Source organism: Candoia aspera, chromosome 3 (genome assembly GCF_035149785.1).
Source record: "Candoia aspera isolate rCanAsp1 chromosome 3, rCanAsp1.hap2, whole genome shotgun sequence".
NCBI classification, from domain to species: Eukaryota; Metazoa; Chordata; class Lepidosauria; order Squamata; family Boidae; genus Candoia; species Candoia aspera.
The window spans coordinates 158,897,284-158,969,372 of record NC_086155.1 but is presented as its reverse complement, the minus strand read 5'-3'; the positions used below and the strand labels follow the sequence as shown (position 1 = coordinate 158,969,372).

Here is a 72,089-nt window from a genome sequence, read left to right as displayed (position 1 = left end):
AGATTTATATAACTAACATTTGCTGATCTTTTGCGATCCTCACAATCTGCTGCCTGAAGTGGCTACCTGATAGCAAAGTCAGCCCGATTGCTTACTGTATATTTTGTTCCTTGAGAAATGAAAGATTGGTAAGAATTATTTTTGTCTGAAAACTAATGGATGGAATAGTTGACTTTTTCTTCATGATCTTAGTCTTCTCCTCCCCTCTCCTATGGCTTGAATTAATTTTTTATGAACAAGAGAGGATCCAGTCATGGACCTCTGATGGATTCATCATCTCTTTAACCCTTAGGCTGCCTGACGTTCGTGGACTACATGCAGTTCCCAGCTCCTCTTGGTAGCCCCTAAATCCCCCTAATATTCAAATGAGTTTTTACTTGTAGCCGGACTAAGTAGCAACCCTTAAACAACCATGGCTTATTTTGAAAAAGTGAAGCTGGCTCAGATCACCACAAAATCTCAGGTTACACTAAGGATTGAAAGAAATAAAAACAATGGCAAACCTCTCCCATACTCTGGCCAAGAAAACCACACAAGGCCACAACCTCAATGTGACGGAATCTTTACTTTTATCCTTAACTCTTTAAATTTTACACTCAAAAGTTTCAGTATATGATGTTTGGCATAACTTCCCATTTTATTTGAAGCTGTTTCCAAATCAAACTGCATCTGAATATTATGTCAAGAAAGGTCTTAGTTTTCACTCCTTTTCCCTAGGAATTGTAGCAAACTCTTTTATGGAAATGAATATAGTTATATTACAAGCAGCAGAGACTTCAAACCACACCTGACATTTCTAAAGCTCTCCAAAGCCTCTGCACTGAGACGGAAGGTAAATAAGTAGATTTAAAGCCTCACGTTCATGCTGTGTTATGATTAGTTTTCTTGCATGCTGAAAATATTTCCAACTTATTTGGAATAGCCATGTTGAAAATAAATTGGTAATTTTATTCATTTGATTGCTATCCTAACACACTGGAAGGATTGAAGTTGGTAAGGTAGGAACCAGTGGTTCCCAGCCCAGTCTCATGACTGTGAAGAGACCAAACAAATTTCCCTTGACTCAAAAAAGCAGGAGAAAAGGCCTAAAATTTGAACTCTGATGTATAGGCATATATTGTATATATTAGGCTTCTAACCTGATGTACTGGTATAGGCGGATCTCTCTATCTCTCTCGGTATTTGTGCATCTATCTATCTATCTATCTATCTATCTATCTATCTATCTATCTATCTATCTATCTATCTCCATTCTTTCTGCAGTTAAGGATCTAATCTTGCAGAGTTGTGTCTGTGAGTCTCTTGCCAAAAAACCTGTTCCAGAATAAGTGGTTGGTGTCTGGCAAGCTGAGATTTTTGGCCACGCCTGGGAAACGCCTGATACAAACTAATAAAATGAAGGGATGATTCATGGACTGATTTTGATAAAAGGAACAATTATGTTGACCTGAAAAATGCATATTGTTGCAGATTATATTGGGTCCCCTCCATCTCTCCTTTATCTCTTCCAATAATTTTTGTTCCATGTAGAAGTACTGAACAGATGATGTTCTAAACTGGGAGCTAGTTAGGCATTGTGTTTCTTCTGTAAATTAAACACAGAATTGCAACTGACTTACATCCTTGTAGTATATCACTTTTTATATACCATAACATAATGTTCTGAATGAAAAAAGACAATATGTATGAATATAACATGAAAACTTAACTCTTTTTAATGTGGAATTAAACCGACTAAAAAAAAAAAAGAGAGAGATTGTGCTTCTAGTTCAAATCAGGAAAAAATGTTTTCATTGGATTCAGTCCCATCCAGCTGTAGGAATAATTTTTTATCTAATGGTTACTTCAACTGACAGAGTGGAAGGAATTGGATTATTTTGCCTTTCTGCTGCCCTTTCCTGTGCTCCCCATGTGGGCGAGAGGGGCGGTGATAAAGTTTGATTGATAAATAAATAAATAAACAAATACATAAATGTTGTTCTGGAAGGTGTCCATTTTCTGGAATAAGTTGTGGTGCCAGGTCATCTTCCATTAGAGAAGATGTTAAAAGCCATTCTGTGAACAGAGCAGCATTATTGCATTCAGCCTCTAAATTAATAAATACGCTACTAACAATGGCATTGACCAGAACGATGGCAATGGAGACATGCTGAAATGAAGGTTCTGTAGCTGACTGCCTGGAATACCACAGCAAGTGTTTATGCTATGGCTGGGTTTTTTTTGGGGGGGGGGAAGAGAATGAAATTTAGTAGGTCATATCTCTTGCTATTGTAATGCTGTCCCTTCATTTCTTCCCCAAATCTGGATTTTATGTGTTTCTCTGCAAAAAAAGGCAAAATCATAAGCCAAAAGTAGAACAACAGTGATTTCATGTCATAATGGCTATAGTGAGATGTTACAAACAAAGTGTTTTTTTTTTTAAAAAAATCTGGCACAGTCATGATCAGCTAATGTCCAATTATTGCTATTTGGCTCCCCCTTTCAGCTGGAATGGCTATACAAATCCAGGCAGCTCTAGTGGATCTCTTTCCCAACAAGCCAGACTTTCTGGTTCACTAAACACTATGCAAACCAGGGAATACCATCCTTGTTTTCTGATTGGTTAAGTCAGAGTTCCAATGAAAGTTGGCTTTAGCATGATGTCTCGGTGAAATAATACAGATAGTCTATCAGTCTGACTTCACAGAGAGAGGAAGGGACAAAAACTTCCATGTACGTATGGTCTGAAGCAAAATATTTCCAGAATACCTCTGGAATATTATCCCATAGAAAAGCATTATTTTAATTTTCTATTGGCTGCTGGGGAGCCATGTCTTGAAGGTATAAACTGTGGTCCTTGAATCATTTAATCCAAGGAAAGTTAAGAGGGTTACTCTTGGGCAAAGGGATTTGAATTCAGCACCACTGGGCTGCTTTTACTATTGTGGTTATGTCAAAATGAAAATGCAACAGGCAGCAATTTCCACTCTTTGAACAGAATGGCTTCCAACAGTGTTTAGTTGATTGCATGATTTATATCAGGTTCTATTCAAGGCTTTTAGGACATTGCAGTATAAATATATGATATGCTGGTCTAACCTTTAACTGCAAAAGGATATAGGATTTGGGTTTTATCACTTTACAATTAAAATAAAACATTGTTCTGATTAGATTACACTTTTCCTGGTTGAACAATATCCTGCTTGTTTTCTGCTTGTGTGTTTTTATGGGGTCAGTATAATGCAGCAAAGGAAAAAAAATGATGATATACCTTTGGGATGTTAATCAAGTGCTTTCATAGAAGAAGAAAGTCTGTTCTTTGACCTCACATTTCTGCTTATTTGTTGTATTAGGTATTTCTTCAGTTATAATTGTCTTCTTTTTGGCACCTTAAATCCTGCCAAGTCTAGAAAATATCAGTGGTTTACAAAAATAATGGATTATTCCATGTCTGATGTAATAGTAGTTACATCTGATTTTAAAATGTAAAAACTGAACTGAAATGTTTGCAGTAGCAAGCTTAATGGAAAGATAATGGCTATTCCTTTACTGTAGAGAATGAATCAGCAAGGATTTGGCTCTGCGTAAAATAATTCGCTGCAGAATTGGGGCATCATTTGTTAGAAGTCTTAAAATTATCCTTGCATATAAATAATAGATACAGATATGTCAAAAAACTAGACCCAGGGTCAGTCCAAGCAACAGTAAGATATAACAAGCACTTTCATGAAATAATTCCCACTTCCCCATTTATTTCCTTAGGTTTTGATCACAGGTTATTTGTAATTCATACATATAGCAAAAATCCTCATAGACTTAATCCCATATCCATATTCCTAAATTAGCATTTTTTATCTGTTCTAGTTATGCCCCCCAAACCCATTTAAACTATTTCTAGTAGTCATTTTGCCAGTTCAAAATGAATAAAAGGTTTTGTTTTCCTATCTGACTTAACAAATCAATTCAAGTGAAATTCCCTGGTGGACACTCACTTGGGTATCACTGCCCCCCACCCCCTGTAAAGGTCTGCTCCTTTATAGGATTTGAGAGGACTGGGATAGGCTGTTCATTTACACATTCCCTTGCTTTTTTCTTTCATTGCATCCCATCCCAATTTGATTTCCCCCTTCTTTTTTCCTTGAAAATCAGTGGCTCACTAAAGAAGGGTAGATAGAGAACTGAAATACTGAAATAATTCTTCCAATTGCATTTAAAAAATAACAATTTACCTGAGATTTTCAGTAAGCCATACTGTGATATGGGCAAATTCCCCCATTGCCTCCCCAGAATTCACTGTGCTTGTCAGGTAGTTAAAGGATTGGATTGTCTATTTTGCTTATGCATCCTAAGGCCATTATATAAGTTAAACATTTCCTATATGTAATAGGTACACATTGGAAAAAACTTATTTAATCTATTTTGTGAATAAATCTACTGTCCCCCATGTTTTAAGCTTCAAGTCCCAAAATCCCTAGTTATACTGGTAGTCACTTATTGACCAAATATATTTTGTGTGTGTGCTGGAATATGAAATAATTTGGAATTAGCTCAACTCTTAGCATGTATAAATTTAGGAAAAGAAACTATTCCAATCTGTATTTCTTTTTTTTATATATATATATTTTCTTACATGGATAGATATAGATACATACATACATACATACATACTTGAATTTTAGTTATCGAAGCAATGACAAGCCAAGCCGAGAAATACTCTTTAAAAGGGCTATGCTGCACTTAGGATTTGATTTCCAGAAGGTATACGTGGGAACAGTTGTGTAGCTGTTCTGTAACTTAAAGGGACTATGTACAATCCCTTTATGCAGTTGCATAAAGGTGTTACCAGCAAGGCATACCTATATACTCCATTCTGAACACCCTTTGGAATCTACTATTTAATAAAGATTCTTATGATATTACTTTTGAGAGAGACCTTTCCAAAGTCAGTCAGCATAATATTTACAATGATCATGGGTTGATCCAGTCCATTCAGTCAAAATATTCTGAATTAGTGGTCAACTAGTGACTACAGGAGGTGGTAGGCTGGCTGACTCAACTAGACATACTTTGGTATGCAAACCAAAGCATCATTGACAATGAATATCTTTTTTAACAAATGAAAAATATTTGGGACAAGGAAAATAAAATAGAAACATTCCTGCTTTGCAAAGAATTTGAAAAAAAGATGTCAAAGATTCAACAACTATAATTGTAGGAGATATTCTGATGCCATCTACTGGTTATACATTTTTTCATGCCTTTAAAAACTAGAATAAGTAGATATTTCTGAATATTGCTTCTGTATTACATGTTTAGACTGATTCATTATATAGAGAATTAGTATTTTTCCATTAAAAACATATTTATAAAATATACAGTAGTAATAGCACCAGGTAAGATATAAAACCATTCTAAGAGTCAGATGTCATTTAGAGCAAAGAACAATCAAGGACTCAATTGCCACCTTCAATAGTTTTATGTTAGTTCATAATTAATCATTTTTGCATGCATGAATCCTGACCTTTATTTAAAATAATGTGTCATGCAATTAAAAACTATGGAAGGGTAGCTGTGTGGGTTGGCTATGCATGTTTAAGATTAATGTGTAATTGTTCCCTTGGATGTTGGTTTAGTTGAATGGTTTTTGCAATGTTTCTTTACACTTTATACATTTCTATTACTCTTATTAATGCAAAAAATATACTTATAGGATAGGTTGTAGTCAAATCATATGTAAAAGTCAAAATGATGTGCAAACTATTTATTCAGATTTCATATAGCTATATAAAAGCATTTCCATAAATAAATAACATAATTATATAAAATAATCTTCATAGTCTAATATCCTGCCTAGTTAAGTTTCCTACAGGAAATACAAGACAATTCAGATAGAAATGTTGGCAAATGGACACTTGAAGGATTAATTGAAGCAGCCATTTTTGCATCACAAAATACTCATGAAGTTCTTCATCGTGTTGGACTTCATCTGTCTTGTCAGTCTAAAGCTCGACATATTACAAGGGATGTTAATATTACAAGTGCCAGCACAGTCCATTACTGGATGTTTTGCATACAGGATTAGGCGCAGCTTGTACTTGTAACCAACTCCAGTAGATTTTGCACTTTTTAAATGGATTATATTAGATGGATGTCCTGGAAAGTATAGATGTTTTTGCTCTTTTCCTCTACAAATGACATGTTTTCCTACAAAGTGGTATAAATTAAAATCTGCTACATCCTAAAAGCTAAGTAGCAAAGTTGGCAACATTAAGTATATAACAATAAGTAATTCTTATTGGCTAAAAGAACATGATCAAACATGAAGAAACTTTATTACAGTCAATAACTAGTACAAAAGAGAGAGAGAAAAAAATACAGCAAAATATCCATGTACTTATAGATAAATGAATAAATTAGGTAAATAAAAGTTAGCATAAAAATTATAGACATAAATATAAAACCTGATGAGTTGTTCTAGTTAACTAAACCTATAAAATCTATTATCTATAAAATGTGTCTACTTTATTTACTACTTCACAATCATTGGCTGGGTGCACCTACAAATAAGTAAGAAAAAATAAAGTAGATGAAATAAATAACTTTACAGCATACAACTTTAGAGTGGGATGAAATGTAGAATTTTGCCTAGCTAAACCTGCTTATGGCTAAAAGAAAGGTTACATAAATACCATCTGTCCAGTCTGGAGTTGCTGCTAAAAAAGGAAAAATTAACTTGTGTAATAAATCTGAATAAAATCCACATTATGATAGAATATGAGTGATTGATTCATCTCCCTCCATCCCACAAAGGCACAAACTATATACTGTTGGAATGTTATATCTATCATAACACAGAGCAGAAGTGTTACTATGCACCCTTGAAAGATCCAATAATAATTGGGTTGGAATGGTCTATAAAGATAGGGACTAGATGCTCCTTGGAAAAGCATTGGGAGATTTACAAAAAATAGTCAAGTGGGTTAAATAAACCATTCGTCTGTGTCTATAAGTTATTTCTTTATCAATTTGTTGGCCTGGTCCCAATCTAAAGTACATAACATAACTGGGAACAGATAATAATGTACTATTTCCTCAATTAGGGGTGAAATAGCTTCACTGAAAATTTCCTGCATAGTAATAATTTTATGCTACAATAAAACATTCCATAACATTACATCCTCTTAGGATTGCTGACATGTATGTGTTGTGAACGACGTGAGAATTGAAATATATACAAATTAGAAGTATCAGTTTTGTTGTGAAATTCTGTAGGCTTCATTATTTTGAGTCCTGTATCGATGGACTGAAACTGCACTGCAGTTTTGTGATGTAGAATCATGAAAAGATGTTATTACAGTATGTTAATTTGTTCTAAAATGACAAAGATCACTGAACATAACGTCTAGACTGTGATGACTCAATGACAGTGCATCTCGCATTAATATGCTTTGGAACAGAACTTATTTATGAAAAGGTGGCTTTACTTTGACATTTCACTTTACATGTTATAGCAGCAGCAGTATTCTTCTTCCAAATTTACTATTATTATTAAACAGCTATCCAAAGAACATAACTTCTGGTATCTGTTCACTCCAAGAAATTAGATTCTTTTGATAGTATGCCACTAAGATGACTTACTTAAATAAAAGGTTATATCTATTTCTGCATAGGGAATACCATTGCAAGATGTAAATATTAAGAGAGAGTTGTTTTGCTTAACGTGTTAGATGGAGAAACGAGATGACCTGATCAAAGCAAAGAGATATGGATTTTGAAAAAAAAGTTCTTGCTGAAAGTGATCCAAGTGATGGTTGAAAAGCTTCTAAGTGCAATTAATTAAAACTGGAAAATAAGAGATTTATAGCAGCAGAATATATATTTTTTCTGGGTAGAAAATGTCACTAATGTGAAAGAATTTTATTACTCATTTTTTTAAATTTTAGACCCACAGACTAGCCTTGGGAACATCAGACTTGTATGTCTACTGCTTATTTATACAGATGAGGGGGAATCCTACCCAGCTGTGACTAATAAGGAAAAGGACAGATGTTTAGCTCTTAAATATTTAATAAATGCCTATTTCATCAAAACTATGAATTATAAAAGCAGGACAAACCTTTCAAAATAATCTCTTTCATGTCTATTGTATTATATATATTCAAACACAAAGAGGTGGGTCAAAGGACAAGAAATGAGAGCATTCATATATTGAAATGTTAATAGTTAACCAATAAGTAATTAAAATTACCTATTCTCATGAAGGAAGGATATGAGATCATTATGAATACAATTTCTGAAATATATTTAGACACTGTTGCTTAATGGATCCACCCTTAATGCATATTTGGGAACCAAAAACTCAAAGCCTTATACTCTATATGGTTTCTTTTTACCCACTTTTCACTTGGAATCCCAGGCTAGGATAGCTTCACACTTCAGTTTGCTTGCTGTTTAATCATCCTGTTCCACTATACCACCCCAGGAAGTCCCAAGGAAGTAGCCAGTAATGCTTTTCTGTAGGTAGGTGTATCCTTAGGGCATTTCAGGTATATGCAACTTCAGTCCAGTGGAAAGATGTTGATTATAGAGTAGATGTAAAATAAACAATTAAATCTTCTCCTAGGAAGTGGTTGTTTCATAAAGATACAGGAATCTCAGAATGGACAAACAAACAAACAAATAGTTGTCTGAGGGACAAGGTAGTCAAAGTAGTGGTGAGCTTAATAAATCTGGCCAATGATACTGTATAGAAGTGATAGGGATCAAATTTAAATTTTATCCTTTCTCTAAGCATGGAATATTGATGGAGTTTGCTTGTTTGTTCTGAGAAAGAGAAACTATTGTCAGTGTGTTAGGCTGGCAGGAGCAGGGCAGGTCTTGGTTGGGAAGAATGAATGATCTCTGTACCATTCCTTATCTAATCTTGGGCTCATAATATCATTAGGGCCTTGCTTTCTGGTTGCAGTAGGAGGGTTATGACCTCATTAACAGGACTAGGGAGATGGAAGTTCTCCAGATTCTGCTGAACTACAAATTCCCCAGCACCACCAATGGCTAATGCTGGGATGCTGGGAATTGTAGTTCAGCAATTTTTGCTATTATTAGAAAGTTAAACAGCCATGGTGTATAATTATACGCATGCCAGGCATTTAGGCTGGTATTATATCTGATTCACTCATTAAGGATTGTATTTAACACGTAATGTCTCTTTTTCATTCTCTAGGGCTTCAGAAAAATTTATAAAGGCTTGTATATGGAATATAAAGATACTCCTTTTGGCACAGAGCTATTAAGACGAATTGATCTCTGTGCCATGCATAAAAAAAAGCAAGATTCTGGTTACTATCACTGTGAATATTCAATTAATATATGCCCCATAAATTCTGAAGATAATAGAAACATGGAACAGCAGGCTGATGCCCTGAAAGAAAAGTGAACCAGGTGTTCCTTTAAATTATGGTGCATATAAAGTTATTAAAACAGTACATGGAGACAATGATCTTGCTGCTCAATGAAATTGTAATGAAGCTGGAAAACTTGCTGGAGACTCCGTAATCAGGAGGAAGTGAAGATACAAAGATGGAAGCTAAGCTAAGGGTGAAACTTCTACTAGATGGAAAGGCCTCCTCTACCTCAGTATCTAAACTCATGCCAGAAAAGCTTAATACAAGGCAACTGAAGACCAAGAAAAAAGAAAAAGGACAGGTAGCAATTTGGGAAAAATTGTAGCAAATTAAAAAAAATTCTCTTAATGTGTACGATTTAATGATGGTAGAAATAAATCTGTCATTGAAAACATCAGTCAACACAATGATTGTAAAGTATTTTTACAGTACTGATTTGAGAGAAAAACTTAATTGCTTTAGCATTATTGTCTGTCATTAATACAAATGTTGATGGAAGAAGTAGAACAGGAGAACATAATGTAAGAATATGAATAATAAGCAAATGATGTGCCTGCTTGGGTTTAAATTTTGCTATCTTTAATTAAAGCATTTTATTAAAGCATTATTATCCTGCAGGATTACTCTTCAGTACTGAATTAGTGAAACTGCTTATCCAAAATGGATACTTAATAAGAAAACAGCTTTAGTGTAAGATGATCTTATTTTGGGATTAAAGAAATAAAATTTGAATGTAGTAATTAGTTATAAAGGAAAATATGTGTTATAAGAGTGAAAACTGTAAAAAAAAATTAACATTCTCAAAATAATTTCAGATTTCATGTTCTTTCTTAGATCAATAAGGAATGCAATACAAATATGATGCATTTGTTTACTAGAGAAAAAAGTGTGCTTGAATATATATGTGAGTTAAAATTGGTTATACATATGTGAGCCAAATCATAGTATTCCACTCATTTAATGTAGCAAAAATAAAATATAAAATTATTACATGTTCTTTATCTCTCTTATCTAGCACTGTAAATATTAAATTGCTAAAACATTATAATGTGAATGTTCTGTCAGGTATTTGTAACATATTTTGGCCAGTAGATGGTGCAAATGAAAAACCTGGTGAAACACAGTGGCAAGAAATGAAAGGGACCTGTTCTTAGAACATTTGACTGCTTTTTGCTTTAATCTTGGCAGTCTAAAAGCAACTACCTTTTAAATCCCTGTAGTAAACAAATTTACTGGTTGTCACCATTATTATACTATTGATAATTGTATATATTCACAAATAAAGAACATTATAGGCTGATGATTGTCAGTCATTCTAATTCAAGTTCTTTTACAAAATTTTGTCCGTGGTTCATGTCTCCTGTTGAGTCTTTTGATATTGTAGAAGATTCTGCAACAATATTTTTGTACTGGTTTTGTTTTGTTTTGTTTTGTTTTAACACAGAGTGAATGACCAGTCACAAGGAATGTTTTGCCACCATTAGCCAAAGTTGATCAGGGTTACTGTTCACTGTACTTTCAAATTTTGATCCTACTATTCTGTACCAGTGCTGGCAACATCCGATGGGCCATCTCATGAAGTCAGTTGAAAGCGCATATTCTGGAATACATTCAACATACCCCTGGGATTGTACATTGCAAGGACAAATTAGTAGAGAAACTTGTCCTTTGTTACTCATCTTCTCCTGCAAAAACACTAGCAGGCTTTGACAGGGAGCCTTAGGATGCAATTGCTGAAAGCAGGGTGATGAAATAGTGAATGTGTCAACTAGGACCAAAAGACTCAAGTTTGAGTCCCCCCTTAGCAAACAGCCAATAAGTAAGATGTCAGTAATCTACAATACAAGGTAATGGATTTATGCATGGTGAAAGATGAGTTTGGATCAGCATTGAATGTACATCAGGTAATTACACTGTGAAGACGATGTCTGGCTGTTAACTGTTGGTTATCTGGCCCAGTTGGTGTTCAAATGCAACTCAAGATTTTCTCAGTAACTTTTGCTTTTGATGTTTGCCCATATAACCATAAGATTAAGAGGCAATATCTTTAAAACTCTTCAGCTGTAATTACAATTCTTTTTATGAATGTAATTGGATTATGTGACCTATTAACAAACATTCCCTCATGCAGCAATTATTTTACTAAAGCTCATTAATTTTCTATAGATGGCACTGGAACATAGAAAATATCTAGTAAGCCACATTTATAGTGCTTTGGGAGGGCTTCTGTATTCAAACTACAAGCTTATATAATGTGTCAGTTCTAACATTTGTATGTACTAGTTATTCATTTTTCATAACGCAAAACAGTAAATTTAAATTTTACTGTTCACTTAGATAATTTCTAAGGCAAGTGTTTAGCATGTTCATTAACTTGGCATTCTAACTAGAAATGGCAATAATGTCAAAATTAGCTTTCACAATATTATCCAAATTTCCTTGCATTCCAAAATCCTGTGATGAAACTAGTTTCAAACATTAGAGCTTATTGGTATTCACTAGCTCCCGCAGGAGGGGAGCCAGACGTATCTCTCTTTCTATGCCTGCATTTTTCATCCAAATTAATTAGAAGGACTTTGTTTCATACTTAGAGCTTGAACAAGGTGAGTGACAGACAGCTTGTAAAGTGAGAGCAATGATGTAATTCTGAAGCTGATGAGCCTGATCTTGATTTAATCTAAGAAATATGAACTGATTCATAGAACTAGAGATTATTATTACTTGAATGACACTCTCTGTGATTAAGGAGAAACAGGGATACACAACAGGAGATTTTCAGCTCTGAAATCTCAAAGATGATGCTAATAATACCTTAACATTTTTGCATGGTGAACCCTTCATGTGTTAAGAAATATCATGGCCATCCTATGCAAATGTCTATGGGCACTGAATACACCTGCAACAGAAGGTACTGTCATCACATGAAATCTCTTCACATGCACATATGTATACACACACAGGCATATTCATGTATATATACACACATACTTTGGATGAATGTTTTTCCATATAAGTATTTCCCATAAAAATATGCCATGTGTGAAATAACTCTTTAATCACATTCAGGCATTCAGTATTCATATGGTTGCAATCCATGGAGAAGACACACTTGGTACTCTGTGTCCCTGCACCAATGTCCTTGCTCCTTACCTTCAGTTGCAATGAAAGGAGGGGCTGGTGAGAGCATGATGGGGTGACGGTGAGATGACAAGGCTGTTCAGCATGAACCTTTCCCTGCTCTTTATGATTGGACATGGCATAAGGAAACAGGCCTTTTAGTTGACCAAGTGGGTGATTACCTTGTATAATATAAACTAGTGACATTTTCATTATATGAAAAGGTGAACATTTACTACTAGCTTACATATTTCTTCATTGCTAATGTTATTTCTGGCCTTAAGATATTTCCAGCAGTGTTTTGGAACAGCAGTTATGTGTCAGAAGTCAGAAGTACAGTTTATCTACCTACTTTGTCTTAATGAAATGGTTGGAAACGATTGTTTTATTTTTAAGAAGCCTACACATCTCACAAGTGCATTTGTCTCACTGACAGCAATGCTAATAAATCAAGAAATGCTCTCAAATATGTTAAGCTCTATTTAATTACTCCTATGACTCTTCAAATGCTCTTAGAGCCTGGTAGGTCAGCTGAAGCTGTATATCGAGACATATGCTCTTTCATTAGTGCGAGATTAAAAGTTGGGTCACTGAGGTCATCTTTTGAATGTTTTCACTATGGCTGATTCACATGTCAATTTCTATGAGGGTACACATGCTATTATTAAAAGGTTCCATGCTCTGATATAAAAAAAGCAACTAAAGGCTTTTTCTTTTAAAAGGACATAAACGAAAACCTATTGGATTGGAAGAAATAATATTCTATTTACCAATGAGGTTAGGTAAGTACTTCCAGGGTCTGAATCTAAATGTGGTCCTCCCAATGCTGCTGACATTATTTCTGACAATCCCAGCCAGCAGCCTGGCCCCATCAAAGTGGTCCTTGCAGAAGATGGAATTCTTCCAAAGAGCTTTTATAGATTGAATGGCTCTTGTCTGCATTTTTATATAGGTTTGGGGGATTGTTATTTATTGATTCATATTTTTATTTACCATGGATGTTTCATGTTATATAAATTCATTAACTGCCAGGAGTCCTAGTAGATTATGGAAGGTTAGAAGTCAAATAATTGAATAAATATCTGTCCTGCTTCTGCTTGAAGTTATTATTTAGATTCGTGCATTAAACAGGAGGCTGAACTGAAAGGGGCCTTTCCAACTCCATGATTTAGATTCATTACTCATCAGCTGATCAGATGATTATCCAGTTCATTGTCAGCTTACAAAATAGTGATCTTAAGTTACTACAACAAAAACATGTGGTATAAATAAATACACTTTATGAAGGGTCCTTTGGTACTTTTCAAAAATATATAAAAAAATGGGTTACTGTGCTGCTTGGAAATATTTCCCCATGCCCAGAAAAGAGAAAGATTAAAAGAATATTTAATTGATAGTTTAGTTTCATACTTGTCAATTCAAAAGTGCCATTAAATTCAGTGACACTATTTTGGAGTAAGCATAGGACTGCAGCCTATCTTACACAGATATTTTTAGCTTGTGCATTATCTGCAGGCTTCAGGCAGAACCTCTGAGTCATTGTTTGCTGGAAGTTATGTTTCAAAAGGACAGATACAGCCTTTTGTCATTCTTTAACAAACACAAATGAATTGGGAGCATTTTTTCCCCTGAGAAAAATTTTATTTGGTATAACTTGCATACGTTTGATGATTTTAAAGGAGTATTTATCTAATACATTATTAATATATTAGCAGTTGTATAATTAAAAAATATTTCAGTTTTTGCCTTGTTTCTGGAAACAAAAGGCTGAGCTAACATTATTTTACTCTTTATGCGATTACGAAAATAAACCAGAGCTTGAGGTAAGGATGAGTCCCATACTCATTTGGAGTTCTTTTGTTCGATGCTTTCAAGTCAGTGTTGACTTCTGGCAACTGCCTGGACTAGTCCCTGCAGTTTTCTTGGGAAGATTTTCAGAAGTGGCTTACCATTGCCTGCTTCCCAGGGCTGAGAGTGACTGGCCCAAGTCACCCAGCTGGCTTTGTGCCTAAGGCAGGACTAGAACTCACAGTCTCCTGGTTTCTAGCTTGGTGTCTTAACCACTACACCAAACTGGGTCTCCATTTTTAGCATGAGATAAATTTCTGAGGCCATTTTATCTTGTGTTGTTCTATAGATCTTCTCACATGTCCAACAGGAAGTAACATACAAAGAATCTGCAAGCTGACAGAGGCTTGTTTCAGAAGGAAAAAGAGAGAAACAAAGTAAACGAGAAACATTGTATGAATGTATTTTAACTACTTCATGTTAAACATTTCAAATGAGATAATAGGCAATATTATCTGATGCGATCTCACCTTCTCTGAGCATGATCTTTCCCACCACTTTAATTGCGCGAAGGAAAAGAATGGGGCCTTCTTTAAGCATGAGCAGTTAGCAAGTTTTCAGTGATGAAAAGATGTAAAACATGAAATGCACATTAGTTTTCACCACTTCCAACAATAAATATGCTTAAATATCACCAATAGAAAATTTAAAACAAATGCTCAAGTGTCTTGAAAATAAGGCAGAAAAGCAGAGACTCTTTTGCAGAGGAAGATCACTTATGAGAAAAGTTTGGTACAGTGTTTAGTCCCACCAGTTAGGAGTTAAATTAATCACACGAGAAGATGCACGTTGGATGAGACTGGGTGGCTACCTGCTCTTTAGGTACGTGTTTTCCTGCCCTAGCTACTATTCATAAGCTGGATAATACAAGCTTACCAAGCAGTTGATAGAGTATGTCAAGGGGAGGAATGTGTTGCCTGCTAGATGTTGCCAATCTATAGTTCTCGGCTTTTCCATCAGCATCCTTGGTAAGGTAGCCTGGGTGTTAATAGGTCAACACTGTCCAGGAAAGGAGGCAAGAGAGCAGCTGATTTAAGACACACAGTGTGCTTAATTCTTAACACATAATATGCTGTTCAGATAAATATTTATACATTTCCTCCACAATAGGAACCGCTATTTGGTCATTTACAGAGGATTCCATCAGCATTTACTCTTATAGCATATACTCTAAGTACTATTACTAATAATAAACGTTGTGACATGAAAATATGTCTGCTCTAGTAGAGAAATACCTGTGCCTTGCTATACCATTGTGACATTTGTGACCTTGTGGATTAGGTATGTTTTGCCTAAATATCAATGTGGGGGGGGGAGATGTATGGCCCATCAGCTGGACAACACCCACCTGCTCCCAGTATCATGCCCAGTAGTGAGATAGGCTAAAATATGTACTTCAGCCAAGTACTTTCAAAAGACTGCACATTCCCAGACCTGCATAAATGTATCTGCGCTATACCTTTCCATGTTGAACCAGGTAACTTTGATCCTTAAGTGATGTTCTTCATAGCACTATTTAAAAAAAGAAAAAAATGAGCCTGCTATTACACAGTATTGCTCCCTGAGACAGACAGGACTATCAGCACCATAGTGCAACATTGGTGAAATCCCTGGTTCCCAATGCTGTCCATAAAAGAAAAGTTGCTTCAGAGAAAGTAGGGTGCGAACACTGAATTGTTGTAAGAATATTGCTTATTGTTTAAACACAAACATATTTTAGTTTTAAGTTGAATCACACAGTGACTCACAGTGGCAGTGTTCATCTTTAAATCAATCCATCAGTACTGCTTTTATTTTTAAACACGTAACTTAATTACAGTGGCAAATGACTTCTAGATCATTGCCATTAAATGTCTATGGATATGATCATTTAGTTGTGCAATGCTTGAGATTCAAAGGCCAAGAGGGGGCGTGAGGGGTATGAACACAGAGCCAATCTGCAGCTCCTAAAAACAGCTATGTCTTTTTCCAGGCCAGGATCATGTAGTGGCTGTGCAATTCTAGAAAGACATGTTGGTTTAAGGAGCTGCAGACAAGAACAAGGGGTGCACTCCTGGGTATTTTGAATACACTTTTGCCTCCAGAAATGCTGAACAGCCCTATTTAGTAAACATTGTTGCAATGAGCCATTGCATCCCATTTAATATTTTTAATTAATACCAAATGTAAATGATTGTAAAATCCAGTTCATTAAGGAAATATGAGTCACTTTCACAAGTCAGCTGCACGCAGATGGATGCCTTAGAGGGTGTGGAAGAAGAAACATTAAAGATACTTTGATTATTCAATGATTTTCCGCACAGTGCTGAACCATCACTGAGGTACCTCTAACACAACTGAAGAAATGTATTTGAACTTACACTTGATTTTCAAGCAGTTTTGGGCCACAGATTTGTCCCAGATATCCTTCTAGGACTCAGGCTAATTTATGACTTGAAGGACACTTGTGCAAAATGTCTTTGGATGAGCCAGCATGCTTTTTAGTATGATTTTGGTTTTCCAAACCATGACGAAATCTAGTTACCCTTTACTTTCTCTTAACACCTCAAAACAGCTAACTGAGAACTGAAAATGGGTTCAAGATCCAGCTACTCTGCTCTCAGGCAAATTATTAAGAAATCCAGGGCAGGTTTCAGCAGTGGTTCCTGTAAAAGTGAGAGATTTTTACACTCTGCCAAGGATAACAGCTGAACTGCTACAATGCATGTTTAGCCAATGCAACTGTACATAGATTACAACATCAACACTCATTATAAATAAGAGCGCCAACTTACAAATACCCTGTGAAAATACAATCAATATTCCCCCTCTTTTCTTTTGAACAAACCAACACTTAAGGAAGTGGGAATGGAAATGAAAACAGTATCATCACACATACTGACACCTGGAATGTCTGTTACAGGATCTCAAAAAGATACAGGTATTGATTGCTGGACATCTAAGATCCTTTAGATGTTACTTCTGACATGACTTCACAAAGTAGCAGAGTTTGTAAATCTCATGAAATTGAAGTTGACATTGCAGCAAAACCTAAAATTTATGGAGGAAATTAGTGGGAATGGATGTCTACTAAATATAAATTGCATATGAATTATTTAATTAAGCAAATTATATGAATTAGGCTTTGTCTGACTGCTTCAGGAATAACAGACTTTGTTATCTGGGGTGAAACCTAAGTTAAATTTGAATCTGTTGAATCTGAGTTTTTCTGAATGGGGATCCATACAAGTGAACTTTTTTTTCTACTGGAAATTTTCTAACATGTTAGATTGTTGTCAGCAACCAGAAGCATGGCATAGGGGATGCATGCTGTTCTTACGTCAACAATACAGTCTTTCAATACATGCTGGGAAATTTTGTCAGAATTCAAACTGGCATGCATATAAGCACATCATCCTGTTTTACAGAGTTTTAAAAACAAAATCTATCATTTGTTCTACTTCAGTATCATTCCAGACTAAAGGGAAAGTATAATAGTACTTAAAGACCCTCCTCCTCCAAAACTGATATATGATAGGGTGGGGAAATGACTGCTAGATTAAATGGAGCACAATGCACTGCAAATTGCAGTTGGGGGCAGCTGGACCCAGGCCAAAACTACAACCAAGACTGATATTTATTTCTGATACTTCTCAGTTGCACTAACCTGGATATTTAAATGAAATGTATTTGTTTGCACTGGTCTAGATGGGCATCATAGTGTTCTATGCATTACAGTATAGCTATTAAAGTTCTGCAGTGCTTTGGATTTAATTCCAAAATGGTGATTTGGAACATACGGAAATACAAACCTATCACTTGTCTGAAGCTCTTTAAAGCAGCTGCCCCTTTTCCTGGGATCATGGGGCAACAAATCCCAGGAAGAAGAATAGGATCCCGGAAAAGTAGCAGCTGCTTTAAATTGCAGATTGGATTATGATATGCAGATAGGTTCTACTTTTGAACTTCTACACACTTGGAAGTACACATTTTGAAATCAAATCCAAAGTTTACACAGCTGTAATAACCACATTGCATCATACTTTCTAATGGCTATGATGGCACTGAATCATTTCGTTCTGCTGATTGACACTAGTTGACTCACAGTGCCGGTACAACATTTATCCGTTGGCAGTGGCTGATAAAATTAGGCTATTAAACTATGACTGACACTAATTTGGATAGCAGCAGGTTTCATGGTGATGCTGAAATAAACATTTTAGGATCGACTAATCAACCTTAAATGGCAAAAGCTACTGTAAAAGCAATGTATCTGCAGTAAACAAAGCTATACCCAAAATATTCTCACTATGGGCCAATTCTTTGGTTACAGTCATGATATGGAAGCTGTTTTAAATATTTTCCACTATGGGGCTATTATGGTATACAAAAGCAATGTATCTGCTCTTATTCTTGGAGGTGGTTGAGCTCGCAAAGAAATTCTCCCCATAATTAGATCAAGGTACTCCATACACCAATTTTGCAATATATTAAGCTGACCCAGAAAGAAGTTAGTGATTCCCTATGATTTAAGATACAGATTTGCCTGAATTTTCAGATTCTTCAATAGTGAAAATGCAAAATCATTAAAATGAGATTGGCCTATAAAAATCTAAAAAAACAGTAGAGGGTGGCAGATGCAGAAAAAACTGTTTAGTGCTGTCTAGTGGTCATTTAGATTTTTGAAGCCCAGATATTTATTTTCTATCCCACCTTTATTTTTATAAATAACTCAAGGCAGCGAACATCCCTAATACTCCTTCTTCCTATTTTCCCCACAACAACCCTGTGAGGTGAGTTGGGCTGAGAGAGTGACTGGCCCAAGGTCACCCAGCCGGCTTTCATGCCTAAGGCAGGACTAGAATTCACAGTCTCCTGGTTTCTAGCCTGTTGCCCTAACCACCAGACCAAACCCTAATGTATAAAATAGGATTCCATGGAAAGTTAACCTACTTCTCCTGACCACAATTTCCCACTTATTAAGAAAGATTTTACTTTGCTTTAATGAACTGAGTAAATAAAACTATATTCTGCTCCACCATAAAGATTAAACAAAATCCCTAATCCTTATACTGAAAACAAAATTTCATTTCTTTTGTAAGCATTTAGCAGGAAAATTAAACACTATCTAATATGTTTTGTCATTGTAAACATATTTTATTTCATTTAAAAATGATTATTAATGCTATTAGTTCATACATGTGCAATAATACTCAGTAAAGTACTCATTATTTGAATTTAGGAATCTGGTCTTTTAGATGGCCACAGTGCTACCGCATTCTTTCCTCTGTTGATACTATTACAGAAATTAAAACAGTGCAAATTTCCCAGCCAGCTTTAACCTAGTACTTATCTGTTAATCCTTTGAAAATAGTATTCCATACTAACAAAACATTAAAAGGGAGATACATTTTGCTGGCTTGAAAACCACCTTTATCTAAAGTGTGCAGGTATGCCATAGCAAAAAGAGATAGAAAGAAAATGGGCAACCAGAATTTTAAAAAATCAAGAAAGTGCACAATTATTGTCAAAACATTCTATTCCTGTTATTCCAATGAATTTACTGAACAGTCACTGTGGACTACAATTTGGCTTGAAAGGAAAAGAGGCTTACAGCGCAAAAGAACACCTGTTAGGTGTTTCTCCTGAAGACTTCTATAAGAATTGATAGATGCAATTCTAGGATAACCTACTTCAGCTCTTTGGATGTTGGCCAGTTTCCTAGATTCACAAGGGGCAGAAGGATTACAAGTTGTTTGGATGCTTGTCTCCATCTTATTTCACTCTCTTTAAATGCCAGTATTTTCCAGGTCTCTTTCTTCCAGGCCAACAATGGCATCTGATCTGGAGATCATGAAAAGTTTCTCTTTATTTGTATACTGTCTTTGAATTTTCAAAGGCTGCTGCTCTGTTTGTTCTTTGCTGGTGCTCTGTGAGGAGCCAATTTCCTCACTGGAACTGACTTCACAGTCTTCAGGTGCTTTATGGGCTGGGGTATTGGCAACAGACTCCAAGGAGGTGCCCGACTCCTCCAGTGGAGTGTAGCCCTTATTGCTTCTGTACTGATCACTCTGGGAATCTTTCTGATCCACAGATGATGTAGGCAGATGAGAATCCCCCAAATCAAGGGACCTGGAGTAGCTGGAAGATGAAGTTTTAGCTAAAAGACTGGAGTCAAGGTCAGTGCTACTACCCAATGTCTGAGAGGGTTCAGGGGACAGGGATATCCTGGCATCAGGGAGGCAGCTTGTGCTCTGGCGTCGAAGCACCACCTTACGCTTGCTCATCCTGGGTAACACTGTCAGCCCTTGCCCTGTGTCTATGTAGCTGCTCCTGAGATCTTTCAGACTAAGTTCAAATTCTCCCCGAGGAATTTCCTTGTCACCCCTTTCACCCAGTAGCCTCTGCCAATCACCATAGTCTCCATCAGTCATCTCCCCCTGAGCCAGTGGTAGCAAAGTGAAGGTGCTCAGTGAGGAGCCCACAATGGAACTGGCAGTGCTGTGCTGGTCCCAGCTATCTGGGGGGGTACAAGATGGGTTACGGGTGCTTCGGGCCAAAGCAGCTCTTTCTTTATAGATGCTATAAACAGCGTCAGCCAAGCTGGGTATTTGCTCTTGTCTAGAAGTGGAGAAGCAGCGAGGTGAGGAAGCCAAGTCAGGAGGGGAGAGGGGTGCACTCACAGGTGGGTGCCAGATATTCTTTGTAAGCATAGCAGTGGCCCCTAAGTTTTCTCCTGAGCCACTGCCAGGTTTCAGCTCCAGCCCTCGAGACTGCACACAGTTAACAAAACCATTTATTGGAACTGGGGCAACAGCAGAGGGAGCCCCATCCTTGGTCCGAAGGCTATGTGCATCTATGACAGTGGAGTACAGGTCCCTCAGATTGATAATCTTGGTCTTCTTGTCACGATTCTCATGCAGCACTGCATTGGCACAAATGAAGAGGAAGATGCCAATGCCCATGATGAGGGGTCCAAGTACCTTGAGCTTGTCCGAATGCAAATATCTAGAGAAAATACGGAAAAGGAAGTTTGTTGAGCTGGAGGATGGTGAAGGGGCAGGCAAAGATGGAGGAAGTGCCTTCTTGTTGCTGGAGAAAGAAGAATTGATTCCCATGTCTTCTAGGTGAGATTCTCCTGGCTCTTGTGTGTAGTTCTTGGAGTGGCTTTTGGGGGCACTCCCATATGGTTGCAAAAATGGGCTCTTGCCAATGCCCCCTGTCCTATAAAGGGGTTTGGGCCAGTAGCCAACCACAGCCAAGGCAATCCCCACAAGCAGCACCAGAATACCACAGACAGCAATGAGGCCAGAGAGTGAGCAGAGCTTGAGCTTGCCCTTCACCACCACCACATCATTCTTGCGTTTTTTTTTTGCTTTGCGCTTGCGTTTGGAGACTTGGCTCTGAGGCCGTAAGGGATCCTGTTTTCTGGCTGAGATCCTCAAGAGGCCTCCAGTGGCGATCATGGCTGGCTATCCAGGACACTTTTCCCTACAGCAACTCCAACTCCTGTGGCAAAACGGAGAAAAGAGCATAAGAGCCATATCTCTTTTAAATCAGTCTTTCTTAAATCTGCTCAGTCACTACTGACTAATCACACTCATGCAAAGAAGTATGTGTGAGACATACAATACAGCGTGTCACATTAACTGGCAAGTGGGAGAGAATCCTTTACAATAGCCTACTGGTTTTATTGCCAGCAACCTGACTGCATGGCCTTAACTAGGCTGCCTGTGGCCCATTCTCATCATCTACTGCTGGGTCACTGAAAGGGACTATAAGCTTTGTTTTGTTCACAATAATCTAGTGTCAGATGAAGTGCTAGAACATTTTCTTCTGTGGATATGAATCCCAATAAATCAAGGCTTGGAATTTGTTCTGGAGGGAACAAGCTGAAACATAAAAGAAGATGGAGGTCCTGATAGTTTGGGATTTTACTGTTTTGCATGGAGGTCCACACATGCTTTGCTTTAAGAAAAACCCTGCACACAGCACTCCTGAACCTGATATTTTCTTTCAGTCCATAGATAGTATTAGGATTAAGGAGTTTTTCTATCAAAACAAAGCAGATCTGGTATCAATTTGTATGCCTTAGTTACCTTTGTATTCTTTATTTTAAAAATATTTTATTAGAATTTTATAATACAATAGAAGTATAGAAAAAAGGAAAAGAAAAAAAGATAGGAAGAAAGAAAAAAAAACAGAATTTTGACTTCTGCCATTCTTTCTATCAAGTCATTGCCATCTCATTCTTTCCCCTCCCTCTTTAGTTGTTTCTAATCCCCAAATCCATAAATCATCAGTTCAGTCTTTTCTTTCAGCAAAAAGTCCATATAAGGCTTCCAGTCCTTTAAAAAAGTCTTTTATCGTTTTTTCCAAGCTTTGCCATTTCTGCGAGTTCCATCAATTTTATATGCCAATCCTCTACTGTGGAGTTACCTTTGTATTCTTTAGGTAGGACTGCCCTTAAGATGGTTCACAAACAGCAACTAGAAAATGTGGTCACCAACAAGCTGGTTGCGGTTTAGTGAATGGAAAACACCCGTCCATATCAGCTTAATTTCTCAGCCCAATTAAAGTGCTACTGATTTTTAAAGACCATTTCCAATTTACTTGGAGGATTGCCTCTTCCATATTGATATATCAGAGTCCTTCAATTAGCTCCAGTGGTCTTACTATTAGGCCTGCCTGCACTGACTGCTTGATGTGCAGGGATCAGATACAAGACCCTTTTACTGGCAGCTCTATATCCAGGCACAATATTTTCGTCATGATACTCCCTTAGGTAGGTAGACAATTGCTTTCAAATGGATTTTATTGTTCTACAGTATTACTATCTTTTAGTATCAGTTTTAGGGACTGTACTATTATTATTTGGCTGATTCGTTTCAATTTTTTGAGGGTTTGATGAATTAAATACTGTTTTAATCATGTAGACAGCTTATAACTGACATGAATACATTGCTAAATAGTCTATCCTTGGATCCACTTTTTTTCAGAAATTCATGCATGACACCAATTGCATCCACAAGCTCTGACTGTAATCCAATTCTACATCCGTCATGTGTATATCCCAAAGCCTCAAAGAATCTTAATTTCTCTGCATTTAATATTTGCTGATAGTTCCACCTTCTTCCTTTCCCTTCTGGTCACCATGTAACAATTCAACCTTAATATTTTATATTATGCTATTTGGGTATACTGATGATGGAAAAGTATCTTTACTATGTGATCCACCTCAACTTGTAATGGAACTTCATTTTAATTATATCCACCATCTCAATTTGCAATGGAACTACATCTTAAGTTCACATGGCCATTTCTCTCTTCTTTTAAAAAATACTACTTGAGAAAATGGTGTGAAAGCACTAAGTGCCAACTTTCTTGCTCATAGTTGGTTCTGATTAGACAAAAGTTCAAAAGGGGAAAGGTGCTGTTGTGGAAAGCATTAGTGAGATAATACTCTCACAAGGCCAAATTTTCATCAAACACCCTGAAATTTTATCATGATCCAAATCTGTAGCAAAAATATTCAGTTATAGCTTCTGTATGCTTAGTAGTGATGTCTCTATCTGGATACTGGGCCCTTAAGCTGGGTAAGTATAGGGAAGAGTATACTCTCCTTGGTAGCTCCAGGGAAAGGAACTAAATTTTGGAATTCTCCTGGGTCTAAAGAGTCTCACTGGATCAATGCAACAATTCTATTATGGATCCTGATATCCAGATGGGTGACTTTCTGAAGACTTCACCATGATTATTATGGCTTTGAGCTAAATAAAAACAGGCCGAGATGGTGTACCACATTTCAAATAATCTGAAAAACTAAAGCCATTTTCAGACGTCAGGGGGTGCAGTAATGTATATGTATGTCTATATGTATAGGGGAGAATAAATTGAGACTGCAACTGCTACACCTGTTTAGATTATGTTCAGTTGCTTATTTGGAGGTTACAAGTGGCAAAGATGATTGTATGGAAAGTGTATGAGTATATTCAAGCTACTGAAACAATACATTTGTATGCAAAGGAGATAAACATAAGAATGTGGATTGAAGAAGGCTGTAGCAGGCATGGGTGGTTGAGGAGGTAGGTTAATTTCACAGCTGTATCTACTCTAAACTGTAGCTCATACTTTTCCTCCATGCTGCATAAGAGTTTTTCTTTGCATATCGATCCTTGAGTGAAACTGGAACACTCAAATCCTTAAGGGTCCTCTATTGTAAAGTAAGTCTTCCCCTCTTTCATAGGCTCTTTGAATTGGTTTCTGCTCCATCATTCTGGTTCACTCTGGGTAGTGAGTACTTGAAAACTTCCTTAAATCTGTCTCAAATCCTCACATGAGGATGTATATTACAAACTGGTCTGGAAACTAGGTTTCTACTTCCTAGGTTTTAAAAAAGACTATGCCAGCATATATGGAGTTCTTCGTCAAGAATCTTAAGGTATCATCTTTTGACTCCAAATTTTACTGTATCTTTTGTTGCACATCATACCCATTTTACTTCTGTTCTGATCAAGACCAACAAATCCATTCTACGAGGAATAAAAATTGTGGTCCAGTCTGATGTGGGCAGGAGAAGAAGGGGAAAGCTTAGTTTGTTCAAATGATTGTCATTCCCTGTTTGATCATTAAGTGAAAGAAAAAGCAAATCTGCCATGTTTATATCTTTCCTGATCTGATAGTTATGAAAGGAATAAGAAACGGTCAATGTTGCAATGCATGCATTCAAATCTACACTGAAATATTGTGCGCAGCTGTTATCCCAGCACATAAAAAAAAAGTTACAACTAGAAAAAGTCAGAAAAGTACAAACAAAACAAGGAGCTTTTAGTTAAAATAAATTAGTAAGGAAAACCAGGTAGACAAAGTTATGTCTGGTGAAAAGTAGAACATAAGGAAAAAACTTCCCCACCCTAATAGTACTATAATCTGAAACCACCCAATGTAGTTGAATAGTGTGGGATTTGGAATAAGCAAAAGGAACTACTTCAACTACAGGGTAGTTAATTTATGGAATTATCCACCATGAGATAGAATTGTCACCAACATGTGTAAACAAAAGGGGATTGAGTATATTCATGGAAGTCATGATAACTATCTATTACATACCAAAAAAAAATATGCCTTCAAATACCAACTGCTATGGCACACAAACTTGAAGGTGCATTTGTGCTCATATTTTACTTGTACAATTTCCAGAGGTAACTGACCACCGTTAAAACAGAATGCTGGTTTAGGTGAGCTTTTGGTTGATTCAGCAAGCTACATTTGAATGCAGAGACATAAGGAATGAAGACAGAATACACAGTGCTGATTTCTTCCACCCTTCCTTTCATTAACTGCCCACATCTGAGAGTCCTGAAGTATAGTCTAACCAAGTATTCCTAGATGCATACAGGTGAGCTGGATGGAAAAGTGCATGATACTGCATTGTTTTGAATTAGCAACTGAAGACAAAAGGTGAAAGATTTGTGGGACGGTCAGCCAATTAAATATTAGTTTCAGCTACTCAGTAAAAACACCTTAAAATCAACCCTACATCTGCCAATTGCAGTTTATAGCCTTGCTTTAAAGTTCTTTATGTTGCAGTTTTAGATTTTTCTATTTCAAGACAACCAATATTTTAAACATTTTACCTTTGTCTTAAAAGGAAAAAAAAACTCGATGGGGCCTTTATCACACCTTGTGTTACTGCTTGCCTTTAATACTTCATATTCTTTTGCTATGTGTACCTTCTTATGGAGGTCAGGCCAACTAATAAGCTGTTTCCTAGACTCAGGCTATTGTCTTTGAATGAGGCCAAAACATTAGATTGCACAAGAAGCTTACTAATGCTCATCTATCTTGGAAGAAAAAGGTATTCAATTAGAAAACGTTGGAAATGAAACGAAGAGTAAATCAGGTCCTTAGCATTATGTATGTTATATACTGTCCTGAACAATCTAGGGGTTTTATTTAAGTTAGACTTTATATTTTACTGCTGTTGATATACTAAAGAAATAGCCAGATTTTAATATCATCAGAAGTTTGTTTTAAGCAATTCATATAAATCTTTATTTTCCATATAACAATTTTTTTTATCTTTAGAGGGGGAATATATTCTCTGGACATTTGCCTGATTTGGAATCACATATGATGTTCAAGGTAACTGGTTATGTAACACCAGTGAATGTGCAGCCCATCAATGAAAGAATGCAGTGGCAATAGAGATACACAGCACCGAACCTGATTTAAAAAAAAGAAAGAAAAAAGAAAAAACACTATTTTGAATCACCAGGGGAGCAAAATGCTCTCTGTTAAAAAGTAGTTTGAAATAATATGCAAGATTTTGGTTATATCACTGCATCAGGTTTTATAATCAGAGATATTCAAACAACTGAATTCAGCAGTTCTTTACAAATTGTTCAGGGTTGTCTGAAAATATTAATTAAAGGGTCATTCCTTACTTTTCTTAGAGTGAATGAAATATATTTTAAGAAAGATAGCAGCAATCAGTCCAACATGTCACATAAAGTTAAATCTTTTGCCCTGAAAGCAACAGAGAAAATCAGCATTCTAGGTTATCTTATTTCCCTTATCAGCTAAATCTCCACATTTCCTGAACACCCTCCGATTCAACAATTTTTGATTAAATTAAATGCCATGTATTTCCTTGCAAAAAAAATATTCCTGGTTCTGACAATATACCTCAAGTAATTCATCAACCAATATGATCTCTTGCTTCCTCTTTTATTGTATTTTTTTAAAAATAAGGTTTGATTTCACACACAAAGAACCCAAAGATGCAGCTTTTAATATGAAAAAAAATCACTCTAGGATATATAGACAGGATCAGTGTTAACTAAGATGGAAAGTAAAAGCAGACTCAGAGGTAGAATTCCTAAAAGGAAGCCCACCTACTGTTCATTAATATTGTGTGACAAAATACTCTGATTCTAAATAGACTGGGGTCTTGGGAAACATGCACATAGATATCAAAGTAATCTATATCAACTAACAGTTACACCATTACCCTGCTACACAACCAAAGAAATTCCAGATGGTGTTTCATACTGTTTTCCAGGATTTCAGCAGCATTTCAAGTCTAAAGGTCTACAGAGTATATGCATGCTAGAAGCCCACTCATTGCTACTTTTCTTTGCCTTTCCCAATGGATGAATGAGTAGAAAAGAAAACCAAACCGGTGGGTGGGGAGCCACCTTCCACTCCGTCTGGATCTATTAATCCAGCCTGCCCAAAGGAGCAGCTTGTTCTTGGGAGAGTCGAAACGTGCCTGCAGAGACAGAGCCTAATAAAACATTATGGCTGTCATACCTGCTGCTCTGCTGTCCTACATAATGTAATTAGCCAAGTGGCCCGTGCCTCTGGAGGGCAATTTGTGAAAGATGGAGCTAAGAGGATTCCTGGCATGACGGACAGCCTGGGGGGCTAAGGGTGGCCACGCGGAAGACCGGTTTTCGCTTTCGCCGTGGGGTCAGTTACAGGGGAGACCGACGTATTGTTCGAGTTCCCAGAACAAAACTTCCTTCCGAAGAACATCCATTACAGGGACTTCCGTCTGCCAGGCGCCCATTAATCGAAGACAGTCTCAACCGTCTGTCCCTCGTTTTATAAGTTCCTGAAGGCGATTTCTCTACCGCGCCATTCCCCTTTTTGCCCCCAAGAAGGGTAGAAGCTAGAAACGGCCGCCACAATAGCGACCCAGAATGGTGGCCCGGGCGGGATGGGCCCCCCAGCCCCGCTTCTGTGGCGGACCGGGGGCGGGGGATGGGGGGAGCTGCAGGATCCCCGAGTGAGTTTCTGGTTCAAAATGGCAGCATTTAGCAAAGGCAGAAGCTCCGTCTGGTCGCTTACCGGGGAAAAATCGGGGGAGGTCAGAGCTGCAGGCAAGTTCCTCGGAGCCCAGAGAGAAACCTTGCAGAAACTTTCAAGCCCGGCAGGTGGACGCCGAAGACCCCGCGGCCCCTCCAGCCCGCCCCTTGTCGGCTCATCGCCATCCCCGTCAGAGCCTCGAGGGTCTCGCTCGCCTCAGTCTCTCCGCATCCACAGCCGCCAGGCACGGCGAGCAGGAGTTTCTGCAAAGTGCGTCGCCCGCTGCTCCAGCCCGCATCCTGTCTCGCGCTCAGATGGGGGTCGCCCCGCTGCTCCAGGCGCTCCTCCCTCCCCCTCCGCCTCCCCCGGCGGCTTTTGTTAGGGTTGCGACTGTTGCCGCCGCTGGACGCGGACAGCGTCTCCTGCCCCGCGGAGCCGCCGCTGCTGCTGATGCTTCCAGGCTGCTGCGACTCTTGCTCCTGAATGGCTCCGTGTGAAGCGGCTTCTGTTGCTGCTGCTGGCCCGACTCGCTGCAGTTGCTAGGATACCGGAGCCATGACACAGGGAAATTGCTGCACGATGGCAATCATTACCTTCCAAACTCTCGCCGAGCTTTAGGAGGGACCGGAGCCTCGCCCCCACCTCTCCCCGCCGCGCTGCTGCTGCCGCCTCCCCTTCGCCCAGACCACTTGCGAGCGGAGTCGCGGTCTCGTGCCTCTCCGGAGCAGGCAAGCCGCCGCAACAAACTCTTGCAGCGAGCAGCCCCCGACACGCTCGCTCTCTACAGCCCGGCAGCCGCTCCTTTGAACGTGCGACCCCGACCCCCCCCCCTTGGGAGATTGCTCTGGCGTCGTTCGAAGGGCCTTTGGAGGGAGCCAAATTGTCAAGGGGAGGGGGCTGCTGCTTTCTTTACACATTCCTTCGCTTCCCTTTGCTTTGTGCCGCCTCCCCCGCAGCTGCTTAGCCTGCAAAATTCAGAAAACTTAACGCACGCTGCACTAGTTTCATTGAAGGCAGTGGCTCAGCTCCAAAGTGAGTATGCTGTGATCTGCATTTTTTTTATTCTTTAAATCTTAATTTGGATTTTGCACTCCGCGTAACTGGTGGACTCCTTTTTAAAACTGCAATTAGGGTTGTTTTTTTTAATTTTTAATTCTTAATTTGAAATTTGTGCTGTACTACACCCCAGTTTGGCACTTGCACTCCAGCTACAACTGATTAGATGGTTTGTTTTTAATTGTTACTGCTTTTAATTGGCTTGAATAAATAATTTTGAAATTAATTCTCTGAACCCTATCGGTGTTGTAGGACTGATAAATAATTGAATGCATGAATAATTTTATTTTTTAATGAACAGATTTTTTGAAGAGACAATATTAATATTATTGGTATTGTTATATTCTTCCAAAAATTCTTTGGGACTACATTTTGTACAATACAGTTTTAAGAGTTGGAAAGAAACCCTGTCAGAGACACATCTTCCAAATTTTACGATTTTAGACTGCATAAGGTTAATGTGGAAATGTTGTGGAGTAATCCAAATAATCAGAATAAGCCCCCCATCCCAGATTGGAAGGGCCCCCACCCTGCTGGTGTTTGGAAGGGGCCTGAAGACCTGGCCCTTTACCTTGGCCTTTGGTGGAGGTGACTGAAGCCTCTTTAAATTTGGGCTGTTTTCTTTTGTTTCCACACTGTTCGCTATTGATTGATTGATTGAACTTCTTGACCATCCAACTCATATACAACAATTCTGGGAGGTTTACAACAATAAAAATAACGTATCACTAAAAATACAATGCAATAAATAAATAGCAATGCTATTCTGCCATTTCTGTTCTGTTTTGTTTCTTATTATTTTTATTGTCATGTTTCATGTTTTAAATCATTTGTAAACTACCCGGAGTCTCTGGGAGCCTGGCGGCATAAAAATTAAATTAATAATATTAATAATAAGGATGAAATGAAGTGAACTCTAAGCTATACTAAATCTCCAGAGACCTACTTGACTATCCCTCTTAATTTAGGCTGCAGTTCTGGACACGTTAGGATATCCCATCCAGGTGAACATCCAGCCCTGCATGTTTATGACAGACCTATTCTAAAAAAAATAAGGCTTGCCTGACATGGCAGTATTGTTCTTTCCTCCTCAAAGCTGTAATTTGTGTACAGCTAAAGAAGGTCCTCTTAGTCTCTCAGATGTTTCTTAGGCTGTTTTGAAATCAGGTTCTATTATTTTTTTCAATTTTTTCTGAAAAACGTAGAGTAACATTTCAACCCGTACATGTAGCCCTCTTTGAAAAGGCTGAATGATCAGCTTAGGGACAGATTAGGTTCTGGCTGTTTTTACCCTCTTTAGTTCTGATGGACAGACAAATAATGTGCTGCAGATGGAGAAGTATGCAGTGACCGGATGCAAATAAGTCCTGCCTTCTACAGCTTTTCCGAGCTCTTCAAAGAGCACTCTCAGTTTCTTGGACAGTAAGTAGTCATTATGAGACAGAGCAAGCTACTCAGAGGAGAGGGAGAGGGCTTTTGAGCTGCACCTGCCAGAGAGAGTGTCAACCTAACAGGCTTGTGCTGCTGTTATACAAGATGCAAAAGATGAGGAATGTGCGTGCTCATTTTTTTCTGCAAAGAAGAGGTTCAGTTGAATACTAGATGCAGGGATGTCTGTTTTTTTTTAAAAAACAGGGCAGAGTAGGCTAATGAAAAGCCGAGGGATCGAATGATAGAAAAACAGCTGCTGAAGGCGCTTGGAAAATACTGTTCTATGGGGTCCAAAGCCATGGCGTTTGGCAGACAGGTGGAGGGCACGCAAGGGCCAAGATCTGAATTGCCTTTGGTTTTCAGTTTGCCTGTCTAAAGATCTTAATATCTATCTGTTCATCTATCTATCCATCTATCCATCCACCCATTCGAGCGATTCTTCAGTTCAGAGCTGTTTTATTTGAAGTATGTAGATGTTCAAAAAATAAATGACATGCTGTCTTGAGCTACATTTAGGACTTTTGCTCTGACATTGTACATATGGACTCGTCTGTTTTTCGTTGTTCAGTTCTAACTCAATTATACAATTTTTATTGTTGTTTATTATAATAATTATATATTATAATATTTATTATAATTATAATTTATTTACATTGGCAAAATAAATAGCTAACAGAATTGTAGGCTAAGAAATCAAATCAAATTGTCTTATTTTTATGGAAGTAGAGTACTTCACTCTCTGTCCTCCGTCCTTTTTATTACCAATTAGCTACAAGCCTGTTGAATAATATACTAATCAGTAATATGGAGACAGATTTAATTATTTATGCAACGCTGTAGAGGCAGAAGACAGCGGGCTAATTTAAAAAATCTACTTTTGAGCATTCTTGGGACAAATATTAAATAAAACGTACTTGGTTCTTCAACACCCCCCCCCCAAAAAAAACCACTCTAGAACCACTTCATTGCAAACCAGTGAAAATATTTTTTCTCAGTGATTAAACACCTAAATCAGGTGGTCAGTTTAACCTGCCAGACCCAGATCTTTGCCTTCTTACCTGGATAATGACAATACTATTATTTTTAACATTGTCTTTTTTTTTTTCCTGAAAATGAAGGGCTGGCTGCATCTGTGTTTTTATAAAGTAGCCTTGACCTGCATAGAAGCTGAACAAAATTGTGACCTTGGACCAAGCTGCATTTCCTTTTCTAGCTCTACTGTTTGTGAAGCTTCTTTCCAGAACTACCACGGCATTCAATTCTAGGTGCCTATAGATAAGGTGAGAGCTAGTTTGGTGTAGTGGTTAAGACATCAGGCTAGAGTCCAGGAGACTGTGAGTTCTAGTCCTACCTTAGGCACGAAGCCAGCTGGGTGACCTTGGGCCAGTCACTCTCAGCCCTAGGAAGAACACAATGGCAAACCATGTCCGAAAACACCTTGCCAAGAAAACTGCAGGAAGTTGTCCAGGCAGTCTCTGACAATCAGACACAACTGAACGGATTAAAAAAATAAAAATAGATAAGGCAGTATTTGAACTGTGAAGTACAACAGTGAATGGAAAAGGAAGAAAAAAAGTTTAAATACCATATTTTGATACTCAAATCTCCAGCCTGATTTGCAGCCAAACTAAGTAAACTTTTTGAATTGGATTATTTTTGTTAAATCTACTGGTACTTGTGGGTAGTTCCTTTGTCCATTTCTGATGGATGCTGGCATAGTCTGAAGATGAGTTCTGTGCAGTATTCGCAAAACACAGAACCTTAAAGAGGAAAATCAGCATAAGCAACACAAGGGTTTTATTTTTATTTTATTTATTTATCAAATTTCGTCACCACCCATGTCCCCCAAAAGAGGGACTCTGGGCAGTTTACAATAAAGCTAAAAAGATTAAAATACAATAGAAACAAGATATATTACATAACATATAAATATAAGTAATATATAAATATATATTTCAAAGGAACAACACAATTATTCGAACATACTATAGTGTGGAGAATTTTAGACATCATCTCCCAAGAAGCAGGACTCTGATTTCATACGGTGAGTGGTTTTAGCAAAGCTAGGAATCTTTCCTAAATTTCACTACCAATTCATAATCAGTAAATCCAGCATCTTGTCTTATATAATATGTGGTACAACAAAGAAACAGAAGATTTATTTATTTATTTAGTCAATTTATATAGCTGCGTCTTCAGCAAATGACTCTGGGTGATGAACAATATTTAAAATAAAAGTTAAAACAATTACAACTACAAAAATTAAAATACATAACAGGTGAGAAAAATACAGCAATCTCTAACACAACCTGGTGATCAAGCTCTTCACACACTAGGTGCCCAAGGCCTGGGCAGGTCTTTAGACCCTTGTGAAGGGCCAGCAGGGTCAGGGCCAACATGAATTCAGGAGGGAGGATGTTCCAAAGGTGGGAACTATGTCAAAAAAGGATGGCCTTCTGGGCCCCACCAGCCAAAGAGCACTTACAGTTATGATAAGTAGTGATATCTTATTTGAGATCGGGGCAGCACTAAGCTTGGGGATTGATGCCCTTGACTACTTACTTAGCTATCCCACATACAGAATAAAAATGGTTCAATTATTAAACATATCATATCTGGGCTGCAAAAATCTGAATGGCTGCTAAGTGGCAACAGACAGCTTGAGATTTCGGCATCAGATTTTCAGACAGCTTGGTATTCAGCTTCAGAACTGTAATAACTTGCTTATTGGCTTTACTGACATGAAAAAAGCCATGATCACATGAAACCTAGGATGATGTAGTCCAGGTGTTAGTAAAAATGAAAATGTCGTCAACAGGTAAGACATTTGAAACAAGCACAGCAGGCTATGATTGTACCATATAAAGAAATAAATGGTGCAATTACAGATCTGATTTTTCATAGTAAGTTTCTAAAGTAGTTAGTGTGTATCTTCATGCTATATTTTTTTTCATACTTGCTTTACCTTTTGATGACACATTTGCTGGTTGATTTCCTAATTTGTCCTGGCTTGTGGGAACAGCAGAAGATGCATGGTAAATAGTTGATGTATTTTTCAGTTTTCTGAATGGCTGAAGTACTGTACTGACTATGCTGCGAGTACTGGGTATATGATTTTAGGTCTTGTTTATATCAATGTATATAAGAGTTCAGTGAAATTGAAAGTAAAAAGATTTTAAAAATTAAATAGGGTATGTATGAGTCAGACTTACAAATACTACATCATATCTGTGAAAGCCTGAGCAAAGCAGGTTGAAGTTAATACTGCTTATCTTTAACTACAGTGTGAAGAGTATTCCATGACCTTAGATGCAAGCTGTTGCAAATACTGTGTTAAAAAAAAAGTCTGAAATATAAAACATGACTAATTTTCCAGGTTCCTTAAAAAGTAGCTAAAATCTTCCTTAATTTTAAAAACTTTATTAGTTTTGATTGAGATTACATAGATTAGTAATGTCACAAAGTCACAGTGCAAGCTCTAGCCCGTTTTGTATGTGTGCTATAACATCGCATGCATGTACATTGGATAGAACTTGCTTCACAATGGTGCAGTGCTTGTTTTGTCATTCTGACAAATGCACTGGAGTCTGCAGATGCATCTGGTTATAGAGATAACTCAGGGGATCACAGCAGATAACAGTTCTTTGCATGATTGCATTGCCTGTAAAAAAAGTGCTGCAGTCATGATAATCTGGGTAGTGGAGAAGGCTAAAAAAAAATAAATGGAAAGCACTGTGTTATGATATCAGCCCTGCCCAGTCTGTAGCTGCTCCGGATGGACACTGATGAATATGGGGCTAGCATTCCTCAAAACATTACAATAATCTAATTTAAGCAAAAGAAGTATTTCATCTTTTTGAGATATTCAGAATTATTAAAGATATCCTTTAATAATTCTAAACTGTGTGTTCAGAATGCACTGTTTATTTCAAAGGCTGAACAGGTTTACTTGAAGGATTGAATCTGCACCAAAGGAAAGGCACCATACATGCACATCCTGCCCTTCAGTCCAATCCCACATGGAAAAAGGGACCATGCATGGCCTGGTTCTACCTGTTTGTTTAAACCCAATTAGCACTCTGTGTAACTGCCAACTCTACTCAGCCCTCACCATCCTAGGTGTCCTTCAGCTGTATAGCCTTCTCAACAAGGGTCATGCTGGCTGGGGAATTCCACACATTTGGAGGATGTCCAAGGGCCTGATTACAAGTAGAAATGTAGCTTGCTGCCCAGTGCAGCCAGATTGGGGGTTATATGAATAGGGTCAATATGCATGGTCTGTAATAGCATTTAAATACAGCATTTAGTATCCTATATCACCAGTAATATAGATCCATGGTGAATGTGAATGCCTAGTAGACACAAACCTATTTAGTGTCAACTGCTTTCCTAAGATAATTTTTTGGCCATCTTCGGTGGGTTTTAAAGAAGCTAAAGTCACATAATCTCCTGATTACCTAAACGATTGGATTATTTTGGGTTCACTTCTTGTTTCCCCAACTCTTAATCCGTTGGACCAATATGTGATACTGGTTACTCCTTAACTGCTGACTTTCTGTTGAACCCCACTTCTGGCTCTTTGAATCCAGTCTATCACTATGGCTAAGTATATTAACAAATTAGTGTTTCATTTAGGAACTGGTGTATTACCTAATCCAGTTGGGAACTGGTGAGGTTTATTTCTTTTGTTTCCTAACCTGGTTGGGAACAGTTATCTACAAGCCCATCTACTCTAAGTGGTTTCTCCCCATCCAATCAGATCAAGCAGGGTAGGTTCATCTGTGATTCCTCCCTTTGGGATTATCATCTACAGGGCCCAAGAATGGAGTTGTCTTTATTGCAGGTCTACTTCTTTGGAATATTTTACCATCAGAGATCAGAATAGGCTCCACCCTGGAGACCAGTTAGTTATTTTGTACTGGTTTTTTTTATTTTATTATACTGTTTTTGTATTTTAAGCCTTTTATGGTAAGAAGGTTACATAAGATAGACCTGCTGGATTGGAGTGGAATACAATTCCAAACAAGAAAGAAAGAAAGAAAGGAAGGAAGGAAGGAAGGAAGGAAGGAAGGAAGGAAGGAAGGAAGGAAGGAAGGAAGGAAGGAAGAAAGAAAGATAATTTTTTTCTCCAGTTACTAACGTCAGTGTTCCATCTCATACTTTGGTCCTTTATCATAATTTCTACAGATGTATTTCATGCCAGCATGTTTAGATAGTGCATGTAATTATTTCACTGAACTTGAAGTTGTTTTGGGAACTCTGAAGAGCCCTTTTATTTAATTATTTTAGCAGCTCAGTTCAGATGACAAAGCAATGCTAGATTTGAGGTAAAGAGGCTACTTTTTAATGGATTTGTGTAGCTTGTTAATGAGTTCCTGGGGCAAAATGGCAAGTACGTATGGGGAAGCTAAGTTTACAAATTGCTATTAGTGTGATATAAGCATGATATACATTCTAAAATGGTATTATCAAATATTTAGTAGGGAATAGTTGGGAAAGAGTGAGTTTTCTTTTGCATTAAAAGAACTAGCTCCTTGATTGCTTTGGTCATATCTATGTTTGCATTTATTTACACTTGTTTTACAAGCATTGCTGGAAGCAAAATGTACTCCCGCTTTGCTGCCAGCTTCTTAGATTTGACTCTAAACAAGAAGTCTTGTTCTCTTGTAAAGGCTTAACAGTGTTATGATAGCATCCTTTAGACGTCAGTTATTTTTATAAAGATAAATGTTGTTTTCAGTAGTAGAAAATGAGTGTGGGCCCCATAAAATACAGTATACTGGAAGTTAGCTGCTTCTACTGGCTTTCATTTACAGCCTCAAGGATGTATAAAGATAATCATCTGGCCACGAGGCATATATAGAAGAAAACTGCTGCTTCATTTTGGCTTCTTGCATATCCTAAAGTAAAAAACGTTATGGCTATTTTATGCCATGTTATATAATGACACTTTGTGGAAAAACAATTATTTTCATTTTTGCTGGTTTCAAAACAGGTTCTGTTTTATTAAATGCTAGGATTGTTTTGTAAATAAAATCCATTGTTTGATATATGACTAGAAAAGCAGACATTACATTCTTTGTCTAACACTGAAGAGCAAGTATGCGTGGAGCACAATGAAAAAATAATAATTCAGTAATAAATCACAGCAAGCAACAGAGGGACGAGCACAGCTTCTCACAAAAGTGGTTTGTGCAAGGAGATGGGCACTCAGTAATCTATATGTGGCTCAATTGGCTAATCTGCTGTCTAATATATTCTGAGGTATAAAAATAAAAGTAATGGCAAGTGCCCCAAATCAGATTACTAAATTTGATCATTTAAAAATATCTTCAGTGATACTTGTACAAATGATACTCCTTTACAGCATTTATATCCCGCTTTGAGGAAGTTGATAAAAGCAACAAAACATAAATTACAAAAGATTTCTTACGTGCATCTCCTGAAAGTCTTGACTGCCAGCCCCAAGAGCTTAGCCAAAATTTGTTCACCAAGCTGTATTCTTAATGTGAACAAAGGGGAAAATGATTAATTACCCAGGAAGTAATTAAATTAGCTGCATTAATTTAATTTAAAATTCAATTTTAATTTAGTTTTTAATTAAGGTTAATCACATTTCGTTTTTGTCCTAGCAGCATTTATTCCTTAAGTCTGAAAATCCAGAGAGCCAGCTGAAAGTCAAAATGGTTAAAATAAGAATCTGAGTAAACAGTATGGAGAGGACTGTACCTGTACACTCTGCAAGACCCCTTTGGCTTGACAATGCATTTTTCTGTGATCTACAGAATACCTTGTGCTCTATGGAGATGAACCAAGTCTTCCAGTACACACAATGGGAGGGTTTTATTCCCATCACAATAGTATCCACGAATACTGTGATTTTCCCTGATAAAAAGGGAACTTTTACTTTTATTTATATGGATAAAATACATCTGTGTGGTAAAGATGTGGTAAATGGTAAAAATCCTTTTACTATCCACATTACAACAGCAGCAGTATCCTGGTCCCATAATTTTCTCTATAGAATGTATTTAAATCATACACAAATTTGTAACTATGTTTATGATTTTTCCTAACATCTTTGTGCAAATTTTATCTTAAGTTACATGCAATTTGAAAGAAAAATGCAATTAAACCTTTACTTATGTTTTAACATACACATTTTATTAATGCAGGCTTTAAATACAAATACCATGATACAGGTTCTTTATAAAAATGTAAGCGCTGCTGTTTATATGTTACTTTTAGAAGAGTACTGTGTCAGACTTTATTTTTACAGAAGGATGAATATTCAATTACCTTGATGTCAGCATTTGTCTTACAAGAAACATCCAATTTCTGCTGTCAGCAGAGGTCATGGTGGTTTTTACATCCCTAATGGAAATCCCACCAGCATTGTACACCAGCAATGTACATCCCACCAGCACTGAGTCCCTGATTATCAGAGCCCAGATGCAGTGGGTGGGACACGTCATCAGAATGGACAACCACTGTATGACTTGCCAGTTGCTCTATGGTGAACTGGAGACCGGAAAGAGACGTTGAGGTTGTCCGCACAAGTGCTCCAAAGACGCTGTGAAGGAAACCCTATGCTACTGTGATATCCAGCCAAGGGAACTAGAAGCTGGGGTTGCTGACAGAACCCACTGGCAAGCCCTGTGCATGAAACCTACACCAACTTTGAAGTCAGGCGCCGCCAAAAACTGATGAAAAATTGTGAGCGGTGTCACAGAATAATACCCACAGTTATTGTAAAAATGTACTTCGGATGCCCCATTATAATAAACTGCGCATCCAGACTGGGACTGCAGAGCCACCTCCATGTTCATAGATGAACTGCACAATACTGTGTCTTCGAACCTGAAGGACTACATATATATAATATATAATGTATATGCAGGATCACAACTAGAATGCTCTTCATGATCCCAGTTTTCTAGGAAAAAATAGTTTATCTCTCCCCAAAATCTTGCAAATTGAATTGCATTTACTTTTTTCCCATTTAATTTAACAGGAAACCGCTGACAACCAAGCTAACTTCCTTCTGATCCTTTATCTACTAAATACTTTTTAAAATTATAATTTGCAATGGTCATTTGGTTTATTTGTCATTTCATATGAGAATTTAATGACTGTAATTGTAAGTTCTGATTTTTTAATTCATTTACATGGTACTTTATCAGGAACTTGGAACATTGTGCTAAAATGGATGTTTGAACAACTCATAAATTCATCTTTTGGTAATGAGAGTAGGTGACAGTCGTGTATGGACACCAGATGCTAGACAATTCATATCCTGCTGAAGTCAAACAAACAAGCATATATAACTTTCATCTTTAGAATGCACAACTGAAGTGTGAAAAGTGAACATTAAATTCACATTTGCAGCTACTTTCTATGTATCACTGAGACATTTGGAATCATCCAAAGACGCAAGTAAACATCAAATACCTCCATTGGGAAACTAGTTGGACTGAAACAGTTTCAGTCGCAAAAGCAACATTATCTGTAAAGGTCTCCAAAATTGCATTTTTGCCTATCAGTTCTAATAAGTCACACTGAATTCTCTTTCTTTACCCAGTTGAAATGACACAAAATAAGAGTGTGCAGCAAGATTTGACTTCAGATAACTTCAAAAAAAGTTTTAAGCATAGACTAGAGCTGGCAAATTTAGGCAGCTCTTAGGAAATTGTCCTCTAGGGCTTGGGGATTCTGTGTGATAATGACAATGGATCTGGATAATTTAGGGAAAATAAATTGTTTAATTGGGGGGGGGGATGTTATACCAAAAGGTGGCACACAGGCAGTAATAATATTCTGAAATCAAATTTCACAAATGTTTTTCTAACCCATTTTCAGGGTAAAGAGCATGAATTAGTGAAAGAAAAGGAAGAAAAATAAATACGCTCTTGTGTCTGAAACTGAGAGAAAGGGGAAGAATATAATAGATCTGGGAAGTAAGAGGGTAGAGTTAATTATGAATGAAAGGGCTAAAACAAATGACTTAATTGTCAATGACTGTCACTGAGATTGTGGTAGGCATATATGAAAGGAAGAATCTATACATTGATACTACCTTGCAGTAAATGGTGATAATGGAAGAACCAGGATGAGTTTTGTGGGAAAATGCAATCCAGGAGAAAAATTATTCTGTGAAGTGACATGAATGGATGAATGTGAATAAGTGACCATTCGGAGACCTCAAAATAAATGAGAATATTGATTGTTTGGTGACTATCAGCTTAGAAGAAGGTCTGTTTGTTTTGAACACATGCTATCAGCATAGCCCATACATACACATGGCAAAGGAATTACTATAAATTTAAAAGCATGATCGATTTGATTACTGATTATGAAAGATTGAGAGTGTGAAGAATACAAAGGTGATAAGAGGTTCTGAATCGGGGACAGACTATTTGAGAGTGTCAGCAGTAGATCTTCGGATAAAATAGACATGGAAGGAACAAAAGGAGTGAGAAACAAGAATCAAATAGAATGATTGTGGAAAAAGAAAGTACAGTCCTGCATAGAAAAAATATTTAAAGACAGGTTAATCTTCCAACAGAAATAATGTTTCTGAATGAAGTGTACATTAGGAAAAATAATATATAAAGTGTTCAGACACAGGGGAAAAAAAGCCTTTGATATGGTACAATGGAAACTTTTGGAGCAAATCTTCACCAAATATGAATTTCCCTCTCTATCTTCTTTAATTAAATGGATTAAAATGTGATACTTATGTTCTTCAGCCATGGTTATTACAAATGGAATTATTTCCTCACCTATCAAGATGTCTCACAGAACTCATCAAAGATGTCATCAATCTTTTCCATTTAATTTGATAGGGGAACCATTGCCCTTTTTTAGCAGATAATTAAAGGATATTTTGGGTATAACAGTGTCTGGAGTTGAATGCAAACTATTAGTATATTCAGGTGATATTTGTTGTTTATTCGTTTAGTCGCTTCCGACTCTTCGTGACTTCATGGACCAGCCCACGCCAGAGCTTCCTGTCGGTCGTCAACACCCCCAGCTCCCCCAGGGACGAGTCCGTCACCTCTAGAATATCATCCATCCATCTTGCCCTTGGTTGGCCCCTCTTCCTTTTGCCTTCCACTCTCCCTAGCATCAGCATCTTCTCCAGGGTGTCCTGTCTTCTCATTATGTGGCCAAAGTATTTCAGTTTTGCCTTTAATATCATTCCCTCAAGTGAGCAGTCTGGCTTTATTTCTTGGAGGATGGACTGGTTTGATCTTCTTGCAGTCCAAGGCACTCTCAGAATTTTCCTCCAATACCACAGTTCCAAAGCATCTATCTTCCTTCTCTTAGCCTTCCTTATGGTCCAGCTCTCGCAGCCATATGTTACTATGGGGAACACCATTGCTTTAACTATGCGGACCTTTGTTGTCAGTGTGATGTCTCTGCTCTTAATTATTTTATCGAGATTTGTAATTGCTCTTCTCCCAAGGATTAAGCGTCTTCTGATTTCCTGACTGCAGTCAGCATCTGCAGTAATCTTCGCACCTAGAAATACAAAGTCTTTCACTGCTTCTACATTTTCTCCCTCTATTTGCCAGATATCAATCAAACTGGTTGCCATAATCTTGGTTTTTTTGAGGTTTAGCTGCAAGCCAGCTTTTGCACTTTCTTCTTTCACCTTCATCATAAGGCTCCTCAGTTGCTCTTCGCTTTCAGCCATCAAAGTGGTATCATCTGCATATCTGAGATTGTTAATGTTTCTTCCAGCGATTTTAACTCCAGCCTTGGATTCCTCAAGCCCAGCTTGTCGCATGATGTGTTCTGCGTACAAGTTGAATAGGTAGGGTGAGAGTATACAGCCCTGCCGTACTCCTTTCCCAATCTTAAACTAGTCTGTTGTTCCGTTGTCTGTTCTTACTGTTGCAACTTGGTCGTTATACAGATTCTTCAGGAGGCAGACAATATGACTTGGTATCCCCATACCGCTAAGAACTTGCCACAATTTGTTATGGTCCACACAGTCAAAGGCTTTCGAATAGTCAATAAAACAGTAATAGATGTTTTTCTGAAACTCCCTGGCTTTTTCCATTATCCATTGGATATTGGCAGTTTGGTCCCTAGTTCCTCTGCCTTTTCTAAACCCAGCTTGTACATCTGGCAATTCTCGCTCCATGAATTGCTGGAGTCTACCTTGCAGGATCTTGAGCATTACCTTACTGGCATGTGAAATGAGTGTCACTGTTCGATAGTTTGAACATTCTTTAATGTTTCCCTTTTTTGGTATGGGGATATAAGTTGATCTTTTCCAGTCTGATCGCCATTCTTGTGTTTTCCAAATTTGCTGGCATATAGCATGCATTACCTTGACAGCATCATCTTGCAAGATTTTGAACAGTTCAGCTGGGATGCCGTCGTCTCCTGCTGCCTTGTTATTAGTGATGCTTCTTAAGGCCCATTCAACCTCACTCTTCAGGATGTCTGGCTCTACTCACTGACCACACCGTCAAAGCTATCCCCGATATTGTTATCCTTCCTATACAGGTCTTCTGTATATTCTTGCCACCTTTTCTTGATCTCTTCTTCTTCTGTTTGGTCCTTGCCATCTTTATTTTTGATCATACCCATTTTTGCCTGGAATTTACCTCCAGTGTTTCTAATTTTCTGGAAGAGGTCTCTTGTCCTTCCTATTCTATTGTCTCTTTCTACTTCTGGGCATTGCTTGTTTAAAAATAATTCCTTATCTCTTCTGGCTAACCTCTGGAATTTTGCATTTAGTTGGGCATATCTCCCCCTATCACTGTTGCCTTTTGCTTTCCTTCTTTCTTGGGCTACTTCTAGTGTCTCAGCAGACAGCCATTTTGCCTTTTTGGTTTTCTCTTTGGGGTATTTTGTTGCCGCCTCCTGAACAATGTTGCGAACTTCTGTCCAGAGTTCTTCCGGGACCCTATCTACTAAGTCCAGTCCCTTAAATCGATTCTTCACCTCCACTGCATATTCCTTAGGAATATTAGTGAGCTCATATCTAGCTGATCTATGGGTCTTCCCTAATCTCTTTAGTCTGATCCTAAATTGTGCAATAAGAAGTTCGTGATCTGAACTACAGTCAGGTCCAGGTCTTGTTTTTACCGACTGTATAGATGTTCGCCACCTTTGGTTGCAAAGGATATAGTCAATCTGATTTCGGTGTTGTCCATCTGGTGAAGTCCATGTATAAAGCCATCTCTTAAGTTGTTGGAAGAGAGTGTTTGTTATGCAGAGTGAATTGTCTTGGCAAAATTCTATCAGCCTATGTCCTGCTTCATATTGTTCTCCCAGGCCATGCTTACCTGTAATTCCAGGTGTCATTTGACTGCCCACCTTAGCATTCCAGTCTCCCGTGATGAAAATAACATCTCTTTTAGGCGTGTTGTCCAGTAGGTGCTGCAGATCCTCATAGAACTGCTCTACTTCAGCTTCTTCAGCATCTGTGGTTGGGGCGTATATTTGGATCACTGTGATGTTAGATGGCTTGCCCTGAATTTGAATTGAGATCATTCTATCGTTTTTTGGATTGTATTCAAGCACTGCTTTCGCCACTTTACTATTAATTATGAAGGCTACTCCATTTCTTCTGTGGTCCTCTTGTCCACAGTAGTAGATCTGGTGGTCATTTGATGTGAAGTGGCCCATTCCAGTCCATTTCAGTTCACTGACGCCCAAAATGTCTATCTTTAATCTTGACATCTCACCAATAACCACATCCAATTTGCCCTGGCTCATAGATCTTACATTCCAGGTTCCAATGGTGTGTTGATCCTTAGAACATGGAATTCACCGCTCACCACCAGCACCGTCGGCCGCTAGCCATCCTTTCGGCTTTGAGCTAGCTGCGTCATCACGTCTGGGACTAGTTGAACTCATCCTCTCTTCCAGTAGCATTTTGACCATCTTCTGACCTGGGGGTCTCATCTTCCAATGGTATACCGACATATCTCTGGTTGTACTGATACATTGAGTTTTCACGGCAAGAATACTGGGGTGGGTTGCCATTACCTTTCCCAGGGATTGCATTTAGTCTGACCTCTCTGTCATGATCTTCTCGTCTTGGGTGGCCCTTCATGGCATCATTGTGGTGCTCAAGCTCCAGCACCACGACAAGGTAACGATCCTTTGCTGAAGTCAGGTGATATATTATGTCATAATAATAACTAAGAATGAATACCAAATGTAGTATAGCAGTTTGGTAAATTACCAGATTAATTAATTAATTGGAATACGTTTCCAATTAACTGGAGTCTCTTTTTATAGCTCTGATGGAAATTTGTAAAACTTTGAGGTTTTACTTTGCGTCTGAATTCTTTTAAGTATCTTGGAATAATTATCTGATGGATTTTTTTGGGGGGGGGTAGATAAATGTATCAGACAGTTCATCTTAAATGAATATAGAGATAAATATATTTAAAAGTCCCAACAAACTTAAGGGAAAAGTAAATTCGGTAAAAATGAATATTATTTGAAGACTGATATTTGTACTTAAAGGTATCCCTACATTAATACTTCTCAGTATTTTAAGCATATTGATAAGTTGTTTTAAAAGGTTATATGGGAAGAACTAAATTTTCTTTATTAGGTTAAGGTTATCATACAGAGATGGAGGTCTTTCCCAACTTTCCATGTTATCACTGGCATACATTTTTTCTATATAAAAATACAAGTGATTAAATTTTGAAAAAATGATATTGGTCATTTCACCAATAAGAACAGCAATGAAAACCTACACTCAATAATTTTTTTCCATGCTTGCTGAGTATCTCAGAATGTATGGAAAGTGTTGGCTGTCAACCCTTCTGAAAATATAAAAGTTGTTTCATTATTATGAAAATATAAAATGATAGCACACACACACACACACACACACACACACACAGAGTGTGTGTATGTGTAGATAGATAGATAGATATGAATGGATGAATGGATGGATGGATGAATGGATGAATGAATGAATGATATGGGCTTGTCCATTATTGTCCCATTTTGTTTAACATACATTTGTTAATCTGGTTTTGAGAAGCGTAATATGGTTTAAAGAAGGGAATGTGGTTTTGAATTTGAATTAAGTACCATTTTTGGGGATTTATCATTATATGAAGAACTGTAGATTTATTAAGCATGGAATGGAATGGAAAATACTACTCTTTTAAGATATAAAGACAGTGCTACCCTGGGATTTACAGTCTTGGATTGATTATGTATATTTGTTTTCTGCTAATGAACTAGCTCTTTATTGATTCAGTGATAAGATCGATGAATATTATTCCATGAGTCAAGGTTTAATGTTGTGTTTACAGACTTGGCTATTTATTTTTATATGTATTATAATCTATTATTATTATAAGCAGTGAAAAATTAAAAACATGAGTGAGATTAAATGAAATGCTTAGTAAATGGTTCAGTATTGAGCAAGATAGGATTTGTGATGTACCCATGGTTATTTAATCTATTTATGGGTAAATGTGTAGGGAATATTTGTCATGTTACTAGAGGTGTGTTGGTTGGGGAGATAAATGTATGTGCACGTTTGTGTGCAGCTGATTCATTGTTGGCTGAGAACTTGAATTATTTATATCATGATTGTACGATCCAAGATGATGTAAGAGTATGGATCTGAAAATTAATGTATCACATACAAAGGTAATTGTGCTTGACAGGGAAAATTGAGTGAACTATTGCAAGTTAAACATAAATGGCAAAAAAATTAGAGCAATTAGGTGAATTTGTATACCTTGGTATAGGGGAAAAAGGAGCCTTTTTAAGATACACAAATGCTGCTACAAAGGAAATGAAGGGGAAGTGGTCAAAATATTTGTCAAAAGAAGCAAAAATTGCTCTGTACAGTAGTGTGCTTCTGCTCATTTTATGAGTTGGAAGTGAGAGTTGGGAGTATCAGGAGAAGCACTAAAGTAAATTAAATGCAGTGGGAATGGGGTTACTTAATAAGTATGTGTGAGTAGACAGGGTCAAAGACGGTCGGGAAAGCATAGGTGCTGAATAAATATAGATTGAATACAAAAGTGAGGGAGCAGTACAAAAGAAGTAAATTGAAGGGGTTTGATCATATAAAGATTATTAATGGGGATCAAATCACAAAACATATATATTAAGAGGGAATGAATCAAGAAGAAGAGGAAAATAAGGAAGTTGTGGTCGGATGGAGTTGATGAGAACTTCAGAAGGAATGAGGTGAGAAGTTTAAAGAGGTGCCTAGAGCACTTTCTTGTGGTGTGCTCTGTGATGAGTTTGAACTGCTGGCTCTTGAGGAAGTAGTCTCTGTGCTGTCAGTTTGGTCACCTCTTTATTGGACCCAGGCCCCATCTGCATTGTGAAAGTGGCCAGGGAGGTGACCTGTGGGTGGGTCCATGCTGTGGTGTCAGCCTGCTTGAGGAAGGGGGGCCTTCCTTGGGCCCAGTGATTGTAAATAACTATTGTCCTGTCTCCAGCCTTCCATGGGGCCTGCCCTTTGGAATATCATCCCTCCTGAGGTTAGATTGGCTCCAACCCTATTGGCCTTCTGGAAGGCCCTGAAAATATAGCTTTGCCATCATGCCTGGGGATCTGGCGGTAGCATGGAGCCTGTGAAATGGTTACACCATTCATAAGATGGATGTCACTCTCCTGAAGACTGGTTTTTAGGGTTTTAATGATTTTAATATTTTGTATGTATGTGTGTTGTTGTTTGATTTCTAAAAAATGTTTTTTATTTTATTTTTTGCTGTGCGAGCCACTCAGAGTTGCGTGTGGGAAATGGCTATACAAATTGAGTAAATAAATGTGATGGAATGTATCTCTGAAGGGTGGGGGTGATGTGGTGGAGTTTGGCTGTTCCCCTGGTTCTCAGGAAGGAGGGAACACATTCCAAGGAGGTGGAGGAGATAAGCGGACGCGCAGTCCAGGGAGCAATGGTGGGGAACACTCAGGATAGCCCCACCCTTGACTCTCCCAGGTTATTTCCCCTTCTAGAGATGATGGACTTGTCCCTGGGGGAGCTGGGGGTGTTGACGACCAACAGGAAGCTCTGGCGTGGGCTGGTCCATGAAGTCACGAGTTGGAAGCGACTGAACGAATAACAACAAAAATAGAGTAGCTTTAGTCTGGCAAGATTCTGTCTGTACAGTGTGAGCAAATAAAGAACTGGAGTTTGAATGCACTGACTCTTCATAGTTCTTGGGATGGGCCTGACAATAAATGAGTAAAAATTTTAGGAAGATTGTTGAGAAGGTAGTCAGCCTGCAGTTGATGAGAAACCTGGAAGAAGCAGGTTATCCTGACCCATTTCATTTGGGTTTCAGGATGGGATTTAATAGAAAGACCATTTTGTATTAAATGTACTGTAGATTACCTGTTGCGGAACTGGGATGGAGTAGTTTCATTCATCCTTGTGCTCTCAATGACTTTCAGCACCATCGACCATGGTATTCTTCTCGGCCGGCTCTGGAAGTTGGGAATAGGGAGAACTCTTTTACAATGGGTTGTTCTCCTTCCTCAGGGAGTGGTTTCAGTCTGTGTTGTTCAGAAAGTTGGAGGGTAGGGAGAGGTTGCTCCCTATGCCTTTCCTTTCTGGGGGGCCACTGGGCTCAGCTCTCTCTCCCCTTCTACTCAATGTTTATATGAAACCGCTAGGTGAGGTAATTTACTGATTTGGAGTCTGGTATCATCAGTATGCTAATGTTGCTTACCCCAAATGATAATGGCATGATGGATACAGTCTCTCTCTATATTAAATATTAAATTAGTTCAAATATAATTTATTCATATTTTTAAAACTGGCACCTTGTTTATATTCAAATTATGCAAAATTATGCAATAGGAAAAATGTTTTTCTAAAAGTAAAAATGGAATTGATCATGCAAATGTTGTTAACAAATCCAAGTTGCTAAATAAATAACACAAATTAATGCAACAATTTTCACAAATCCTTGAGAGATATACAGTACGTTGATAGGCCCAATATGTCTGTTCAGCAAAAGTCAGCAAATTGTGTCATGAACTGGGAAATATGTTCACACACACATACCCACATGCATAAATATGCACATGTATGCAAACCCTTTGGGATGATTACTTCTGAACCAAAGGAAAAGCCAAACTTGCCTGTTTTCCTCTCTTACAGTCTAACTCTACACCATTTAGTAGTGCTTTAAATTGTTTCATTTATTACTTCTGAATAAATTGGGAAGCATTGGATTTCTACATTTAGACTACATTGCAGAACTGGTCCATTTTTAAATGTTACCTTGAACTTTAAAGTTATTTTTTAGTGATCTTTTATTACACTAAAAATATCTTACCACATCCAAGAATTATGCCCTTTTCTTTATAACCAGTTTCCTAGGAAACTTCTTTACTATCTGTGAGTTAACTCAATCATGATGGCATGTAATTCTTGTTCACTTTCATTCTCCCTCTTGACAAGTGCACACATTATGGATAATAAGTTTTGTCTGCTTTAAATTACTTGACCTTCCTGTACTGTGTTCAATACTTTTCCTGCTATGCAGATTGAATAGGTTTTTAATTGCAATTTTAAATACCCTCATCCACCCACATTTATTGTGCATGAATTATGTCGTGAGTTGCTAAACATAAATGGAACCATGGAGGCAGCTGCTCCATGGTTCCATCCATTTATGTTAAAAGTTAAAGTGGTGCCATTTGGTAATTGAATTCTTGTCCTTGCTCTGTCTCTTCTTCATTTTCTTCCAGTCTATATCAGGATTCCTTAATCACTTTCACTCCACAAAGTTTGCAAAACAGAACAATTAATATACATAAACTGCAGATTTAAAATTTCATGCATGCACTGCAACAATAATGATCAGTGGGTGTGAAAAACATAACAGTGTGAGAACAGGAGCCAGAAATACTACCATTTAGCTTTGAATCTAAACACAACCTATCTGAGTGTCCTTAAGGTGGCCTTTTCAGTGATGGACCCCTGGCTGTATAATGCTTGTAATAAAAATTATAAAGACCTGTGTATTTTTCAGACTAAAGTAATGATAAAATAAGAACCAGGCTAAACATATTCTTTTGTGTTTGCTTAGTAGTCAGTAAGGTATCAATAGAAAACTCACAGGTAGGTTATGAAGGCAGTAGCATTCTTCTGCTTAGAAACTAATATTCAGAGAATACTACCACTGACATTGAAATAGATGCCCTTTTGTTTACTATTAAAGAGTGCATACAATTAGTGGATTTTACAAAACAAATGATAAAGCTAATATGAGCCAGTCTGTGATGCTGACTGTAACTATGGAGTGCTACTTGAGACAAGTATTAAGGGCACAGGAACTAAAAAGAGAGAAAAAGAAAGAGGGGGGAAGCTTGGATGAAAGAGTGGGTGTTGCTGAGAAATAGAAGGACATGACCTGAGATTTGGGTGCCACGGGTATCTGTGGTACGACAAAGTCAAGGTTAATGTATATTTTAAAACTCATTATGTTAGACGTCCCATATTGAGAATATGGAATAGATACAAACCCAGGTGTCATGTTCACTGATTCAATGTAGTTTATACATCGTAACGTTTCACATGCCATGGCGCTGACGTGCGTTTCTGTTTGGGAGGGAGCTGCTGTGAAACCTTGTACCAAGCTCTGTATGTGAAATCAGTACAACGGAATGTGTTTGGATTATGTTATCTGTTCAAGGCCTTTTCCCGCAGACCATCAGAAACCGTTAGGAGCACCTGGGATTGTGAACTTGAGAAGATTCTATGGGGGGGAGGGATTTCATTTGCACCGAGGGTTTTTAGTTTGAATTTGGTGCGCTTTCATCATTCTCAGCTTTCTCTGTGATCCTGCATACTATTCTTTAATAAATCAGATATCTTTGAATTCCTGTTCATGCGTCTGATAGTGTTTTAGAATAGGCAACCATTACATAAGGCTGAGAATCCCCAAAGTTGTACTGTTAGCTCCTACCAAGATCAGTTTCTTGCAAGGGAAAATAGTTAACGATGGCTGAGCCCAAGCTCACGACTGGGGGACTTGAGGAGACAGCTAGCTTGATGCCCGAGTCGACGGTCAAGAGCGGAGAACTGAACCTCACCCCAGAACCTTCAGACTCCCGGGATGGATCAAGTTCCAATTCTGATGTGGAGGAATCTAACGATGGGGAAGAGCCAGAGCAATCGGCACCCAGCAAATTGCTCGCAGAGTTGATCACCTTGGATGAAGTAGAGGAACCCCAGCTAGGGACGTCAGGGGCGTCCTGGAAGTATCGGTTCCCGCTAACCCCAGACAAAGAATCTACTATGGTGTCAACAGAGAGAAAGCCGAACACGCGAGGGAGGGAGGACTCTCAAACCCCTGAAAGGCTAAGAGTGATGGAGGCCAAAATAAAATCGATAGAGTACATGCTAAGAAACCTGTCTCTGTCATTGGAGGGGCAGGGGAGGCGCGGAGGAGATCCCAGCTTCCCGCAACCATCCCCCATCCTCCCATCCGGACCGCCAGCGGAGCGGGGCCGGAGATGGCTCCGGGATGAATCCCCACGCCTCAGGGCTCAATCACCAGTGTCCCCACCCTGAAGAGGTAAAGCTACTGTAACCTGGGGCCCAAGCACTCAAGCAGCTGCCGATTCCGCTCCAACCGGAGTGGGGGTGAGAGACTTTTCTGTCAAGTTTGACGGGGATCCAACAAAGTTATCTTTCTTTTTAACTAATGCTAAAAGTTACATGAGGCAGTTTGGAGTATACTTCCCTTCCAAAGAGGCTAAGATAACTGCCATTGCCACCAAGTTGAAGGGTCGAGCGGCTGACTGGTATGTTCAATTAAGTGATGCTGACTCCCCTGAACTTGATTATTTTGATGATTTCATGTGGGCGTTAAAGCTGCATTTTGAGGATCCTCTGGCCAAGGCAAGAGCTAAGAAGGCACTGAAGGATCTTACCCAGGGCCAAATGTCCGTAGATGATTACGCCCTAGAATTTAAGGCTCTAGCTGGGAAAATCCCTGACTGGTCTCAGTCAACCCTAATAGAACGGTTTAAAGAGGGACTGAACCGGGATGACCCAGAGTCATTGTATGACTGGATCTGTCTGGCAGGCAAGGCTGAACATGCTCAGCATACCTTCATGCAAACTAGAAAATCTGAAAGACCACCTGCCACCATGAGGGGACCCCGAAGTGCTACGACTGCTGCCCAGCCAAGCCATAGAGCTTGGGATGAGGAGAGAGATCGGTGCTATGCGAGGGGTCAGTGTCTCCGATGCGGAAAGGAGGGACACCGAGCAGCTGATTGCTCAAAAGCCAAAGAGCAGGGAAGCCGCCGGCCAAATCGCCCCCCCCTCGCGGCGGATGACAGCAGCCAAAGGTACAGCCGACGCTGAGGAAGTAATCTACTTCTTGGAAGAGGCTGAAGACGACTCTAAGGAGCTGGCGGGAAATGCCATCCATCTGCCATGAAGAGCGCCTGCGGGCAGGTGGAGGAGGATGGGTGCGAAGATGATATGATGAGTGCTGACTGTCCCACTTTAGCAGTGAAAGTGAAATTGGGTTCCTGCACAAAAACTACAGAGGTATGGGCTTTAGGGGACTCTGGGTGTTCCAGGTGTTTAATTCACCCTGATCTGGTTGCTGCTTTGGACCTGCCTAGTTTCCCTCTCCAGCAGCCTTTGATCTTCACACGGATGGTTCAACGGCAGGGGGGGGGCCTGCAACCCATTTCACTGGAACTGTGGCGATGCAAATGGGCAGCCACTGTGAGACTTTGAAATTTGTGGTGGCACCTGTTGGCAACCCCTTGGTAGTCCTGGGGATCCCCTGGTTGACCTATCGAAGCTCCTATATAAACTGGGAGCACAGAACTGTGACTTCTAAAGGTGGATTTTACCAAGCTCCTACAGTGGAGATAGTTGCACGTGCGGGGGTTGGAAGGGCTGTGGTCGCCAGGCCGTGCCCTAACTTGGCACATTTAGAAGGCTTGCCTGATCAATACCAAGACTTTGCAGACGTATTTGGGGAGATGGAAGCAGATCAGCTACCCCCCCACCGGAAAACTGACTGTGCAATAGAGTTGGTCCCCAATGCTCGATTGCCCAAGCCAAAAATGTATCCGATGACTCAGAAGGAGTTTGAGGCATTACGGGACTTCATTGACAAAAATCTGTCCAGGGGATTTATTGAACCTGCTAATTCCCCAGTTGGGGCCCCTGTGGTATTCCGGGAAAAGAAAGATGGCACGCTTCGACTCTGTACGGACTTTCAAGGGTTAAATTCTGTCTCTATTGTCAACAAGCCCCCTCTCCCTCTCATGAAGGACATGTTAGCTTATTTGTCAAAGGGCAAGATTTTCTCCAAGCTTGATCTTCGTGAAGCCTATTGCCGCATTCGCATAAGAGCTGGGGATGAGTGGAAAACTGCTTTTAATTGCCCACTAGGATCGTTTCAGTACAAAGTCCACCCTTTTGGGTTAGCAGGGGCACCTGGAGTCTTCATGCAGTTGATTAATGAAGTTTTACATGCTCATTTGTTTAAAGAGGTCCGAGTTTACTTAGATGATGTTCTCATTTACACTGAAACCGAGGAGGAACACGAACGTCTCCTCAAACAGGTGTTACGCAAACTTAGAGATGCCAAACTCTATGCCAACCTCTCCAAATGTGAATTTCAGAAAACCCAACTTGACTATCTGGGCTATCGAGTGTCTGACAAGGGCATTGAGATGGACCCTGCAAAAATGCAGGCGATTCTAAGTTGGGAACATCCCCGCACCCGGAGGCAATTGCAAAGTTTCCTCGGGTTCAGTAATTATTATCACCAATTTATCCAGGGTTTTGCTGAGATTGCTTTGCCCCTCACTGATTTACTCCATACCAAGGGCTTGGGGGAGACACGCAAAGTAAAACACCCTGGAGCCATGCTGAATTGGACGCCTGAATGCCAGGCAGCATTTGAAAAGTTGAAAACCCTTTTCACTGCTGAGCCTATTCTACAGCACCCCGATCCTGAACACCCCTTTGTGGTCCAAGTTGATGCTTCTGACTCCTCAGTTGGGGCTATTCTGTTACAGAGGGATTCTGAAAATCACTTAAAACCCTGCGCTTATCTGTCCAGGAAATTTTCTGAAACCGAACGCCGTTGGCATGTTTGGGAAAAGGAGACATTTGCTGTAAAAGCCGCTTTAGAAACCTGCCGTTACCTCCTTGAAGGCGCTAAATGCCCTTTTGAGGTTTGGACCGATCACAGGAATTTGGAAGCCCTTCGCACCCCCATCTCAGTCATAAACAAATTCGCTGGGCTCAGTTTTTCAGTCGTTTTAACTTCCAGTTAAAATTTATCCCGGGAAAGAAAAACTTCCTGGCTGATGCTTTGTCACGTTTACCTCTGGACCTTGACCAGGTGGCAGATGTGGTTGGGACTGTTCTCACTGAACCACAACTGGGCTTGGTTGCTGTCACTCAGAGCCAGACCCGTGCACAGGCAACCCTGCCCCCAGCACAGTCTGGGAAGCGGAAAGTGCAAGTTCCTTGTCAGTTACAGAAAGACTTTCTCCAGGCACTGAAATCTGACACTTGGTTGCTAGCTAATAGAGACTGTTTCTTTTGAAAACGGTCTGGCATGGGTGCAACATCACCTTTATGTGCCTGAAACGTTAAGGGCTGCTATTTTGCAGCGCTCCCATGATGATAAACTTGCTGGACACTTTGGTTTTGTCAAAACCTTACATTTGGTTCGCCGCCAATTTTGGTGGCCAACATTGAGACGCGACCTAAAAGACTATATTGCTTCCTGTCCTGTTTGTGCCATGTCAAAACAGAAAGGAGGGAAACCACAGGGGCTTTTACAGCCAGCGGCCAGTCCTACCCGTCCTTTGGATGAGATTTCTATGGATTTTATTGTGGATCTTCCTCCCAGTCAGAAAAAAACTGTTATTTGGATTGTTAAAGATTTTTTCTCCAAGCAAGCGCATTTCATTCCATGTGCATCCATCCCGTCAGCCCCACAGTTGGCACACCTATTTCTCCTCCATATCTACCGCCTCCACCGTAGCCCCTCCCATTTGGTCAGTGACCGCGGGACGCAGTTTACTTCCCAGTTTTGGAAATCGTTTTTAAAATTGATTGGCACTAAACAAGCGCTGTCCACGGCTTCCCATCCCCAGACTGACGGTTCTACTGAGATGTTGAACTCCACTCTTGAACAGTTCCTTAGAGTATACATTAACTACCATCAGGACAGTTGGGTGGAGTTATTACCTTTTGCTGAAGTTGCTTACAACAATGCTGTCCCACAAAGTACCGGACAAACCCCTTTTCGCGTGGTTTCTGGTCAGGACTTTGTTCCCATCCCTGAACTACCACAGCCCCCTTCCCAAACATGTTCTGTATCTGACTGGGCTGTTAAACTGTCTGATTCCTGGCCGGTAATTCAACAAGTTTTGGCTGATGCCCAGGCTGCTTACAAGTTGCAAGCTGATAAGCATTGTTCCTTACAATACGACTTCAAAGTTGGGGATCAGGTGTATCTGTCTACTAAATTTATCAAATCACCTCAACCCTCTAAAAAACTTGCTCCCAAATTCATTGGTCCCTTTCCTATTGTTCAGCTTATCAATCCAGTTACTGTTAAATTGGACCTGCCTCACAATTTGAAACGCTTGCACCCTGTTTTCCATTGCAGTTTGCTTACGCCTATGCACCACTCCTCACGCTGGCACCCTCAACCTCCTCCTCCTGATCCAATCATGATTGATGGCCAACAACACTTTGAAGTCAAGGACATCGTTGATTCCCGCAAACTTCGAGGCACCCTGCAGTATCTCGTCTGATAGAAACATTTTCCTCATCCTGAATGGGTGTCTGTTCACCATGTTAATGCTCCTGATTTAGTTAACCGTTTCCACCTTGCTTATCCTTTAAAGCCTGCTGCTTAATGTAATCTTTCTTTTGGGTGGGCAGTATGTCATGTTCACTGATTCAGTGTAGTTTATACATCGTAACGTTTCATATGCCATGGTGCTGATGCACGTTTCTGTTTGGGAGGGAGCTGCTGTGAAACCTTGCACCAAGCTCTGTAGGTGAAATCAGTACAATGGAATGTGTTTGGGTTATGTTATCTGTTCAAGGCCTTTTCCCGCAGACCATCAGAAACCGTTAGGAGCACCTGGGATTGTGAACTTGAGAAGATTCTACGGGGGGAGGGATTTCATTTGCACCGAGGGTTTTTAGTTTGAATTTGGTGCGCTTTCATCATTCTCAGCTTTCTCTGTGATCCTGCATACTATTCTTTAATAAATCAGATATCTTTGAATTCCTGTTCATGAGTCTGATAGTGTTTTAGAATAAGCAACCATTACACCAGGTTTGCCCCCAAACACAATTTTATAGCATTTTATAGACAAGAAAAATAGGTGAACATAAAAGGCTAACTTTTCGCAAGATACTAGAATTTCGTCAAGGGATTCCTTGACGAAATAAAATAAAATCAAATAAAATAAAATAAAATCAAGAGAAGAACTAATGGCAGAGGGATATGGTTGTCAATGGTTCTCTTATTTACAATAATGAGAAAGATTTAAGGTAGACAAAAGAGTTTTGGTTTTGAACATTGGGAGTTTGACATGGTATTGTGTACAAATGATGGACATGTAATTGCTAAAATGTATAAACTTCTATTGAAATTTGAAACAGAAGGAGAACAAGAGAAAGAATGTATGATAAAATGGGCTAAAAATTTTGGTTATAATATACAGATGGAACAATGGGCAAATATGTGGTTGAAAGGATTGAAATTTACACTATGCTATAATCTTAAAGAGAATTTTTACAAAATGATGTACCACTGGTATATGTCACCAGATAAATTGTCTAGATTGTATAAAGGCACTTCAAATACATGTTGGAAATGTGAACAACAAGAAGGGACATTTTTTCATGCTTGGTGGACGTGTAAAAAAGCTAGAACATTTTGGATTCAAATACATACACTGATTCGGAGGATTTTAAGACTAATACAACACTGAGACCAGAGGTCTTTCTTTTGGGACTGATGGACAAACAGTTGGAAAAAATCATGGAACTCTGTTTCTGTACATGATAACTGCACCGAGATTATTGTATGCCCAAAGATGGGAAGATTTGTCATTACCCACAATGGAGGAATGGTTGGCGAAGATGATGGAACTTTCTGAGATGGCTAAATTGACTTTTGTAATCAGAGAAAAGACAATATCTCTGTTTATTGCTGACTGGAAACCCCTTACGGACCTTTTGTATGAAACAGAAAGAAATGAAGTTATGATTTATGGTTTTGATGATTAGACAGGATAGATTATAGAAGAAGATCGTTACATTGTAACGATAAAGTAAGATGTAAATTTATAATTGTACTTATAACTGCTGTAAAGAAGATCAGAAGCTACTTCTTTGTATCTTTTTTCTTTCTTTTCTATTTTTCTTTTACTTTTTTTCCTTTCTTGCACTTTTAGCTTTCTACTTGATTTCTTTTTCTTTTCTTTTTCTTACTCTCTATTTGTTTGTATTAGTTTTTATGTTCCTTTTACAAATCTTTAATAAAATTATATATTTAAAAAAAAGGAATGAGGTTGCTGGATTTGCTGACCTCACTTGAAGACAGCAGTTAGCTGCTTCTGCTGCTTGAATACACTGTTGGTGAAAGGGTATGGTAGAGCCAGACTCCACAGCTCATAAAATTTACTGCAGTCTCACCCAGAAAAGGCATTTGTGAATGTGATAAAAATAATAAATTCTTGGTGGCTTCTTACTGTGGCGCTGCGGGTTAAACCGCTGAGCTGTCGATCGGAAGGTCGGCGGTTCGAAACCGCGCGGCGGGGTGAGCTCCCGTTGCTCATCCCAGCTTCTGCGCACCAAGCAGTTCGAAAACATGCAAATGTGAGTAGATTAATTGGTACCGCTTCGGCGGGAAGGTAACGGCGTTCCGAGTCGTCATGCTGGCCACATGACCCGGAAGTGTCTATGACAACGCCGGCTCCAAGGCTTTGAAACGGAGATGAGCACCGCCCCCTAGAGTCGGACACGACTGGACTTTACGTCAAGGGAAACCTTTACCTTTACTTCTTACTGTAATCCAATGGAAACTCAAACCTTGTGCATCAGGATGGGAGGGAAGAAGTTACATTTCTACATTTCAGAGTGGCTGTGTGGATGGGCCCTGACTTCTCCCTTAACAGATGAGGCTTGAAATTTTGTAAAGAAGAAGAGACATTTTCCCCACTCCAGATTCTCTTCATGATGCATCATTTTAAACATTGCTGTCATATCCCTATGCAACTGTTGATATCAAAGCATTGCTTATTTTGATTGCCCTTTTATGCAATATTCTTTTCTCAATGTCTCTTAGCTTCAACTATTTTTATTTCTATGGCTTGTCTTTTTATGCTATATTAATATTTTTATTTTTTATATAGTTACAGAATTTTTGTGTGTGGGGAGTGGTTGGATGAAACTTTGTTAGGATAAATTACAAATACAATAAAAAAGCCAAAATAAAACTTTCAACTGGCCGATCATAGAATATATTCACATAGATAAGGCATGCAGTGAAATTATGATTTCAGCATATCTCAGAATTTAATAGAAATTGAATTTTTTAAGAATATGCAAAGCTTGGAATGAAACTGTACAAAAATGTTATTCATCAATACAGTCAGCTAAAAAGATATCAGTAGTCCTCTTTACCAAAATTGGCTTAGATGCAAAGCTTCAGGCTAGAAGTAGCAGCAAGAGTTGAGCATGAAATTGCAGGCTCCATTGGCTAACACAGAAATGGCTGATGGCCTTGGAACAGTCTGTAAAATTATTGGTGGGATCATCATGTGAAAATGGTTGATACTTATTACAGTTGTGTTCCAATCACATGCTGCCCCCTTTCAGTGATTTCCAAGTAACAAATAACAATTACAGAACTGATAATTATATTCATAGGGAATGGTAACATTAACATAAGCACTAAAAAACACTGCAAATATGACACACCATCTCTTGGCAATGATTTTTGGTGTGTTTGTCTTAGAGATGGTTTATGTTATCCAAATGTCTCATTTTTCTGAAGCTGCCCTGAATTTTAGAGAAGGCTTGCTGGGGTTTGAATCGAATTATCCATTCAGTCATATCCTACCCTTGGTGATTCCATAAGTCAGCTCTCTCCATGCTGGGGATAGGGAGTAGAATTGAAGAGAATTTGATAGCTCTGCAGTATGTTTAAAACCAGAGTTGGTTTCAATTTTGAGCAGAATTGCGATGGTCAGAATAGTTTGGGAGGGGGAACATCTGTAAGAATATTCCAATCAGTGAAGTGAAATATGCTAATCAAGGAATAGGATAAAGAGAAGCCACATCTTATATGTAGGTTTAGAATTTTAGGTATGTCTCTGCTGTCATCTGGTGGTCATCCTGTTTTTTACAGCCCACATGCAATCTATTATAAGACAAGCAGGAAACAAAAAAAGTAGAAATACTATAGCAGTTATCTAGAAAGCAAGGTTTCTGCTAGAAAGAGCAAACTGAATAGTTTATATATTGTTACTTCAAATAAACTAAGTTATTGTTGTTTAACTTAAAGTTTTGCATCAGTTTATATAGTTCAAACAATAAATGCTGATCTGGAGTGATTTTTAGCTTTCCTCTGGGGCACTATAGGAAATGAAATTGGAATTCCCATAGCCCACAGTAGTGCTTGAAACGTTTGTTTAATTGAGATGCAGGAGAAAATATTCAAAGAAATCCTCCCCTTAAACCAGGAAGATATCACTGTTAGACCCTGCAGGCGTGGGCCTTGGTGACTATCAAAGAATATATATCCTCTGGCTCTGAACCAGCTTAGAGTACCACTGTTTGTATTATGGAGTGCATTGCAAACTAATGTTAAAATGGTTTTAAATGGTTCCTGGATTGTTCTTAGCAGAATTCTGGATCTTCTGGAGTTCTGAATTGGCTAATTTGGATACAAAATCTGAAACTGTCATAAATTCAGGTATGAATAGCCTCCTTTTGTAACTTGTTTCAGCAGAATAAACTGATGTGCTTGACAGTGCTTCTATTCTAATCCCCAAATAGAAACATAGATCTCTCCCTGCTAAATTGTCATATTTGTTCAAGAATAAAGGTGAAATCACAGAAATGGAAAAGAAAATGGCTATACAATTTGTTCAGGCCCTTTCTGAATAATTTGAAAATATTTGGCAGCAACTATCCTAAAGAGAAATCAGCAACAGACAGATAAGTGGAAGGAGCACTATTCCTTTGCCTTGCCTCTCCCTCCCCACTTTTCACCTCTTGCTTCCCCCATCCTTCTCATGATTGATATAACCACCTTCCCTCTTCTGCACTGTGACTGTAGTGGGGACTTGAAAGACTCCTTCAACTTCCCTGGTACCACCACAACCCCTCTGGAGACTTAAGTGTTGGATTTTCACTGGGGCATGAGAAATTAAGGACTAAGGAGGTAAAGACAACTTTTTTAGTGTCAGTAGAACCAATTTAATCTTCCCAAATGGGATAATAAAAGGTGTAACAAAGCCATCTACCATGTGATTGCAACAATGAGATTATAACATCCCTACTACTATGCAGTCTAGTCATTTTTCAAAACAGAGGGAGGCAGCCATCCTTCAGGCATTTTCCATTCCATTCCACCTTTTTTACCCAACCTATATTTTCCAGTTCAAATTATTATGGAGAGGAAAGGAGGTGCAAAATGTGAAAAATGGGTCAGAGACTACATATACCACTGCTCTCTTTTCCCTGCTTATAACAGCGTTTTATGCTTCAGTGAAGATCACCGACATACAAGAAGGATAAGCGTTGGCTGGAAGGAAGACATTCACGATAGTGATGGAAGTTAAATCCACTAATCTGATAAGGATTTGGTCTATTATGGATTGCTTGCTGAAAATAGAATTTGATAAAATTCAGGGTAAAAGAAAGATAATGAGAAAAGTTAGTAAATAAGGAAGGCATCAACATAGTAAAAGCTTTTTTTTTCTAACAAAGACAATAGAGATGTTAGAAATGTTATCTTAACAACAGTTAGAGTTCCACAGATTTCCTGCTCTTAATCTAGAGTATACACAAAGCCAAAAGAGGCCAAGACAACAGTATTTGTACAGTGTAATCAGCAAATTCTAAGAAAATATTATGCTTATATTGTATTTATAAGCATACATAAATTTTAGCAATATTATTTCTAAAACCTGGAGATTCACAAGTTCCCCATTTCTTATATGTACAGAAGTGCTTGTTTCAAAAGGCATTGTGTTATGTTGTCTCTTCTAAATGGCATTTTTCTCGTGGCCTATACCATCTTTCTTGTTGGACTCTGTGTCTCCTTTTTACAACACTTGAGATTAGGCACAGATTTGCCTAAAAGTTTCTCATTTATCTCATCCCAGGAAATGACTTCAAGGTTCCAGAGTGATGCTACTGTATGTTTACATTCTTAAGTGTCTCCTAAAAGATTGAATCAGAAGCATTGCACAACCCTAGTGTTTACAAATAATTATAATAAATTGAAATTGAAACTCATCTTACCATAATGTGGAAAACTGAGAACAAGTGACCTGCATGCCTGCTCTATCTGCTGTACAGGTGGTAGCTGTTGATACGTAATTTCAGTATCCCTGCTTTTCTTATCTTTTTTCGTTTTCAAATCGAAGCTGGAAAGACTTTCAAATAGAAGAGGCTTTCATGTGTGCTTTTCCATACAGAAGTGAAAGATTCATGAACAAAGTGAGATAATCTCTCCCAATGTCCCCACAGTGCTATCACCAGGTCCTAGCTTCTTCTAGCTTCAGTCATGCAATTTGGGGCCATAAGTGTCAGAGTGTGCTGGAAAGTGTTTGGCCCGAGAGATCAGAAAAATCACACCCCAGGCATTTCTATAAACATAAATTTATTTACAGACAGCACAAAAACATATTTTCAAGCTGTGCATTCACACACGCTCAGAGAGGACTGGACTGCAACTGGGCTGGCAGGCTACAAAAGCGAAATTAAACAAGCCCAGGCAAGCTGCCTTCCCCCAGGCAATGCAGCTATTAACACCCAAACTGAGGACAATTAAGTTCAACCTCTTGACCCTGCCGATACTTAAGAAAGTACTCAATTACCATGGTAACCTAGTGGCTTGGTCCAAGCAAAAACAAAGAAGTTCCAACAATAAGTATGTCTGAATTAAGAGGAAGCTGGGACTTGCAAGATGCTTTATGTCTATTGATGGTGTTATAGGAACTTGTGATGGGGTGGTAAGTGGGGAGGGTCATATCATTCTGTTGATCTGTCCTGTCTGGAAGAACTTCTGAAAACTGTTCAGGTAGAGGACTAATGTCTATAAAGCAGAACAGGTGGACATCTTACGAGACATCATTGGTTGAACCAAGGTGAATTTTCCAAGGCCTAGCAAATGTCACTGGACTGAAGAATTAAAGGGGAAGAATAATTCAGTCATGAGAAGTTGCAGATCAATTATTTAATCAACATTAGATATGGGCTTAGTTTATACTTGGGGAATCCTTTTTGTGTTGAAGCTACATTCGTTTGGGGAAGTCTGTTGGGTTGCATACCTGTAGAAGTGAAAGAAAGCAGATCCATAGTCACAGGACATCACTTTTTTTGTCTTTCTACCAACTTTTTACTCCTTGATGCCTGTATTATGTTATTAAACTGAAGACTTCCTATAAACTTTAGGCCACAGTTTGCCCACACTTGTTTTCATTTAATCTAATGAACTTGTGTGGCATCTGTATTATATACAAAAGCCAACCATCACTCACAGGAACTGTTAATTCAGTCTGAAGCTAGCTACTGCACAGAAGTCTGCTTCCATATCTGGATTATCTTTTCATTCATTCATTCATTTGATGGGTAGATAGATGCATGAAGGGATGGATGGTGCTCCTGGCAACTAAAAGCTGTGATAAAATATGTCATGTTGTTTTTGTTTTATTTGTGTACAGTTTATTACAGCTACATAAAATATGACAGTTACCCCATATTGTGCAGCTGAAATTTGTCAGAAAACTACTGGGTTACTGCAGTATGATTTCCCACTAGTTTTCAGAAGGAAACAAAAAGAAATATGGACCATTAGATCTTTAATAGGCATAATACTTTCATTAGGCTTAAAAATAGTCCCCTTGCCCCTCCCCAATACTTGAAAAATAGACCAAAAATTCTACTCCCTCTTCCTCCAGTGTCAACACCTGTTACCGCCAGGTGGTGTTCATCTGTCAGTGATGTACTGGGGCATGGAAATAATAGAAAATATGTGCCTACCTGTGAGGGTGTTTTTGGGAGCAGCACAAATTCAGGTGGTGCTGGGACCAGCTTTAGCTGTCTTTTTCTTTTTCTTATTAAAAGAGCAAATTTACAGAAATATTTTTTCTTTGTGACTTCAGCACATTCTGCTATTTATGAAGGAGTGGTTTTGCCCAATCCCAGAGCTTAAATTCTAGCATCTGTTCCATATCTTTAAACTGTCTTCTAAACAGACGTTTCCAGTATTTCTTAAACGTATTTGTATACCACTGCAATTCCACAGGGTTGGCACTGCAACATAGAAGCAGCGCCTCCTTGCCTCAGCCCCCTAAACCTCCCAAGAGTGTGGGATTTGCACAATTTCTTACTGCTAGATCTTATTGGTCAGGCTGAAGTTGGCTGGAGAAGGTGGTTCTGAAGGAATCTGGGTGCCAAACCATGAAGAGCTTTATAGGTCAAAACCAGCACCTTAAATTCGACCCGGAACCGAACTGGCAACTAATGCAGGGTATGCAAAACTGGTATTATGTGCTCCCAGTATTAGGAGCCCAAAAGTACCTGGGCCGCTGCACTTTGAACCAACTGCAGTTTCCAAATATTGTTTTAGGGGCAACCCCAAGTATGGTGCATTATGGTAGTCTATGATGGGTGGTGATAAGGGTGTGAGTTACTGTTGCCAGTGGGTGTTAATTGCTTTCAGGTTTACCCTTTCTCCTTTAGCATGATAACATGATATTGCTAGCCCTTGTAACATATCACAGGGCTGGCTCAGCCTTGTTTTTTCCCTGTGACTACATGGGAAGACTTCTCTCTGGAGTCTCTGCTTCTGTTATTAATCGGCTGTAATGGCGGGGGGGGGGGGGAGACAGAGAGATTTGCCAATTCTTTCCTTACCACAACTATCACCACGCTCTGCAACTACTACAAACTGTACTGCTTCTGCTGCCATTACCAGACCTGGATTGAATGGGCTCTGCCGCTATTTCTCAAGCCAAGCAACTTTGGCTGCAGCTGGCTGACTTGGCCTCTGTCCTTCCCCAGCTGCTCTTGGCTTCTCTCAGCTGGCTCTTCCCTCACCCCTCTGACCATTGGCCAGTTGTCACTGAGCTCTTCCCAACCTCTGCTAGCTGAACTGCTAGCCAAACACCCCTTCTCTGGACTTTGCCACTGCTGAAACAGCCATGGCTGCTCCTCTGTGTCCCTGCGTCACTGGCTTTCCTGTCTCTGGGTTGCTGGTGCTGTGCAACTCTCTGGAACCCACTGTAGATCTCTCTGGAGTTTTGCAGAAAGAAAACATGCATCTGGAATTCTTCAGCCTCTTTGGTGGCTCTGGATCCTTTGTTCTCTTCTACCAGGACCCAATACTCACTAGTGTAGCTTCTGGCCACTTTCTGCTTCCTAACAGCTACCATGCCCAGGCACTGTCCTGCCTTAGAAAGCTGACTGGCTCCACCTTGCACTGTGACAGGGATGGTGTATGTGTGGGATGAACCAACCTGAGCCAGCCAGGTAAGATGAAGACTGCAGGTGTTCTCAGAGCCAGCTTCTCACACTGCCTCTACTGCATGTTTGCTTCCTGTGTTACTGCTACTGTTATTTCCATCCAAGAAAAGTTGCCCCAGAGAGCTTATAAAATAAAAAGGCAGATATAAAAGTGACTTCCATTCATCCTTAAGACATTTAGTCCTATTCATCTCTCTTTTAAAGGAACCACCTCTTCTCAGAAAAAAAAATATTTTAGAAAACAAAAAACAATTGTTTTAAATGGTTTTTTAAACAATTAAAGTGCAAAGCAATATTTGGGCCTCATGGTCTTATCCATATTACAGATACACTCTACTTCACTGCAGTAAACTCTCATTACTAAGTCACCAAACTGAAGTTCATTTCTGTCAGAGCAGCACTGCAGCTGCAGGTAGGTGGTTAGTCCTTCAAGAAGATGGTAGTGACCTTGTTCTAGATCTGCTTATGCTGAGAAATATCTGGCAAATTAGGACAGAATACCACAGAAAATGTCCCTTATTTTGTCAATAACCTGTTCAAAAAAAAAATCAAGGGTGCCAAAATTATTAGATTTGTAATGGCTAAACACATCCCAAAATTTTCCTAAACCCTGTCCAAATTTTTAATGTATGTTACATATAGAAGGTTGCAGTTCTGTTTTTTCAACTTTATAGAGTGATTCAACATAAATAGAGGGCACAAATACTTGAGTAATAACAGCTTTTGTTTGCCAGAGTCCCATGGCATGAGGTGGTGGTGGTGGTGGTGGTTTATATTGTGCTGTGTATAATGAATCAAAAATAACCTTTTTCTGAGAAGTTTGTTATCAAAAAATGTATACATCTGCTCCTGACCAATTTATGGGGAAGGGATAGATACAAGCATTTTTTTCATTCCATTCTATTCAGCTAAGCTACAGAGCTTGGTTAATGAGCATACATGTGCCACCATTTTAACTTCACCCACATGGGTAGCACATATGGCTCTTCAATGTAGCTTTCAGACTTATTCTGCCTTACTTTGCTTTACTGACAAATCCTAATCTCTGGAGAGTTGACATCCTTGTTAACTTCAATAGCAGTAGCTGTCATGATGCCAGTATTTTCTCAGGGATTACTTCTGATACACAGAATGTTTTGGCAACAGGAAAATAATGAATATTATTTATTATGCATTTGTATGCATGCTTCATATTCATATTCCTAGGCCTATAGTGAAGGTGGAGGGGGGGCAAGGGGGGGGGAGAGGGCAAGTGACAAAACTCCACGATTTATGTACTTGTGTCTGACATGGAGATGTTGGGATGTGAGTATAAGAGGCTGGAATCTGTGTTGTACTGTGATGCACTGATGCATATTTCTTGTCTTTTTTCATTATTACATTTTATAGCAGATGCCAATTCCCAGGGTGGTTTCCAAGAAAAATTGCCTACAAACTAAATGCAAACAAAGCATTAACTGAAAAGCCATAACAGCAATCAAACATTTAGCAAATTCAATATTGAACTACCATAGTATTTGGGAAATACAAAAATCCTAACCCAAAGCTGAACCACAGTAAAATGGATAGAAGGTAAACCTCTTTGAATGTTCAATAATTGGGATGTCATCAATGAAAAAGCCATCTCTTCACACTTCAGATGGTTGGGGTTCTGAAAGAACATAGAGAAAAACACAGCAGCTTTCAGATACTCTGGTTGTTAGCCACTATAGATGAAAACACTTAGTATAATCATCATATTCAGTCCCAATTAGCAATTTACCAGCCATACTCTGCACTAACTTTAAAGGCAGCCCCATGTAAAATGCATTATGATACACTGCCATGGGGTTTAAGATAGTTAGTCTTAATTAGATATGTTTGCCGCCTTGAGTTATATATAAAAAAGATGGGATAAAAATAATAGAATAATCGAGATCAAATCAAGTACACAGATCTAAAGTATATACTCAGATTTATCAGCACTGCAGAAAGTAATATGCATAGCATTTAGATATGATTCAAATTAAAATATAGTAGTGTGTTTATTTTGAATGGTAAAATTGGCCTCTTTCCTGTTTCTACACTATGCATGCAGTAGCTTACACTAAAAAAAGCCTTTACTAAAATACCATATGTTGAGAGTATAAAATGTACTAAATGAAGAATCACTAGATTCAGACTATGAGTGTGTGTTAAACATATGTCATATATGAAGTACGTGTTTGAAAACAGATGGATATTTTCTCTTATGTTATAGCTCGAAAATGCCTTATTTCAGATGAAACTGGGCATAAAGTTAAGTTGCTGAATGAATTCCCGTAATTATAAATAAGTAATTATTTCTTTATGCAAAATTATCCTTTATGCGAATGATAAAGTAGGAATCAGACATTTCAAGCATGATTGAAAAGCCTACTTTTTTGAACTCAGAATCCTATCCAGACTGAGCCCCAGGATGCATTTGGGGGTCTCTGGGCTGTCATCCCAATCAACATTCCTCAGACTGCAGTTTACATAGCCAGACAGAAGTGGTTGTATTGATTTTGATTAGAACTGGGAAAAATAAATTCCATGTATATTTTAAAATTCACTTTGCATTTTTTACTTACTGCTTGAAGTTGAATACACTTAAATTTACTCTTTTCCAAACTATGCAGTGTAGTTCGTACACACACATACACACACTATATATATGTTTGTGTGTGTAGTGTATGTATAGGTATAGGTATAGGGGAACTACTTTATATCATAGCTAATTGCTTGTGTAAGCTGCATGCTTTAGACAAAAATACATATGGAAATTTAGGGCAATTTTTAAAAAAATCGTTTCCAACTTCTATAGAAGCATGATGACCCGAGTTATTGTAATACTAAAAAAATAAGAAAAACTGCCATCCAGCTCTAGCTTTGAGTATTTTTTACATTTGTGCTAATGTAGGTAGCCATCTGTCACAAACTTGTTTGTAAAAATAAGCTTCATTCATTATTTAAATGTATTAATAAATATTCACTCATGATGGAATTCCATTTTTTTCTAGATTTCTTCCACAGACCTATAATATTGTACAATGCTCTATCAATTGTGATTTTGCCACAGTGGAAGTTTTCTAGTGGCACCGTGACTTAAGGGTCACATCAAAAGTGCAACATTCCCTTTCCAGCAAACAGTCTAATTCCAGTGGGAAGCCTTCAAGCAGGGCAAGAATATAATAGTGACCTTCCATTCATGTTCAACAGCAACTGCTATTGAGACACATGTTGTCTCCCTCTACTGCTGGAAATATAATATAGCCATCATGCCTGATAACCATTGATAGCCTATTTAGGTGGCTATTTAGGTGGCTTAGTTTTTTCTTCTCATGTAAGCATTGTTTATCATATGTACCATTTTTTCATTCTCAGGAATCCTGACAATGATTATCTTGTAAAGCTGGCAAATATTTTATGTCCTATTTTGCATGTACAGCTAGTCCTCATTTAGTAACTGCAAGATTCCAGCAAAATGGTCCATGTGACTGAGAGAGAGATGCTGCGAAGATTGCTAGTTGCTGCCGTCTCATTCAGATAAAGTTCTTTCATACGGTATCCTGTGCCTGACCCGTTTTTTCCCCTTTTTTCTGCCCCCTTGCAGGGCAGAGAGATTGCTTAAGCTATCTCTTCCTTTTTTTAAAAAACAAATTAAAGATAATAATTACAGTAGTAAAACTAATACAAACTAAAAGAAAGAAAAGTAGAAAGAGTACAAAGTACAAAGAAAAAGAAGTACCTTTTTCCATATCATCTTGTAGCCTCTCATTTGTAGATCCACTTTCAGTGTCAACTCTGTCTCTGTCTCTGTCAGATAAAACTTGTTCCTCTTCTCCCATTTCTTCCAAAACGTCTTTTGGACAGTCTATCCATAGAAGCAAACATCACTATTTTCATTGTTGATATTAACTTCTGATTCAATTTTTCAAAAATATCCTTCAGTGTTTCGAAGGTTATAATATTTTGTGTCATTCTGTAGCTGTTAATCAGGTTTATGTATTCTTCTCCTTTAATTAAAAACTTTAGTTCCCTCCATTGTCCAATTTTTAAAAAAATGTTTATCTCTTTTATGTCATAGTAAATATTCAGAACAAGTCAACTTTCCCAGGGAAAGATTCTTTGTAATTAATTTCAAAATCTTATTTCAAATTTATCTGGAGCCTTAATCTCTCTATAACTTTCTAAAATCAATTTTCCGCAGTGCAGCATTTCCCTAAAAAGTACTAACTGCAAGTTAACAAGCTCAAGCTCTGTGACCTTAATTAATTGATTAGAACCCTCTGGCCCACTCACAGCTGCTTCTTGAAACTGACCAGACCTTAATCAGTTTCACACTGAAGGCTTTTTCTGTCATAAATGGGTGCCTAAGTCAGAAAATGAATTTATTACCATTGTATTTGCAAATGGTCACTATCCAAGGCTAAACATGGACTACCTGTTCGAAAACCTGTGGGACTGCCCTTCAGAAACAGCCAAAAGGGCATTTTTAAACCAACAGAAAGAAGACTGCAACTGAGAAATTTGGACTGGAGGGATATGAGAGTTGAATTAGATAGGAAAGGTATCAGGGATACCTTTCTGTATTGATTCAGTGCAGTTGTAAAAACTCAGAAATCATTCCCAGTTCTTTTCAAGGAAGCCTACTTTGGAATAAAACATGCAAAGAATTTCAGATCTTCCACCAATGACTTTGCTAGCTGATGCATGATGAGCAATTATTGAGAATGGGATTTTGAATCCTCTCCCTAGAAAACTCCACCTAGTACCTACTCGTTTGGCACCAAATGTCTTTTTTATTCTCTCTTTCATGTTTAATATCCTTGCATTGTTACTGTGGGTGTTTTAAGTGATTTTATTCTTGTAATTGTGTTTTAATCCATCATTGTTTTGTGATATCTGTGTATCAGGTTTTTGGGTATCATCTTCAGAACTTGTGCTATAGGTGACTAACACAGTTTTGGAAATAATAATAAAAGGACTAAAAATGACAGTGGTATTGATAATAAAGTTAACAATAAAATGAATCAGATATTTTCACTGGAGAAAATCAAAGTGAGCTGAAATGCAAAATTGAAAAGTTTTTTATTGCTCTTTATATGCTGAATATATGAACTATATCTTCTGTCATGATCTGTTTTAAAATGTTGCCTTATGTTCTTTTGAGGAAGCTTGTGGCAACAATCATATATGTCATCAATATATTTTGATTTATTGCATAAACCTCTGTAGCATACTTTTAAAAAAATAAGCAAGGCATAATAAATTGTAGAAAGCATGTTAGTCTGAAATGATCAAATGACAAGATAACATAATGAGAATTGTGTCTATGTGATTACACTGGCACCTGATAAAAGAAAACATGTCTCTAATTGGTAATCTCACCCTTCTCTGTAAGACTGATAATTAAAAGGAGAAATAATGTGCCAGTGGATTTGCAAACAGGGCCTTGGTTCATTGTCCCAGATATAGCAAACATACCTCTCAAATGAAAAAAATAATCCTGGAATTATCAAAGTCCCTAATTGAGAAGGAAATTGCAACCAGAGTTACTGCACAATGTTCCCAGTCCAATTAAATCAATAGTGTAGATCTCCCCAAGTTTCCCACAAATATAACCAGTTTCCCATTCCTACCCATACAAACATAGTGCTTCTAAAATGGATTATAATTAAACACAATAAGTGATATTTCCATTAAATTCTCTCCTGCCTGCAGCTCTTTTTTTATAAGAACTTTATTAATTTTCAAAGTATAATTAAAATACAGAATATAGAAAAGCTAGAACATAGAACTAAAGAAAAAAGAAAAAACTATAAAAGTGCAAAAGAGACAGAAAACAGAAACAAAGTGACTTCTGACTTTCTCCAGTACAGATAGGAATAAGTTTGCAAATATAGTCTCTTATCATTAGTTAAACCTTAGTAACATTATTTCTATCAAAACAAACCATTTAATCACTAAAACCCAAAATCAAAGCTTCATTTTTTTCTGACACAAGTAAGTAATCTAAAAGTGGTTGCCAAGTAAGAATAAATCCAGAAACAGTATTTTCTCGTTATTAGTGCTGTTAACTTAGCCATTTGGGCCAGCTCCATAAATTTAATAGTCTATCTTCCACTGTAGATATTTGTGGGTCTTTCCATCCTTGGGGATATAAGAGTCTTGCTGCTGTAATCATATATAAAAGCAAAGTCCCATGTTGTTTCTCAAGCTGCTTCTCCATCAAACCCAAAAGGAACAGTTCTGGGGGGGTTTTGTAAGTCCACTTTAAGAATCTTTTGAATATTAGCACATATTTGATGCCAAAATATTTTGGCCTTCTTACAAGCCCACCAGAGATGATAAAAAGTTCCTTCACCAAGAGAATATTTCCAAGAAACATTCGTTACTCCATTATACATTTTTGACAACTTATCGGGTTAAATACCAGCGATACATCATTTTATGAAAATTCTCTTTTAAGTTATAATTCAAAGTAAATTTCAGACCTTTGTTCCATATCTGTCTGCAGCTCTTATAGCCTGACACTCTTTTACTCTCCCTCCTTTTTTCTCTTTCATTTAATCATGACATTTTCTAATCCTAATCCGCTTTTGATATCACTTTCTCTAGCATTGCTTGAAGTGGCAAGGCAGGGTAATTGCTGACTGTCTTTTATATGGTAAATTGGTAAAGTGTTCTATCATTGTAGAAGTGTCAACATTATAGGAGTTAATATTTTTATCCCTACTGTTTGAATTCACAGTCCAATTTATAGGCATTGTCTTTTCCATGCAATTCAACAGAGCTGTTAGTAACCTAATTTGGAAAAATTATCATATGAGTGGCATTCAGATAGAAAAGCTTGAACTTGTTTGAAACTGTCATAGAGCAGGCATCTCAAATGTTTACAGGTATTATCAGAAATAGTTGGTATCTCAGTGGATTTTGAACAGCTAGAATGAGTAGAAAATTTAAGTATTTTGCTCATCAGCATTCTCATTACATACATAGACATAAATTGAAATACATACATGATCCAAATAAACAATGATGCCATACTTAAACATTGTTTTATTTCTTCCTAATAAAGTGACTCAACCTCTTAATTTAGTCTTTAAGTATATTTCCATTAAATGAAATATAATTAATAATTAATTCTACATTTTAAATAGATGACTTTGATGCATTCTTTGTGATTTAACAGACATAATCAATGTAACAATATTATTGATAATAATCTATTAAACTTGTATGCTGCCCAAACCTCAATGACTTTGAGCAGCTCACAACAAAGAAATTACAGTCAAATCAATTAAAGATAAAAGATAAAGATTGTTGTTGTTTATTCATTTAGTCGCTTCCGACTCTTCGTGACTTCATGGACCAGCCCACGCCAGAGCATCCTGTTGGTTGTCAACACCCCCAGCTCCCCCAGGGATGAGTCCGTTACCTCTAGAATATCATCCATCCACCTTGCCCTTGGTCGGCCCCTCTTCCTTTTGCCCTCCACTCTCCCTAGCATCAGCATCTTCTCTAGGGTGTCCTGTGTTCTCATTATGTGGCCAAAGTATTTCAGTTTTGCCTTTAATATCATTCCCTCAAGTGAGCAGTCTGGCTTTATTTCCTGGAGGATGGACTGGTTTGATCTTCTTGCAGTCCAAGGCACTCTCAGAATTTTCCTCCAACACCACAGTTCCAAAGCATCGATCTTCCTTCTCTCAGCCTTCCTTATGGTCCAGCTCTCGCAGCCATATGTTACTACGGGGAACACCATTGCTTTAACTATGCAGACCTTTGTTGTCAGTGTGATGCCTCTGCTCTTAACTATTTTATCGAGATTTGTCATTGCTCTTCTCCCAAGGATTAAGCGTCTTCTGATTTCCTGACTGCAGTCAGCATCTGCAGTAATCTTCGCACCTAGAAATACAAAGTCTTTCACTGCTTCTACATTTTCTCCCTCTATTTGCCAGATATCAATCAAGCTGGTTGCCATAATCTTGGTTTTTTTGAGGTTTAGCTGCAAGCCAGCTTTTGCACTTTCTTCTTTCACCTTCATCATAAGGCTCCTCAGTTCCTCTTCACTTTCAGCCATCAAAGTGGTATCATCTGCATATCTGAGATTGTTAATGTTTCTTCCAGAGATTTTAACTCCAGCCTTGGATTCCTCAAGCCCAGCACGTCACATGATGTGTTCTGCATACAAGTAGAATAGGTAGGGTGAGAGTATACAGCCCTGCCGTACTCCTTTCCCAATCTTAAACCAGTCTGTTGTTCCGTGGTCTGTTCTTACTGTTGCTACTTAGTTGTTATACAGATTCTTCAGGAGGCATACAAGATGACTTGGTATCCCCATACCACTAAGAACTTGCCACACTTTGTTACGGTCCACACAGTCAAAGGCTTTAGAATAGTCAATAAAACAGAAATAGATGTTTTTCTGAAACTCCCTGGCTTTTTCCATTATCCAGCGGATATTGGCAATTTGGTCCCTAGTTCCTCTGCCTCTTCTAAACCCAGCTTGTACATCTGGCAATTCTCGCTCCATGAATTGCTGAAGTCTACCTTGCAGGCTCTTGAGCATTACCTTACTGGCATGTGAAATGAGTGCCACTGTTCGATAGTTGGAACATTCTTTAGTGTTTCCCTTTTTTGGTATGGGGATATAAGTTGATTTTTTCCAATCTGATGGCCATTCTTGTGTTTTCCAAATTTGCTGG

At 38.4% G+C, this 72,089-nt stretch overlaps 1 protein-coding gene and 1 long non-coding RNA gene across 2 annotated transcripts in view; one reads left to right on the top strand and one right to left on the bottom strand.

Moving 5' to 3' along the window:
• LOC134494977 (uncharacterized) overlaps positions 1-9,553 on the top strand; it is a 14,708-nt gene extending 5,155 nt beyond the window's left edge. The window contains exons 3-4 of the long non-coding RNA XR_010067736.1: positions 718-832; positions 9,203-9,553. This is a non-coding gene — a long non-coding RNA (uncharacterized LOC134494977). The remainder of the gene's footprint in view (positions 1-717; positions 833-9,202) is intronic.
• A 9,962-nt stretch (positions 9,554-19,515) lies between these two features.
• On the bottom strand, positions 19,516-28,909 carry TMEM200C (transmembrane protein 200C). Its single transcript, XM_063299125.1, has 2 exons — positions 28,182-28,909; positions 19,516-21,836 (listed from the first exon to the last, which is right to left on the bottom strand). The coding sequence occupies exon 2, from the start codon at positions 21,791-21,793 to the stop codon at positions 20,117-20,119; it is 1,677 nt and encodes a 558-aa protein (XP_063155195.1). The 5' UTR covers positions 21,794-21,836; positions 28,182-28,909; the 3' UTR covers positions 19,516-20,116.
• Between the last annotated feature and the right edge of the window lie 43,180 nt (positions 28,910-72,089).

Bases quoted from the DNA above. Each gene is read 5' to 3' on its own strand.
- TMEM200C (XM_063299125.1), bottom strand. From the start codon at position 21,793: ATGATCGCCACTGGAGGCCTCTTGAGGATCTCAGCCAGAAAACAGGAT.